The 52,500-nt window shown below is 40.7% G+C and overlaps 37 non-coding genes across 37 annotated transcripts; 29 read left to right on the top strand and 8 right to left on the bottom strand.

Annotated features, from left to right (window-relative positions):
* Positions 1 to 19,368: 19,368 nt before the first annotated feature.
* Positions 19,369 to 19,441, top strand: trnaa-agc (transfer RNA alanine (anticodon AGC)). The gene has a single exon. It is a non-coding gene; the product is annotated as a tRNA-Ala (tRNA).
* Positions 19,442 to 20,170: 729 nt separating this feature from the next.
* On the bottom strand, positions 20,171 to 20,252 carry trnas-gcu (transfer RNA serine (anticodon GCU)). The gene has a single exon. It is a non-coding gene; the product is annotated as a tRNA-Ser (tRNA).
* Positions 20,253 to 21,035: 783 nt separating this feature from the next.
* Positions 21,036 to 21,108, top strand: trnaa-ugc (transfer RNA alanine (anticodon UGC)). Its single transcript has one exon. It is a non-coding gene; the product is annotated as a tRNA-Ala (tRNA).
* Positions 21,109 to 21,634: 526 nt separating this feature from the next.
* trnas-gcu (transfer RNA serine (anticodon GCU)) lies at positions 21,635 to 21,716 on the bottom strand. The gene has a single exon. It is a non-coding gene; the product is annotated as a tRNA-Ser (tRNA).
* Positions 21,717 to 21,837: 121 nt separating this feature from the next.
* On the top strand, positions 21,838 to 21,910 carry trnaa-agc (transfer RNA alanine (anticodon AGC)). The gene has a single exon. It is a non-coding gene; the product is annotated as a tRNA-Ala (tRNA).
* Positions 21,911 to 22,418: 508 nt separating this feature from the next.
* On the bottom strand, positions 22,419 to 22,500 carry trnas-gcu (transfer RNA serine (anticodon GCU)). Its single transcript has one exon. It is a non-coding gene; the product is annotated as a tRNA-Ser (tRNA).
* Positions 22,501 to 23,283: 783 nt separating this feature from the next.
* On the top strand, positions 23,284 to 23,356 carry trnaa-ugc (transfer RNA alanine (anticodon UGC)). Its single transcript has one exon. It is a non-coding gene; the product is annotated as a tRNA-Ala (tRNA).
* Positions 23,357 to 23,882: 526 nt separating this feature from the next.
* trnas-gcu (transfer RNA serine (anticodon GCU)) lies at positions 23,883 to 23,964 on the bottom strand. Its single transcript has one exon. It is a non-coding gene; the product is annotated as a tRNA-Ser (tRNA).
* A 121-nt stretch (positions 23,965 to 24,085) lies between these two features.
* On the top strand, positions 24,086 to 24,158 carry trnaa-agc (transfer RNA alanine (anticodon AGC)). Its single transcript has one exon. It is a non-coding gene; the product is annotated as a tRNA-Ala (tRNA).
* A 497-nt stretch (positions 24,159 to 24,655) lies between these two features.
* On the bottom strand, positions 24,656 to 24,737 carry trnas-gcu (transfer RNA serine (anticodon GCU)). Its single transcript has one exon. It is a non-coding gene; the product is annotated as a tRNA-Ser (tRNA).
* Positions 24,738 to 24,858: 121 nt separating this feature from the next.
* trnaa-agc (transfer RNA alanine (anticodon AGC)) lies at positions 24,859 to 24,931 on the top strand. Its single transcript has one exon. It is a non-coding gene; the product is annotated as a tRNA-Ala (tRNA).
* Positions 24,932 to 25,520: 589 nt separating this feature from the next.
* Positions 25,521 to 25,593, top strand: trnaa-ugc (transfer RNA alanine (anticodon UGC)). Its single transcript has one exon. It is a non-coding gene; the product is annotated as a tRNA-Ala (tRNA).
* Positions 25,594 to 26,107: 514 nt separating this feature from the next.
* Positions 26,108 to 26,189, bottom strand: trnas-gcu (transfer RNA serine (anticodon GCU)). The gene has a single exon. It is a non-coding gene; the product is annotated as a tRNA-Ser (tRNA).
* A 121-nt stretch (positions 26,190 to 26,310) lies between these two features.
* Positions 26,311 to 26,383, top strand: trnaa-agc (transfer RNA alanine (anticodon AGC)). Its single transcript has one exon. It is a non-coding gene; the product is annotated as a tRNA-Ala (tRNA).
* A 589-nt stretch (positions 26,384 to 26,972) lies between these two features.
* On the top strand, positions 26,973 to 27,045 carry trnaa-ugc (transfer RNA alanine (anticodon UGC)). Its single transcript has one exon. It is a non-coding gene; the product is annotated as a tRNA-Ala (tRNA).
* Positions 27,046 to 27,571: 526 nt separating this feature from the next.
* Positions 27,572 to 27,653, bottom strand: trnas-gcu (transfer RNA serine (anticodon GCU)). Its single transcript has one exon. It is a non-coding gene; the product is annotated as a tRNA-Ser (tRNA).
* Positions 27,654 to 28,437: 784 nt separating this feature from the next.
* Positions 28,438 to 28,510, top strand: trnaa-ugc (transfer RNA alanine (anticodon UGC)). Its single transcript has one exon. It is a non-coding gene; the product is annotated as a tRNA-Ala (tRNA).
* Positions 28,511 to 29,036: 526 nt separating this feature from the next.
* trnas-gcu (transfer RNA serine (anticodon GCU)) lies at positions 29,037 to 29,118 on the bottom strand. Its single transcript has one exon. It is a non-coding gene; the product is annotated as a tRNA-Ser (tRNA).
* A 121-nt stretch (positions 29,119 to 29,239) lies between these two features.
* Positions 29,240 to 29,312, top strand: trnaa-agc (transfer RNA alanine (anticodon AGC)). The gene has a single exon. It is a non-coding gene; the product is annotated as a tRNA-Ala (tRNA).
* Positions 29,313 to 34,154: 4,842 nt separating this feature from the next.
* trnae-uuc (transfer RNA glutamic acid (anticodon UUC)) lies at positions 34,155 to 34,226 on the top strand. Its single transcript has one exon. It is a non-coding gene; the product is annotated as a tRNA-Glu (tRNA).
* Positions 34,227 to 35,559: 1,333 nt separating this feature from the next.
* trnae-uuc (transfer RNA glutamic acid (anticodon UUC)) lies at positions 35,560 to 35,631 on the top strand. The gene has a single exon. It is a non-coding gene; the product is annotated as a tRNA-Glu (tRNA).
* A 284-nt stretch (positions 35,632 to 35,915) lies between these two features.
* Positions 35,916 to 35,987, top strand: trnae-cuc (transfer RNA glutamic acid (anticodon CUC)). Its single transcript has one exon. It is a non-coding gene; the product is annotated as a tRNA-Glu (tRNA).
* A 281-nt stretch (positions 35,988 to 36,268) lies between these two features.
* Positions 36,269 to 36,340, top strand: trnae-uuc (transfer RNA glutamic acid (anticodon UUC)). Its single transcript has one exon. It is a non-coding gene; the product is annotated as a tRNA-Glu (tRNA).
* A 104-nt stretch (positions 36,341 to 36,444) lies between these two features.
* trnae-cuc (transfer RNA glutamic acid (anticodon CUC)) lies at positions 36,445 to 36,516 on the top strand. The gene has a single exon. It is a non-coding gene; the product is annotated as a tRNA-Glu (tRNA).
* Positions 36,517 to 37,325: 809 nt separating this feature from the next.
* Positions 37,326 to 37,397, top strand: trnae-uuc (transfer RNA glutamic acid (anticodon UUC)). Its single transcript has one exon. It is a non-coding gene; the product is annotated as a tRNA-Glu (tRNA).
* An 811-nt stretch (positions 37,398 to 38,208) lies between these two features.
* On the top strand, positions 38,209 to 38,280 carry trnae-cuc (transfer RNA glutamic acid (anticodon CUC)). Its single transcript has one exon. It is a non-coding gene; the product is annotated as a tRNA-Glu (tRNA).
* Positions 38,281 to 39,787: 1,507 nt separating this feature from the next.
* Positions 39,788 to 39,859, top strand: trnae-cuc (transfer RNA glutamic acid (anticodon CUC)). Its single transcript has one exon. It is a non-coding gene; the product is annotated as a tRNA-Glu (tRNA).
* Positions 39,860 to 40,852: 993 nt separating this feature from the next.
* trnae-cuc (transfer RNA glutamic acid (anticodon CUC)) lies at positions 40,853 to 40,924 on the top strand. The gene has a single exon. It is a non-coding gene; the product is annotated as a tRNA-Glu (tRNA).
* Positions 40,925 to 43,308: 2,384 nt separating this feature from the next.
* Positions 43,309 to 43,379, top strand: trnae-cuc (transfer RNA glutamic acid (anticodon CUC)). Its single transcript has one exon. It is a non-coding gene; the product is annotated as a tRNA-Glu (tRNA).
* A 459-nt stretch (positions 43,380 to 43,838) lies between these two features.
* On the top strand, positions 43,839 to 43,910 carry trnae-cuc (transfer RNA glutamic acid (anticodon CUC)). Its single transcript has one exon. It is a non-coding gene; the product is annotated as a tRNA-Glu (tRNA).
* Positions 43,911 to 44,191: 281 nt separating this feature from the next.
* On the top strand, positions 44,192 to 44,263 carry trnae-cuc (transfer RNA glutamic acid (anticodon CUC)). Its single transcript has one exon. It is a non-coding gene; the product is annotated as a tRNA-Glu (tRNA).
* A 279-nt stretch (positions 44,264 to 44,542) lies between these two features.
* Positions 44,543 to 44,614, top strand: trnae-cuc (transfer RNA glutamic acid (anticodon CUC)). Its single transcript has one exon. It is a non-coding gene; the product is annotated as a tRNA-Glu (tRNA).
* Positions 44,615 to 45,596: 982 nt separating this feature from the next.
* On the top strand, positions 45,597 to 45,668 carry trnae-cuc (transfer RNA glutamic acid (anticodon CUC)). Its single transcript has one exon. It is a non-coding gene; the product is annotated as a tRNA-Glu (tRNA).
* Positions 45,669 to 48,209: 2,541 nt separating this feature from the next.
* Positions 48,210 to 48,281, top strand: trnae-cuc (transfer RNA glutamic acid (anticodon CUC)). Its single transcript has one exon. It is a non-coding gene; the product is annotated as a tRNA-Glu (tRNA).
* Positions 48,282 to 50,097: 1,816 nt separating this feature from the next.
* Positions 50,098 to 50,169, top strand: trnae-uuc (transfer RNA glutamic acid (anticodon UUC)). The gene has a single exon. It is a non-coding gene; the product is annotated as a tRNA-Glu (tRNA).
* Positions 50,170 to 51,141: 972 nt separating this feature from the next.
* On the top strand, positions 51,142 to 51,213 carry trnae-cuc (transfer RNA glutamic acid (anticodon CUC)). The gene has a single exon. It is a non-coding gene; the product is annotated as a tRNA-Glu (tRNA).
* A 105-nt stretch (positions 51,214 to 51,318) lies between these two features.
* trnae-uuc (transfer RNA glutamic acid (anticodon UUC)) lies at positions 51,319 to 51,390 on the top strand. Its single transcript has one exon. It is a non-coding gene; the product is annotated as a tRNA-Glu (tRNA).
* The last annotated feature ends 1,110 nt before the right edge of the window (positions 51,391 to 52,500 follow it).

Below are 52,500 nucleotides of genomic sequence, written 5' to 3'. Positions count from 1 at the left end.
CAGGACGCTCTGGAGAGCAGCGTCCACCCAGCTGTAGCGGAGTCCATCCTCCGCTAGTCCATGGCTACCAATGCCGTCTTCTGTGTCCCTGGGAAATCTGAGCCGACTTCTTCTTCTTTTTTCGTGTCCGGGGGACAATCGATCTCAAGGCCAACGGAAATTGTTGCAGACAAAATATCTTCCTCGGCCAGGGAACATCTTAATGGAAAAGTTCTTGTGTAAGACGAGCGGAGAGGAGAATTTAAAGGAAGGGTCAGCGATGGGACCAGCGAAACCAAAGCTTCTCTGTGGCTTCAGCCACAGCTTTGGCCGCGAGGTCAGTCGCAGACAAGTCTTCCCCAGCCGGGGGAGACTTCTCTACAACCGCGCCCTCGCCCTCATGTTCCGCCGTCTCTGAACAAACTTCCCCGCCGGTCAGTTTGTTCGTCGACAGTCGGAAACCCCCTCAGGACTGTCTGGTACAGAGTCCACCACACCGGTTGTCTGCTCTGAGCAAACCTCCCCAGCCGGGCAGGTTTGCTCAGAGGCAGTGTTTGTCCTCTGTACGGACGGTCCTTGAGGGATAGAGGCCGAGGTCCCACTCACACCCGCTTCACGACAAACCTCCCCCTCTGGGTTGGTCTGTTCTGTGGAAGTGGGTGTTGGACCCTTCCAGAGCAAATCCTCCTCTCCACGTTGATTGGCGTTTTCTTTCGAATCCTTCCCGGAAAAGTACTGGTCCGTGAGCTTCTGCATGCTGGAGGTAACCGCGTAGCCAATGCCCCAACCGAGGGGGATGAGAAAAGGGACGAATGCTTTAGCTAGGCCAAACATGATTCTGCTGTGTGATTATGATGCTCTACTCTGATGCTCCAGTGTCTTCATCTGGCTGATGCTTTCAGATTCAATCATTTAAGCATCAGAACCTCTTTGATCTATTGTGATGTAAATGTCATCTATGACCTCATCAGTGACCTCACTGGACTTCAGCCCAAGGGCTTGCTTCTGATCGTTTCCATAGCAATGATCAGATGTGTTCTGCATAACTCAAGCTGACATAAAATACTTAAATAAAAAGTAATATTTTTATTTATTTAACATGAGATTAATAGATTTGTATATGATTTAATTTTTGCATTTGGTCTTAAGCTATTTATTCACTATTATTTTTAATTCTTATTCATTTATCATGATTATTCATGTTTTTTTTTCTTTTCGCAGACAATTTACTGATGTGACTATTTTACCAAACATAGGAAACAAAAGCAGAAGAGAGATCTATGTATGAAATTATACATGCTTTTATTGAGTTCCAGAACCCAGAAGTTCTTGGTTTGGGTCATTCAGCTTAGGGGATGAAAGTGCTTCAAGAGTTTGTGTCATGTGCTATTCTGGGATGTAGACGTGTGTAGGAATCCCCACGATGTCAGTAAAACCGAGTGGTATGCCTTAGTAGGTGTGTGTGTAGGTGTGTGTGTGTGTGGGCGGGGGGTGCGTGCGTGTTGTGTGTGTGTGTGCGTGCGTGTGTGTGTGTGTGTGTGCGTGTGTGTGTGGGGTGTGTGTGGAGTGGGTGTGTGTGTGTGTGTGTGTGCGCATGTGTGTGTGTGCGCGTGTGTGTGTTGTGTGTGTGTGTGTGTGTGTGTGTGTGTGTGTGTGTGGTGTGTGTGTGTGTGTGTGTTGTGTGTGTGTGTGTTGTGTGTGTGTGCGTGCGTGTGTGTGTGCTTCACAGTTTCACGGCTGTGACCAGGTTCTCACAGCACCGAAAATACTTCACTTTTCATCATGACAGGCAAATACAAAGCAATATATTGTCTGCAGCAGACAATAAAAATAGTTGCTGAATAAGTAAACTTTAATCACTTCAAGTCAAATGAAGGGACATGCCTGAAACATCCTGACAGTTATCAGCCTCAGAGAGTCCAGTTTCTTTATTTGGATGAAGCTTTTCACTTTATCCTCACTGTCGTCCATGAGAAAACTTCAGCTTCTTGTTTAGTTTATTGACCCAGATGAATTTGTTTGTTTCTCCTCTCTTTAGTGACAGTAATGAAGAGCTCTGCAAACAAATGATTCCTTTAGAGTTTTTCATCTCTGACTTTCTCCTGACAGTGAATGAACTTCCCCAGTTGATTTTTCCTACCAAAGAGCTAAACTGATGCTGTTGCAGAGCGGTGGCAGGAGCACTTTGAAGATTCCCCTTCATCCATTTCTATGAGGTCACAGAATCTGATACCTGAGGGAAGATGAGTCCATGGCCATGGTACAGGTTGCAGGAACACCATGCTACTTTGGCGACTTGCCAACGTAACGAAGTCTCCAGAGTGCAGAACTGATTTGTTCTCATTTCTCTCATCCAGTTCATTACGAGTTCAGCCTAAGCTACAAGCGAGGAGTCTTTGTCCAAATGAAAAACGGGTCAGAATGCCTCTGAGTAAATCTTGAGATCCAATGTCAAGCCTCAACACTCATGTTTGTCAAATCTCAGTTTTGACTGCACCTGGAGAACACTGGCTGTGTTTCAATCCTTTTGAAATGTTGCAAAAAGAAGAAAAAAACTAACCAAAGTCATAAAGAAACCACTCCATGCTTCAAACAGCCATTTTGAAAGTTTTAAAATGTTAATCTTTGTGTTTGAATTCAGAGTAAATCTGAGGAAACTCAGATTTACTCTGAATTAACACACCAGCTTTTATTGGCTCGTCACACACTTCTGTTATTAGTATTCAGCCAATGACAAATGAACACATCGCTAATTTACATCACTAACACTTTACCCTATTCTGTAGTTGGGTGAAAAAAATGTAGGGCCAAGTTTGTTCAGGGGTTCAAGTGAATGCTCAGCTATATTTGGCCCACAGCTGGCATGGAAAACTTTTGATGGTGAATCCTAAGAGGGAAGGATTGAGAATTCATACCACCATGCAACTGCAAACAGAGTTGCCTGGTGCTCTCTTTCTTTAGCAGAAAGAGAGCATCAGGACTTGAAGCCAACAGGAGTAAATCCTTACATTAGAGATGACAGCATCTCCCAGGAAGACGTCAGTGAAAAGAAAACATGGCAGGACTATGTGACCAAAGTCTGCAGGAATATTTTTCAACTTCTCAGGGCAAGTTGCAGAGTTTTTAGAATGCTATTACAAAACATAGGATGGTAGAGAGGAGGTGAGCAGCGCTACACCCTACACTGACAAAATGCATTTAGAAACTGTAACATCAACAATAAAATAATCGAGCTTTCTTTGGACTGATAGGAAATATTGTCCAACAGTTTGTAATTATTATTTTCTTCTTTTTACCTGGATGGAGGCGCAGCAAAGAGACGTTTTCAAAAGATTGGGTTCTTTTGAATGGCTTTAACTGGAACTGAAGGACTGGAGTCTCAGGAGTTAGAGTCCCATTCATTGTTTTTTCACAATGTTGCCTGATTTAATGTAATGTATAGTGCAATAAAGTAAAGTAATGTAAATGAACAGCCATGTTAATACCCTGTCAGGTAACAGGTAGTTGATCAGGTTTGGGGCAGTTTTCTGAAATTTTTACTCCATTATCTTATGTGCAGTGTTATCATTAAAATGATAACAATGATATTTTTTTCATTTGCTTTTATTATTATTATTATTATTATTATTATTATTATTATTATTATTATTTTATTTTTTTTATTTATGTGTTTGACTTTATTAGAAAGTTCGGAATCCACAGTCTCAAAACGCCTCTGGGGAAATTTGTTCCTGGCTTAATGGCTAATGTTTCTGTAAAAGAACAGAATCTGAACCAAAACAAAGAGAACTGCATATTTAACATAAAACTAATCAACATTCACAGCTAAGCTTTAAAATGCTGAACACTGAGCTTTGTGTAATGAGTGAGGTTCTGCACCAATGTTATCTACATTTTCCTAATTTACAAAAGAGCGTGCATGCCCCTCACAGCGGGAGTCCGCTAAATTAGCCTCAAACAGTTCAGGCGAAAAAACAATGAAAAATATATGTATTAATTAAGTGGGAAACAAACTGCGAAACAATTTAAATTAAATCCAGTCAACCAGTCTAGTTTTCTGCCTCATTAATCAGGATCATTCTGATTTCTTATGATAATATTTTTAATATTAAAAATATGCACACATATTGGTTTACAGTTTCCAGGTCTTAAAATAGGAATGAGTGAGGCACATGGCGTCCACTGAGGTTGTAGAGTTTAGTACAAATATTCCAGTCAGAATATTTTAATATATTTTAGGAACATGTCAGTTTCTGTATGGATTACAAAAAGTGCAGTACATTAGAACAATCTGCTGGGCTATTATTGTCATTGCTGTGATAAAGAACGTAGTGTTGTAGAAGGAATAATTATAAAACAAAATCCATCAGAAATATGACACAAACTGACAGATATATTGAGATGTGATTAGATACACATTCTGGTTCTTTCTCTAAATAAATTTTACGTGAAGTGTCATTAATGTTGATTGTAACGATCCGAAGCAACAGTCAAAGTGTAATGTATAGCAGTGAAAACACAGTTTTTATGTTCTGAAAACATAAAAACTGAACATCTTCAGCCCTTTGCTGAAGATGTTCTACAGTTTTGGTGGCACTGGGTACAGCATAATGGCAAACATTAATCATTTACATCTTCACAACAGGCAACAACCTTTAAAACCTTAGATAAGTTGGGATATACTTTGTATTTAGGTTCAAGGCTACAAAATTAGAATCCATCAACAACCCTTCATGTCGTTTCAGTGTTTTATTTTATTTCTGCATTACCTTCACATATTTTTCATCCAACATTTTATTGCCTTTTTGAAACTCAACGCAAATATTTTCTGCCCCGAATAAAACCTACAATTGTCACTCAAGAAACCAAATTTCCATCATCAAAATGGTAAAAGTAATTTTATACTTTTAAACATCACCTACGTCTAGTAGTTTGGTAACTTTTGTCTTTGTAATTACAATGATAAAATCCACCTCACTGCATCCAGAAATAATTATTTGCTTTGATTTATGTATTATTAAGTGGAATTAAAAGTCAAAATTATTAAATCTGTTTTAGAACTTTTACAAAAGTAAAAGCCAAACATACCTCTGGACGAACTCACTAAAGCCGATCAAAATGCCAGCGGAATATCAGAGTTTCTGCTCATCACACTGGAGTAACTTTCATCAGTCTTTGATCCACAAAGCCTCCCAGAAATACTGGAAATCAAGTCAAATTCATAAAACCACGCATTTTTAAGCATATATATCCATTATCTTAGATAATACACAGTTCATTTGGGTTAGATTTAGGATAATCTGTGATTTCATAGAGCGTTACTGGCTTCTTGCTGATTGAAAAATGCCATCTATTGTTATTTTAAGAGCCAAGCCTCATCAGGCTAATTGAAGCTGAACTGTTTGGATAATATTTTTCTGTTAATCAGAAGATGCACCTACATTTTTTTTAAATCTCATTTACTAATTTTGTTATGCAATTAGTTATTCATAGTCACTATTATTGTAGAACATGGGGTTATAAGAAAGCTAAATTATTTTACTTATACCAAAAATGTTTTCCTCATTTTAGGTGAAATAATCTGCCAGTTGATATTAATTAATCAATATTAAGGATTTATTGATGTAAATTTGCTGAAAAATTACTTTCAAATTAGTTTTGTTTTATTTCAGGTATACTGTACTGAAATCTTTTCTCTAGAAACCAGATCAAAATGTATTCAAAGTGCAGCTCTTCCGCTCTGCTGTCAGTGCCAGTTTCCTGAGGTCAAATTTCCTGAAATCAGAACTTTGTGGAAAAGTCTCAGCTCTTAGGAGAAGCTTGTGTTAGCCCAACAGTGAATTTTCAGTAAATGTTAGGGAGGAATGTTTCATAGTGATTTTACAGCTCTTAGAGCCAGAAAGACATTTTTAAAGTCTGTTCTTTTAAAAATTAACAGACAGTTTGCATTTTACTCAGCAAATTGAATAAAATGCAAATGTTTCTTTCCCTCCAAGAATCTAGCAAAATCCCAATTGCCACATTTCACATGAGAACTTTTTCACAGTTTTTGCTTCAAGAGTAATATTAATATAGCAGCACTAATGACATTAATAATTGTGTTTGATTACATTAGCATTTATTTCACACCGATGCAGCCTTCCAAGACTGCCAGGTACCCAAGTTGTATTTCCAGCAACTTTTTCTGAGCAGCAAAGCGTTCAGCAGACCGATCCTCCTGAAGAGAGGCAACACATGACGCCGTAAAACACTGAGGGGAATCTGGGTAAACTGCATCCAAAATAAGATCAGACAGACTGTGTGACCACACCATCAGACGATCAATATGCTCCGCTCTCAGTGAGAGACAGAAAAGCAATGTCATCTCATAACACGGAACAGAAGAAATCAATCAGCAGAGGTCCTGTCATAGACTGTCTGGCTTTAGTCACTGAGGATGAGTAGCTTCTGTGAAGCACTCAGGAGGAGAAACATGGCCAAATCCAAAACGGTTAGCAGTGATGTATGGGCGTTTGGTTTTAATAGAGGAATCATCTCTATGTGATGGAGAAGTTTGGACTTTTTCCCAGTGAACAAAAGATGGAATTTCAGCATTAGAGTTACATGTACAGAGGCTCCCAAAGGTCTTTTGGTAATATTCCTTACTTGTCTCTTTACTTTCACCTTTATTTGTGATTTTTTTGTAACAATAAGACTTCGACTATGCAAATGAGGTTATTACCCAGACATCAGCTGAGCCCTAGCTCAGGTTAACCAATTAACTAAAGATAATGAGAGATATGAATTTGAAAAAAAAAGTTAATTTTTAGATTAAATCAAAAGTTTAAGGGTGACTTCTTTAGATTAATCTTCCATTCCACATCTAACAAAATGCATATTTATTGACTACAAGCCTCTTCCAACAGTCGGCATGCACCCCAATAATGGTGTTTTTATTTACAGAGTGTGAGTCAATAGTATTAATTTGGTATATTATTTTCTTTGGTTACTCTTTAGGTAACCAAAGGCGAGCAGCAATGGGAGCATTGTGTTATGGCATAAAGCAAAGAGAGAAAGCTGGGTTTTCATAAGATAATGCAGAGTTTTGACTGACGTGTTCAGCTTCGCAGATAATCTGGGGTGTGATGCTAATAATGTAAAGTTTTATACTAAATATGTGAAGAGCTGGAAAACAAACAAGCAACAAAACAACACAAAAAAACCACATCAGACTGGAAACAAACTGGAAATGAGAGCGTTTTTCTTTCAGTCAGAACAGTGAGCGTGTGCCATGGCACGAGTTTTCTGCATGAAAATAACTCCCACCAACGCAACAAGCAGCAGCACGTGAAGGTATGAAGAGGAGAATACAGTCTATGAGCTTTAACACCTACCAGTTTTCAACATGTGAGATTTCATGCTGTAGAGTCAAACAAATCTTTTTTTTTTCCTTTCATAACTTTAGTTAACATCAAACGTTTAAGGCTCAAGAAGAATTCAAGAAGTTTCTTTCTCCCTTGTTAGAAATTGTTTTAACAAGATTTTTGTTCTGTTCTGAAGCCAAGCCAGCTCCTTTTGACACAGACTTAGTAACTCTGATTTCTCAGTAAAACTCAAACTGCATTGTAGCTCAGATTCATAAAGAAACAGAATCCCTACCTCTCCAAACCTCGTAGCAGTGCTGTGCTGGTTGCCTGTCCTGTCTTTATCTCACCTCTGCACCTCAGTGCCCTCAAAAGCCACTGTGCATGTGTGCAAACTTATACATACATACATACTGTATGTACATACTGACCACTTTCACCATGTTCACCCACAAAGAAAGGTCATTTGCTGAAAGTGAGGTCATCTTTCTGGTCAAGTTTTTTGTGTGCGTTTCCTTTCTACTGGTTAGATTACTGGTGTGAATTAGGTTTTTGTTAAAGTTAGAAACACACTAGAAATACTTTGAATTACTAAAATGAACAAAGTCATCAGTTTAATAGAAGTACCAGGATGTGTGTGTGGTCAGCGCACACGTTCTGAGAAGACTCTTGTGACTAAAAAGCAATGAATCAATTAACTGCACAATAAATTAAAATGAGTTTGATCATTTCGAGTGATGAATATGTTTTGAAGGAAAATTTTGTATTTTTGTTTTGAGACATCTTTAATCCATTTTTAAAAAATTCCGTTGAATGTGGCTCCTTATTTTCATTTTATTTATTGTTTTGGATGTCATGTTTTATTTTGGTTCCTAACACAGTACCAGTGTTAGGAGTCCTTCACAAAGTAAAAGTTTATTGGTCTTTGAAAGACGAACTTGCTTTATTATGCCATTATCAATATATTGGATAAAAATGGGTTTAAAACAACAATGTTAATCAATGTTAATTAATCGCAATAATTACCGGGACAACTGATCGACCAACAAAGTGTTTCAAGACATGGATGGCCTTTCTTGAATACATTTCTCCCATGAGAGGCAAATAAATAATGTTATCTAAGTTTTAGAAAGATCACAAAGATGTTCAGTGGAAAGAGCTCAATATTGAGCTTCATGGCAAAAGTTGTGAATGTTTACATAAATGTGAAGTGCCACATTAATGTGTGAATGATCACACATTTTTAAAAATTTTCTTCAAATTTGCAAAGTGTTAAATACATTTCCACATTGTCATCAAGAGGTATTTGTTTTTCAAATATTGAGAAAATACTTCCTGGGTGCACTGTGTGATGGCTGCCTTTTTCACTGTGAAGTTGCTCTACAGAAAGCTTTAAAAAGCAGATCTACTGACATAACCAAATGAATCCTGTGAAATTCCAGAGTCATTTTCTCCATTGCTAAGAAGCTGAATATGATCTAGTTTTAGCAAGAGAGTGTGCAAGTCTCCCAGAGTACTTTGTTCATTGGGAAGTCTCATCCATATTGATTTTTCTATTCACAGGTATGAGGAGGAATAATTGCCCCCAGAGCTGAGTACTCAGATGTTTTCATTGATTGCTGCGTCATGCTCATATTCAGCCTTGATCTCTGCCATTGATTTCACTTTCTGTCTCTACCATGACACATGCTTTACACTCACATTAATTTTAGTACATCAAACTATATTTTTATTTAAATTTTCTCTCTCCATTTAATAGTTTTTACTTCTTTAAAGAAGCTGAAACTTGATATTGTGCCTCCTTAAGCTAAACGTGTGTGTGAATGGATTTAAAGTCAAAAGAAGCTTTACATACCTTAATTAGAGTCACAGTCTTCTAGGCTTCTAAAATTTTAAAGTTTTTAAAAATTTAATCCAAATGCAAAGAAGAGATAATTTCTCAAACAATGTTATACCTCCTTGTATTTGATGTGAATGGATTTACATGTCATCCCCTGAGGTCGGAGAGACAGGAAGCTCAGACGACAGGCCTTTCCCAGAATGACCAAAACATCATGGAAGGTGTAAAGTAAAAGGATTTTTTCTGACCGGGAATCTAACCTGGGCTACAGCGGTGAGAGCACTGAATCCTGACCATCAGGGACCTGCCGGTTGATAGAGCAAGAAGGCGCTCCAGCCATGGTTTTTGATCCTCTGCTTGACTTAAAACATGACATTGTGTGAGTGGATGTAAAGCCAACAAAAGCTTTACGCTTTGAGTCTTAAGTAGAGGTAGAGTTATGGCAGGCTGTCTTCTAACCTCCTGAGGGATTACCTTTCACTAAACCTTCAAGTGCAGCTACTTTTGTCGTCCACATCCTATGCACCGCTTCCTTTTAGGTGAATAGAGAAGGGCTGATAGTGTGGCCCATTCTGTTTTAACACTATGATAGTTTGAGCGCCATCAGCGAAAACAGAACCTCCATTCAGGAGTTTTAATATCTGTGTGAAGCAGTGGCGGAGCCAGAGGGGTGGCCCGGATGGCACTTGCCACCCCTACTGCCACCCCACTGGAAATGGTCATTTTAAAATATGGCAAAGATTTGCCAGGAAAACTGTAATTTCCGACTGTCCCTGAAGGCAGCTCGATGCCCGACGCTGTTCATTGGTTAAACTGACATGTGGGTCCTGCTTGATCCAAAACACACCAGCGGCTTTAGAGTTACACCGTCAGGAGTTTTGCAGGTATTTACAACATTTTACCGCTCAGCGGTAACCACTGTTACCTTCCTAATGAGAGGCGGCTTGTCATACATTTCTAAAAAGAAACAAAATGGTTGTGCACCGCTGCATAGTGCCTCATTTATTATATTAGCCATGCTAGTGCTGTAGATCGTGTTTTAGACAGATTCTTTTAACATATGTTTTAGTGACATGCTGCCCTGTAATGTTTTATATCTCCCAGCTCTTGCTTGAAATGTGTGTGGTAAGAATATGTTCTTAAAGTTTTATAATGACTGAAATGTAAGTAGGCTACGTCATATGAAAGCTTTGAATTATAACCTAACTAGTTATATTAATTAATTTTGAACGAAAGGAAACAAATATATTTTCCTTTCGTTCCATGAAACGGTCCATTTGTATATGGACCCCTCTGATAAAGCCTTGCTCACCCTTTGGTCACCCCTTGAAAAAAAGTCTAGCTCCGCCACTGGTGTGAAGGCCAAACGAGTGTGACCATTTTAAAAGCTTTCTGTGCTATTTATAAGCTGCAGGCATCATTAAGGATCACAAGTGAGTAGGTGGCCTTGAAATGGAATATTATTAATCTGACTTCTTATTAGGTTTGGTATGCCTGTTTGTGTGAGAAGCTGATGGAGCAGTGAGGCACATGCACAGTGGCCTCTGGTTGGTGTGCGCACTCAGGTTTGCATGCATTCACACTCAGTGAATTCATACAGACAGAACAAACACAATGGAGTGTTTGTATTAAAAAAAATTAACTCAGGAAAAAAAAACTCTAAAATAAGCTGAACAGAACAGGATAAACATGAGATAGAAGCATCTGTCTGCAATTTAGGTAAGTAGGAAAGTTTTGACGGTTGGATGATATTTTAAATGTGTGTAGAGAGTCATGCCTCAGACCCAGGTGACTGTTAAACCACAGAACAATCAATCAAATGAGAATAAAACCAGGCCTGTCAACAGATCTGAGATTTATACACACACCTCTCTCCCAAGAAACCCCTCTTACTGTCTCCTATCCTTTCAGGGTAATATCCCTCGATCCATCACTTGCCTTCTCTCCTCCATGCGTCTCCCAGCTTTAGCTCCTCTCACACCAAATGTCAATCCATCATAGGTCCCCGTTTCTCTCCTCACTCATTGACTTTCTCATTGTCTCTCTCCTCTTTTCAAACCACCTCATGTATAATCAATCCCGTTTTAGCGCCTTACCCACACTCCAGCATCTCTCTCTAGCCTGGTGTTATTGACCAATCAATCAGGCCAAAGTTTGGCCTCGCTGACATCCAAAAGATGGAAAAGCACTTTATTGACCTGCTGATGAATTTGATGTATACATGTACCCAAACCTGTAACTTAGTGAAAGTTCTCACACCAGGACAAGTCAGCATTTTAAGTGGAGCCACACTGTTAGGTCACTGAGGCTGGAGATGATGGAATATGTTGCACTATGGAAGTTAAGAAATGTGACTATGTGCATACATAGATGCACAATGACTAGAAATCATAATGAAATCAAATTGAACTACAGAAATCTTTTATCCAACAAATGTTCAAGAAAACTGCAGCATAAATGTTTTTCTCACTCGAAAGGTGAACTATATACTTAGAGACTAATGATTACATGTCAGATCATTCTCTTTAAAGTTATATTTATCTGTTAGTTTAGAATTGAGGAAGCTTTAGGAATGACTGTAATCTTGTCTTTCCCCTGTGTAGAAGACTCCAGTGGATGTTTGCAGTTGGTAATTTTCTGGGTTTGTTTTGGAGCCTGTCTTCTCGCTGAAATGTGAACGATGATAGAAACAGTAAAATCTGTTGTTTTGTTGTGTTTTCTGTTACTTGTGTTTTGTTGGAACCTTAGATGTTCCGAGTCAGAAGAAGGTAAAGTCATTTATTTCTGTAAAGCACATTTCAGCAACAAGGCAGTTCACAGTGCTTTACATGAATTAGAAAGAAATACAAAAAAACAAACAACAAACCAAAAAAAAAAAAAAAAAAAAAAAAGATAAAAGCACATATTGGTTCCCCACATTTAATAAGAATAATTAGTTTAACTTTTAAAGTAGAAGGGATTTTCAGTTGTTCTGGGTAAAAGTATAAAACTACATATTGGTTCCCCATATTTAATAAGAATAAGAATGACTACTCCACATAAACTATTAGGGGTTTCTTTGGATTCTTATTCTGATAAAACTAAATGTTGGTTCCAGTAGTTCTGCGTTGAGTTCTAGATTGTAGAATATAAAGCTGAATGTTGGTTTGCAATGTTTGATAGACTGATAACTATTCCAGGATGTAACCCTCCCATCACCCAATGATAGTTAGAGACAGGCAGATGGAACACGAACAGGATTCTGGTACAATTGAGCTAAAGGTCAAAGGTGACGTCAACCTCAAAAAATGACTTATTAGCTCATTTCCAAATATAAGCTGGCAAAACTTGGCATCAATGATATGAAGGATGTAATTACTGTCATAAAAATGATGATAATTCAGCATAAATATAATCAATTCAGCCATTATAGAACATATATATTACAAAATCAGATTTAATTTGGTCCTTGAGGATTCTAGTCTTTTAATTTGAGTTGAAGTTAGCACTTTAGCATCACTACTTTGCTAAGTGGCATTTTGGTGCATTGCTTTAGCGTTGGCAGAACTAATGATTATGATTAGTTCTTTAGGGTTAGCCGGACTCAGCACTGCCCAGCATACAGAAGGCAATATCAGATGTAGATACAAGAACAAGTTGCAATTAAAGTTATAAAGTTATATTCTACAAAAATATCTTGGACACCCAAATGATGAAAGATTTGTCTGTTTGCTGAGAACACAGCCTGTACTTCAATATTAAAATATCACTTTAAACCCCAGAAACACTCAAAGGTCATAGGTCTGTTTGGTATGCCACCACTTAAAATAAGGCCTATTGTACCGTATGGCTCCTTGGAAGGTTAAAAAACATTTTTTCTTGGTATTATGTATTTTACCAGAAACAATATAGAAGGCTGAGCAAACACATGGAAGGAGATGCCTTGGTTAGATCAGACCAAAATTAAACTTCTGGTCTAGTTTGAAAAGTAACACGTTGAACACACTCTTGTGTGTTACATGATCCGACTGCATGATCCGGTGCTTTTCTTCTGCCAGGAGAGATGAGGTCAAGGTTGATGGGAAGATGGATGGAGTTAAATACAGGACACTCCTTGCTGTCAGAGGTTCATGGAGAACAATGACCCTAAATACACATCCAGAGCTGGAAGCTAAGTTTAGATCAAAGTGTATTCATGTGTTGGAATGCCCAAACCGTCCACAAATAAATCTAGTTGAGAATCTGTGGCAAGACCTGATGACTAATGTCCACAAGAATACGATTTTCTGATTTTATTTGAACATTTTTTGTATTTTTTTACTTCTTGCAGCATTTACACATGATTGTTTCACTCTGAAGTTAAAATTAATGTTAAGACAAAAGCTACTCAACAGAGACAAATTTGTCATCAAAAATGTGAAGAAAAGCCCAGCGGTGTTTCCATCTATCCATCACCAACTCAGAAAGAGTTTTGCAGCAAAAGCCTTTTCCTTGACACATTTTCATATGCACAATGATGAATGTCCTCACTTTACAAAGGAATTATTTCTGTTCCTCCCTGGAACATTCACACAAAAGAATGTCTTCCTTGAACTGGCCGTCGACATTAAAACAGCCTCGGTCCTTTTCTGTGCCGCCAAATGGGGACCTCACAAAAACTCCTCCACAGTATAGGAAAGAGCTGCAAACTCCTCACACACAAGGTGAAAGAGTCAGCTGCAGGAGGCCACACAAATTCCAAGTCGGCAGCACCAGTCCCATCCAGGAGACAGCTGAGCATCCTTCATCAGTCAGAGGTCTTGCTAATTAGCTGACACTCCCCTATAATTACTGTCTGATACCTGAAAAGAATAGCTGCTTTTCACAGCAGCCGTTTGCCCTGTCTCTGTGTGTCTTCGCCTCTGCATGACAAACCTCATTCATTATAGTGCACAGCTCTTTTTGTCTCTGTCAGTCTCTGGATGTTCCATGTAGCTCAGAGCAGGGCTGTGACTGTCAAACTTCATTATTATTGACCAAGTTCATTGCTCCCTATTTATGCTACAGATTTTTTTGTTTGTCTGTTTTTTCCCCACAAAAAGACTGCATTTCTTATTTGTTCTTTCATCTTTCAGTCCTGCCTTTTGTTTTCCTACATGGCTCCGGTTGTCAGAACAGTAATACTTGATTTGTAGTGTTTACCCTGTTACAGCCTGGTGACCTGTCCGGAGTAAACCATGCCTCTCGCTCGGTCACCTCCACATGCACAACTCTCCAAGGACAAATGAGCATAGACAATGGGTGGATGGGTTTGAAGTATTTTATTTAATATAAACAATTTTGATAACATTTATAACTAAGTCAAAAGATCCCAGAATTTTTAGTGTAGAGGAAAGTTGAAGTGTAGTTTAGGGTTCAGATTGGTAAAGGCTAACTGTTGAAAACAATATACAAATATAATCTCACTCTTTTAGATTGTAATTTTTGACATTTTTAATATCTTTTCATGAAATAACATGATAAACATTGCATATGAGATTTTGTCCTCTTTGCTCTGTCTTCTGTCCTGTGACCTTCTGGTTGAGGCATCCATGACACCTTTGTGCAGCTTGCACTGTGATTGGCTGAGTAGAAAAAATTTCCCATTCCATATATATTCTAAGAAAACAGTTTGTTGTTGCAGTTTCACAAATATGAGCTTCTACATATGTACCGTTCCCTGTTTATATATACATATACACACACTTCGCTCTATGTTAAACATAGCATAAGATAAAAACACAAAGGCAATCATTTTATTTTTCTTCTTTCTTGCTGAAGCAATGAGAGAAGAAAATCATGTTTGGCTCAACAAAGTTCCTAATATCAAATAATCAGACTCAACTATCATTATAAATAGTACTAGTGCCATAATAAATGCCATCCATCCATCCATCCATCCATCCATCCATCCATCCATCCATCCATCATCCATCCATCCATCCATCCATCCATCCATCCATCCATCCATCCATCCATCCATCCATCCATCCATCCATCCATCCATCCATCCATCCATCCATCCATCCATCCATCCAGACGGGCGGGGTCACCCTGCCTCTCGCCCATCTGGACAGGTCGCCAGTCTGTCACAAGGCAACACAGAGACAAACAGGACAAACAACAATGCATGGTAACTCTAAAGGCTAATATTAACATTTCATCTTGAATCTTAGTTGAATATTTTGGTAAATATATTAAGGGGTTTCATGGCTCATTAAAGGAGATAAAATAAAAGTCCTTTCTTGCCTCTATTTGTATTTGTATCTATCCAAAAGGGATCAATAAAAATCAATTTAGTGCACTGCTCTTTTTATTTATTGCTATGGCAATAAATAAATAATGTGTGTACATTATACCACAGTATTTACTATTGGAAACTCTTTAGGAAAAACTAAACTCAGATCAGGCTAATAACATCACAGCACTGCAATTTTATATTTTTTTAATACTGACAGACCAACAAAAAACATCTAAATAAAATAAATTTATTTATGTGAAATTCTAACATGCTGTTAGAATTAATTTATTAGGTTAACTAAACCAGACATTTTATTGTCTACCTTTTGACAAGACATACGGGTTCAAAAAGTCAAATTTTTAAAAACTTTTCTAGGCTAAATCAAGAGAACAGGCTATACTAAGGAGCCATAAAAAGAGTGATATTTGATTGAAATGTGATAGTGATGTAAGATTTTTACATATTCTAATATCAACTCATCTATGTTAATATATTTTCAACCTCATATGCATGATTAAGTCTGCCGGTTTTCATAACTAATGATACAGATGTGAGCTAAAACGTCTTCCAAGTTTTCACAGAGCTGTTTCTCAAAGTGCCTCCCTCCTTTGTTGTCATTTATTTCCCTTCAGTAGTTACTTTGTATTTTGAGCTCAATAAGGTGGCACTGCTTTTCCTTGAGATCTATTTTGGGTGGTACTTAGCTTGCAGGCTTGTCTTTATGCAGCATTTACCCGCAACTCAAGCAGAGTTACACGCTAACCTTGGTGTTCTGATATTCTCTGTGAGACGTTTCATCCAAAGCAAGCCTGGATTTCCTTACTGCCCATCCACTCGTCTACTGCTCCTTCACACTTTGTTTCCATCATCTGTTCCCATCCTGTATTTTGTGTTTGCAGAATCATACACACACATGCAATTACGAAACCATACACACAAAACGTTCCTCTTCATGAACATTTTGGCTCTTCCTTACCAATGAATGCCTAAATAGCTCGTTCACTTATGGGAAAAATGTCTTGTTAAAAATGAAATAATCTGCTAGTGAAACTAGTATTTTTTTTTTTTCATACATTTTTTTTTACTTAAAACGAGCTCTAATCTTTTGCTAAAAAGTTACTTGAAAGTGAATTTTGTCTTATTTCAAGTGGACTAGACTAGATCAAAAATACTTGGTAAGACTGTGGTTCTGCAGTGTCGACCGCAGCAGCAGTTGATTTTCTTGAAAAACATTGAACGAATCTAAATAAATATTTTAAGCCTTCTCGGCCTGCTGCTCCCATCTCTCAGAGGCCAATAAAAGGAACTACAAACTGCTGTGAGATGCCATTTTGCTGTCTTAGTCCATAGCAGTAGCATGATAATGGAGCAGAACTGACTTTTAGCCTTAACAAATGGATTTCATATAAATTCAATGTACTGACTCTTCTTCAACAACATACATTAAGAATCTACAGGCTGATACGCAGCTGCATATTTTTACCGCTTAGTTCGGTTGGAGCTTTAAAGAAGTTGTCAGCTTCAGTACAACAACTCAATCTGAAACTCTTCATTTCATAGTCAAAACACTATCCTAGCATATTCTAGCAGTCTCTAATTTCACAACAGACCTTTGCTGTGTTTGTTGCATCTTGATGCTTCAGGCATGTTATGTAGGTTTAAGATGCCTGCTCAATAAGCGCTCCAAAGCTGCATTGTGAGTCTTCTCCAGGATTTAGCTTAGTCTTAATAAATTGACTGACCCACAGCAAGAGCTGAACGTTACAGCAAACCCCAACCATCACAGCACAGATCAAATCTTCTCATTCTGACCAACTTCAAATATGTTTGGCCCCGAGGCGACAGTAGAAAAGATACCGATGTTGAATGATTGGCCTTTAGAAAAGCACTCTAACTTGACTTTAGAAAACATAATCTAACTTATTTTTAATGGGATGTTGAAAATGATAACATCCTTTGTCTTTCTTTGCTGATTGGCTTTATTTGAGTCTCCTGGATTACACAGAGTTCTCTCATTGCTGTTTGTTTTTAACTCTCTATTTGAATGTCATATCCAAACTTCATTTGTAAGTTCATCTGGAGATTTAATTATGATGAGAAATCATTTCTATTTCTTTTACACCAATCCAACTGAAACAAACTTTCTGTCCTATTCTGTTTTTAAACACTGAAAAAATTACAATACTTTTAAAAATGTTTAGTTTGTATTTATTCAGCTTTTCTGGAGGTCTAAAAATTAAAACACAGCAGTAAAAATAACCAACAAAAGAAGAGATTAAAGAATGATTTCTTTTTTCATTCTTTGTCTGTTGTCTTCTGCACATAAACTGCAGTTGTTTGTTAATGAGTGCCCTGCACATCTATTATGAGGCAATGCATGCTGAGATTAACAGTAGCCACCGCTGTGAGCTGGTGAGAATACAGAATCACTTCAAAAATAAAACATGGGAAAAGAACGGAGATGGAATAGAAATGATAAGGGATTGTGGGAAACAGTGTATGCATCGTTAAGGGAGTAAAGAAAACTTTTAGGTGTTATTTTCAAAATATTTCTTGTTTCAGTTCATGAAAAATATTGCTCAAGAATTTTGTAATTACTTATGGAATTAAAAAGAAATTAGCTGGAAAGTCTCTTTCACCAAAACTCTAAACTGTGTCTGTCTGTTCAGAAATTTGGAGAGGAAACAGAAATATCCAACACAATTGACTTTCCAGGTATTAAAGCAGGATGAGTGGAAATGTGGTGCCATGCACAATGACAGTCAATCATGTCATTGTGTATTTACACTGTTATTAATTATTAGCAATATTTTATCTGGTATTTCTGGCTTTCATAAATTTCTAGTCAAAGATGATTTCGTCATGCTTTTTTATGTTGAAGTCACATGAAGCTGAAGTCATCATCTCCTCAATCCCTAAAGCTGCCTCCTTCCTACACAGGTCTTATAAGCCAATAAGATGTTTAATAGATGCAGGGTCAATTAGCCTGCATCTAGGCATAAGGAGGCATAAGGAGTTTTGTATGCATGTTTGTTTTGTATTTATCCAGAATCCCCTGCACTGAAGACCCAAGTAAAAATCCAGAGATTTTCTGATTCTCCTTCCAAAGTCTCCTTCAACCTTGGGAGCAGTCTCTGGTTTGCTTCATAGTCTCATATGTCTTCAGATCACACTAAAGTTTGTTTCAACTGAACTTAGATGGAGGTTTGTTGGCAGATCGGAGTTAGATTTTTTTGATCAGCATTAATAATCCAATTTGATGCCTATCCTGGTTAACATGTCATCTGGTCAGCATGGTGGTCAGGGAGAGGAGTGTTGTCAGTCACGCTCCTAAATGAAATGAACCTCAACCAACACAGTGATTTAGGAAGTTGTTTCTTCCTCTACCTAGTAAGCTCTGTATCTCCATTCAGGTGTGACAAGAGAGAAAAAATAAACAATCAGATTTTACAAACACAGACACAATAAATATTTTTTCTCAAAATATTTAACAAGCAGGACGTTCATCCAAACAACATTTTCATTGCTCTTTTCAATTCTGTACCACAGAAACTACTGAACGTCCGGAGATCTTCTGATCCTTTTTCTCATAAGCATATAGGGAATTAGATCAAGTGGTAGAGTGCGCGCTTTGCTCTTTTCAATCAGTCAATCAATCAAATTTTATTTGTATAGCACATTTCAGCTACAAGGCATTTCAAAGTGCTTTACATCATAAACACAAAACACAAAGGCATGCAACATTTTCTTCTCAATATAGCAGTTCTCGAGAGAATTAAAAGAAAAGGCAATATCACCTTGATGAAAAGTAAACATTCTGAGTGATCTTCTTTGAACTATCCAAAGAAGACCCCAAACACACAAATCTAAGCATAGGTCAATTAGAGCCCAAATGATCTCCCAAGTTCACTTGGATGAAACCTACTGACAGTCCAGAGATTTTCTGATTCTTTTTCTCATTTGCATACGGGGAATTAGCTCAAGTGGTAGAGCGCTCGCTTAGCATGTGAGAGGTAGCGGGATCGATGCCCGCATTCTCCAGGATGTCTTTCTGGGCGACTTCGTCTTTTCTCTTAAGATCGAGTATATTGTCAGTACCTCAATGTCCTGGAGAATGGGACACGGGTTTACAACGTTCCCTTGAATGAAACCATGTGAAAATCCTTAGATCTTCTGATCCTTTCTCATGTAACCATGTGCAGATTCAAGTAGAAGAGCGCTTGCTTTGCACTCGAGAAGTCGCAGAATCAGTGCCCGCAGTGTCCAAGCAGCCTTCTCTACACTTCTCTGTTTTGTGTCCCATCAATTAGAATTGGATAATTGCTGAAAACAATCTCTTTTCATGGTCTCTTGAATGAAACTGTCTGCAGATCCGGAGATCTTCTGATTCCTTTTCTTGTAAGCGTGTGGGTATTCAAGAGCTAATGCACTAACTTTGCATGCGAGAAGCAGCAGGAATGATGCCCACATTCTCTAAGCGGACACCTCTATACTTCTCTGTCTTTTATGTGTCCCATCCATGAAGATTCAGTCTCTGGTGAAGTATTCGAGTATGCCTCAAGAGTCTATACTCATGAGCCAGTTTCCAAATCCGATGTTATGGGATTTGGTATAATTGCTCTTTTCTTGTCATGATAACAGGTCTCGAGAGAATTAAAAGTACAATCAATACTCCCTTGATGTAAAGTGAACAATCTGAATGATCTTTGAACTATCCAAAGAAGACACCTTGTACCGAGAAAAAATTGCTTCGCGATGTATCATCATACACGACGAGGATGGGATTTGAACCCATGCGTGCTCAGCACAATGGATTAGCAGTCCATCGCCTTAACCACTCGGCCACCTCGTCCTTCATTTCCACACAAAGTGTTGGGGAGATGATTGAGCTTTGCACATAAGTCCTTAGATGACGTTGGAACAAACCCTTGTTAAAATCCTGAGTTTCCTGGCACTTTTCTATGTGAACGTGTGGGGAATTAGCTCAAGTGGTACAGCGCTCGCTTAGCATGGGAGAGGTGGCAGGATCGATGCCCGCATTCTCCACTATGTCTTTCTGGGTGACTTCGTCTTTTCTCTTAAGATCGAGTATATTGTCAGTACCTCAATGTCCTGGAGAATGGGACACGGGTTTACAACGTTCCCTTGAATGAAACCATGTGAAAATCCGTAGATCTTCTGATCCTTTATCATGTAACCATGTGCACATTCAAGTAGAAGAGCGCTTGCTTTGCACTCGAGAAGTCGCAGAATCAGTGCCCGCATTGTCCAAGCATCCTTCTCTACACTTCTCTCTCTGTTTTGTGTCCCATCAATGAAGATTCAGCATCTCTTGAAGTATTCAAGTCAAGAGTTCATACTCATGACCCAGTTGCCAAAATGGATTTAGTGGAATTTGGTTGAATTGCTCTTTTCTACTCAATATAGCAGTTCTCGAGAGAATTAAAAGAAAAGGCAATATCACCTTGATGAAAAGTAAACATTCTGAGTGATCTTCTTTGAACTATCCAAAGAAGACCCCAAACACACAAATCTAAGCATAGGTCAATTAGAGCCCATATGATCTCCCAAGTTCACTTGGATGAAACCTACTGACAGTCCGGAGATTTTCTGATCCTTTTTCTCATTTGCATACGGGGAATTAGCTCAAGTGGTAGAGCGCTCGCTTTGCATGTGAGAGGTAGTGGGATCGATGCCCACATTCTCCAGAATGTCATTATCTTTGCTGCTAAGTCGAGTTCGAGTTTCGTGTCAAGTACCACAATATCTTGTAGAATTGGATAATTGCTGACAACAATCTCTTTTCATGGTCTCTTGAATGAAACTGTCTGCAGATCCGGAGATCTTCTGATCCCTTTTCTTGTAAGCGTGTGGGTATTCAAGAGCTAATGCACTAACTTTGCATGCGAGAAGCAGCAGGAATGATGCCCACATTCTCTAAGCGGACACCTCTATACTTCTCTGTCTTTTATGTGTCCCATCCATGAAGATTCAGTCTCTGGTGAAGTATTCGAGTATGCCTCAAGAGTCTATACTCATGAGCCAGTTTCCAAATCCGATGTTATGGGATTTGGTATAATTGCTCTTTTCTTGTCATGATAACAGGTCTCGAGAGAATTAAAAGTACAATCAATACTCCCTTGATGTAAAGTGAACAATCTGAATGATCTTTGAACTATCCAAAGAAGACACCTCGTACCGAGAAAAAATTGCTTCGCGATGTATCATCATACACGACGAGGATGGGATTTGAACCCATGCGTGCTCAGCACAATGGATTAGCAGTCCATCGCCTTAACCACTCGGCCACCTCGTCCTTCATTTCCACACAAAGTGTTGGGGAGATGATTGAGCTTTGCACATAAGTCCTTAGATGACGTTGGAACAAACCCTTGTTAAAATCCTGAGTTTCCTGGCACTTTTCTATGTGAACGTGTGGGGAATTAGCTCAAGTGGTAGAGCGCTCGCTTAGCATGTGAGAGGTAGCGGGATCGATGCCCGCATTCTCCAGGGTGTCTTTCTCTGTGACTTCGTCTTTTCTCTTAAGATTGAGTATATTGTCAGTACCATAATGTCCTGGAGAATGGGACACGGGTTTACAACGTTCCCTTGAATGAAACCATGTGAAAATCCGTAGATCTTCTGATCCTTTATCATGTAACCATGTGCACATTCAAGTAGAAGAGCGCTTGCTTTGCACTCGAGAAGTCGCAGAATCAGTGCCCGCATTGTCCAAGCAGCCTTCTCTACACTTCTCTCTCTGTTTTGTGTCCCATCAATGAAGATTCAGCATCTCGTGAAGTATTCAAGTCAAGAGTCTATACTCATGAGCCAGTTTCCAAATCCGATGTTATGGGATTTGGTATAATTGCTTTTCTTGTCATGATAACAGGTCTCGAGAGAATTAAAAGTACAATCAATACTCCCTTGATGTAAAGTGAACAATCTGAATGATCTTTGAACTATCCAAAGAAGACACCTTGTACCGAGAACATATTGCTTCCCGATGTATCGTACACGACGAGGATGGGATTTGAACCCATGCGTGCTCAGCACAATGGATTAGCAGTCCATCGCCTTAACCACTCGGCCACCTCGTCCTTCATTTCCACGCAAAGTGTTGGGGAGATGATCGAGCTTTGCACATAAGTCCTTAGATGACGTTGGAACAAACCCTTGTTAAAATCCTGAGTGTCCTGGCACTTTTCTATGTGAAAGTGTGGGGAATTAGCTCAAGTGGTAGAGCGCTCGCTTAGCATGTGAGAGGTAGCGGGATCGATGCCTGCATTCTCCAGGATGTCTTTCTGGGAGACATCGTCTTTTCTCTTAAGATCGAGTATATTGTCAGTACCACAATGTCCTGGAGAATGGGACACGGGTTTACAACGTTCCCTTGAATGAAACCATGTGAAAATCCTTAGATCTTCTGATCCTTTCTCATGTAACCATGTGCAGATTCAAGTAGAAGAGCGCTTGCTTTGCACTCGAGAAGTCGCAGAATCAGTGCCCGCATTGTCCAAGCAGCCTTCTCTACACTTCTCTCTCTGTTTTGTGTCCCATCAATGAAGATTCAGCATCTCGTGAAGTATTCAAGTCAAGAGTTCATACTCATGACCCAGTTGCCAAAATGGATTTAGTGGAATTTGGTTGAATTGCTCTTTTCTACTCAATATAGCAGTTCTCGAGAGAATTAAAAGAAAAGGCAATATCACCTTGATGAAAAGTAAACATTCTGAGTGATCTTCTTTGAACTATCCAAAGAAGACCCCAAACACACAAATCTAAGCATAGGTCAATTAGAGCCCATATGATCTCCCAAGTTCACTTGGATGAAACCTACTGACAGTCCGGAGATTTTCTGATCCTTTTTCTCATTTGCATACGGGGAATTAGCTCAAGTGGTAGAGCGCTCGCTTTGCATGTGAGAGGTAGTGGGATCGATGCCCACATTCTCCAGAATGTCATTATCTTTGCTGCTAAGTCGAGTTCGAGTTTCGTGTCAAGTACCACAATATCTTGTAGAATTGGATAATTGCTGACAACAATCTCTTTTCATGGTCTCTTGAATGAAACTGTCTGCAGATCCGGAGATCTTCTGATCCCTTTTCTTGTAAGCGTGTGGGTATTCAAGAGCTAATGCACTAACTTTGCATGCGAGAAGCAGCAGGAATGATGCCCACATTCTCTAAGCGGACACCTCTATACTTCTCTGTCTTTTATGTGTCCCATCCATGAAGATTCAGTCTCTGGTGAAGTATTCGAGTATGCCTCAAGAGTCTATACTCATGAGCCAGTTTCCAAATCCGATGTTATGGGATTTGGTATAATTGCTCTTTTCTTGTCATGATAACAGGTCTCGAGAGAATTAAAAGTACAATCAATACTCCCTTGATGTAAAGTGAACAATCTGAATGATCTTTGAACTATCCAAAGAAGACACCTCGTACCGAGAAAAAATTGCTTCGCGATGTATCATCATACACGACGAGGATGGGATTTGAACCCATGCGTGCTCAGCACAATGGATTAGCAGTCCATCGCCTTAACCACTCGGCCACCTCGTCCTTCATTTCCACACAAAGTGTTGGGGAGATGATTGAGCTTTGCACATAAGTCCTTAGATGACGTTGGAACAAACCCTTGTTAAAATCCTGAGTTTCCTGGCACTTTTCTATGTGAACGTGTGGGGAATTAGCTCAAGTGGTAGAGCGCTCGCTTAGCATGTGAGAGGTAGCGGGATCGATGCCCGCATTCTCCAGGGTGTCTTTCTCTGTGACTTCGTCTTTTCTCTTAAGATTGAGTATATTGTCAGTACCATAATGTCCTGGAGAATGGGACACGGGTTTACAACGTTCCCTTGAATGAAACCATGTGAAAATCCGTAGATCTTCTGATCCTTTATCATGTAACCATGTGCACATTCAAGTAGAAGAGCGCTTGCTTTGCACTCGAGAAGTCGCAGAATCAGTGCCCGCAGTGTCCAAGCAGCCTTCTCTACACTTCTCTGTTTTGTGTCCCATCAATGAAGATTCAGCATCTCGTGAAGTATTCAAGTCAAGAGTCTATACTCATGAGCCAGTTTCCAAATCCGATGTTATGGGATTTGGTATAATTGCTCTTTTCTTGTCATGATAACAGGTCTCGAGAGAATTAAAAGTGCAATCAATGCTCCCTTGATGTAAAGTGAACAATCTTTGAACTATCCAAAGAAGACACCTTGTACCGAGAACATATTGCTTCCCGATGTATCGTACACGACGAGGATGGGATTTGAACCCATGCGTGCTCAGCACAATGGATTAGCAGTCCATCGCCTTAACCACTCGGCCACCTCGTCCTTCATTTCCACGCAAAGTGTTGGGGAGATGATCGAGCTTTGCACATAAGTCCTTAGATGACGTTGGAACAAACCCTTGTTAAAATCCTGAGTTTCCTGGCACTTTTATATGTGAAAGTGTGGGGAATTAGCTCAAGTGGTAGAGCGCTCGCTTAGCATGTGAGAGGTAGCGGGATCGATGCCCGCATTCTCCAGGAAGTCTTTCTGGGCGACTTTGTCTTTTCTCTTAAGATTGAGTATATTGTCAGTACCATAATGTCCTGGAGAATGGGACACGGGTTTACAACGTTCCCTTGAATGAAACCATGTGAAAATCCGTAGATCTTCTGATCCTTTCTCATGTAACCATGTGCACATTCAAGTAGAAGAGCGCTTGCTTTGCACTCGAGAAGTCGCAGAATCAGTGCCCGCATTGTCCAAGCATCCTTCTCTACACTTCTCTCTCTGTTTTGTGTCCCATCAATGAAGATTCAGCATCTCGTGAAGTATTCAAGTCAAGAGTTCATACTCATGACCCAGTTGCCAAAATGGATTTAGTGGAATTTGGTTGAATTGCTCTTTTCTACTCAATATAGCAGTTCTCGAGAGAATTAAAAGAAAAGGCAATATCACCTTGATGAAAAGTAAACATTCTGAGTGATCTTCTTTGAACTATCCAAAGAAGACCCCAAACACACAAATCTAAGCATAGGTCAATTAGAGCCCATATGACTTCCCAAGTTCACTTGGATGAAACCTACTGACAGTCCGGAGATTTTCTGATCCTTTTTCTCATTTGCATACGGGGAATTAGCTCAAGTGGTAGAGCGCTCGCTTTGCATGTGAGAGGTAGTGGGATCGATGCCCACATTCTCCAGAATGTCATTATCTTTGCTGCTAAGTCGAGTTCGAGTTTCGTGTCAAGTACCACAATATCTTGTAGAATTGGATAATTGCTGACAACAATCTCTTTTCATGGTCTCTTGAATGAAACTGTCTGCAGATCCGGAGATCTTCTGATCCCTTTTCTTGTAAGCGTGTGGGTATTCAAGAGCTAATGCACTAACTTTGCATGCGAGAAGCAGCAGGAATGATGCCCACATTCTCTAAGCGGACACCTCTATACTTCTCTGTCTTTTATGTGTCCCATCCATGAAGATTCAGTCTCTGGTGAAGTATTCGAGTATGCCTCAAGAGTCTATACTCATGAGCCAGTTTCCAAATCCGATGTTATGGGATTTGGTATAATTGCTCTTTTCTTGTCATGATAACAGGTCTCGAGAGAATTAAAAGTACAATCAATACTCCCTTGATGTAAAGTGAACAATCTTTGAACTATCCAAAGAAGACACCTTGTACCGAGAACATATTGCTTCCCGATGTATCGTACACGACGAGGATGGGATTTGAACCCATGCGTGCTCAGCACAATGGATTAGCAGTCCATCGCCTTAACCACTCGGCCACCTCGTCCTTCATTTCCACGCAAAGTGTTGGGGAGATGATCGAGCTTTGCACATAAGTCCTTAGATGACGTTGGAACAAACCCTTGTTAAAATCCTGAGTTTCCTGGCACTTTTCTATGTGAAAGTGTGGGGAATTAGCTCAAGTGGTAGAGCGCTCGCTTAGCATGTGAGAGGTAGCGGGATCGATGCCCGCATTCTCCAGGATGTCTTTCTGGGCGACTTCGTCTTTTCTCTTAAGATCGAGTATATTGTCAGTACCACAATGTCCTGGAGAATGGGACACGGGTTTACAACGTTCCCTTGAATGAAACCATGTGAAAATCCTTAGATCTTCTGATCCTTTCTCATGTAACCATGTGCAGATTCAAGTAGAAGAGCGCTTGCTTTGCACTCGAGAAGTCGCAGAATCAGTGCCCGCATTGTCCAAGCATCCTTCTCTACACTTCTCTCTCTGTTTTGTGTCCCATCAATGAAGATTCAGCATCTCTTGAAGTATTCAAGTCAAGAGTTCATACTCATGACACAGTTGCCAAAATGGATTTAGTGGAATTTGGTTGAATTGCTCTTTTCTACTCAATATAGCAGTTCTCGAGAGAATTAAAAGAAAAGGCAATATCACCTTGATGAAAAGTAAACATTCTGAGTGATCTTCTTTGAACTATCCAAAGAAGACCCCAAACACACAAATCTAAGCATAGGTCAATTAGAGCCCATATGATCTCCCAAGTTCACTTGGATGAAACCTACTGACAGTCCGGAGATTTTCTGATCCTTTTTCTCATTTGCATACGGGGAATTAGCTCAAGTGGTAGAGCGCTCGCTTTGCATGTGAGAGGTAGTGGGATCGATGCCCACATTCTCCAGAATGTCATTATCTTTGCTGCTAAGTCGAGTTCGAGTTTCGTGTCAAGTACCACAATATCTTGTAGAATTGGATAATTGCTGACAACAATCTCTTTTCATGGTCTCTTGAATGAAACTGTCTGCAGATCCGGAGATCTTCTGATCCCTTTTCTTGTAAGCGTGTGGGTATTCAAGAGCTAATGCACTAACTTTGCATGCGAGAAGCAGCAGGAATGATGCCCACATTCTCTAAGCGGACACCTCTATACTTCTCTGTCTTTTATGTGTCCCATCCATGAAGATTCAGTCTCTGGTGAAGTATTCGAGTATGCCTCAAGAGTCTATACTCATGAGCCAGTTTCCAAATCCGATGTTATGGGATTTGGTATAATTGCTCTTTTCTTGTCATGATAACAGGTCTCGAGAGAATTAAAAGTACAATCAATACTCCCTTGATGTAAAGTGAACAATCTGAATGATCTTTGAACTATCCAAAGAAGACACCTCGTACCGAGAAAAAATTGCTTCGCGATGTATCATCATACACGACGAGGATGGGATTTGAACCCATGCGTGCTCAGCACAATGGATTAGCAGTCCATCGCCTTAACCACTCGGCCACCTCGTCCTTCATTTCCACACAAAGTGTTGGAGAGATGATTGAGCTTTGCACATAAGTCCTTAGATGACGTTGGAACAAACCCTTGTTAAAATCCTGAGTTTCCTGGCACTTTTCTATGTGAACATGTGGGGAATTAGCTCAAGTGGTAGAGCGCTCGCTTAGCATGTGAGAGGTAGCCGGGATCGATGCCCGCATTCTCCAGGGTGTCTTTCTCTGTGACTTCGTCTTTTCTCTTAAGATTGAGTATATTGTCAGTACCATAATGTCCTGGAGAATGGGACACAGGTTTACAACGTTCCCTTGAATGAAACCATGTGAAAATCCGTAGATCTTCTGATCCTTTCTCATGTAACCATGTGCACATTCAAGTAGAAGAGCGCTTGCTTTGCACTCAAGAAGTCGCAGAATCAGTGCCCGCATTGTCCAAGCAGCCTTCTCTACACTTCTCTCTCTGTTTTGTGTCCCATCAATGAAGATTCAGCATCTCGTGAAGTATTCAAGTCAAGAGTTCATACTCATGACCCAGTTGCCAAAATGTATTTTTTTAAATTTGGTTGAATTGCTCTTTTCTACTCAATATAGCAGTTCTCGAGAGAATTAAAAGAAAAGGCAATATCACCTTGATGAAAAGTAAACATTCTGAGTGATCTTCTTTGAACTATCCAAAGAAGACCCCAAACACACAAATCTAAGCATAGGTCAATTAGAGCCCATATGATCTCCCAAGTTCACTTGGATGAAACCTACTGACAGTCCGGAGATTTTCTGATCCTTTTTCTCATTTGCATACGGGGAATTAGCTCAAGTGGTAGAGCGCTCGCTTTGCATGTGAGAGGTAGTGGGATCGATGCCCACATTCTCCAGAATGTCATTATCTTTGCTGCTAAGTCGAGTTCGAGTTTCGTGTCAAGTACCACAATATCTTGTAGAATTGGATAATTGCTGACAACAATCTCTTTTCATGGTCTCTTGAATGAAACTGTCTGCAGATCCGGAGATCTTCTGATCCCTTTTCTTGTAAGCGTGTGGGTATTCAAGAGCTAATGCACTAACTTTGCATGCGAGAAGCAGCAGGAATGATGCCCACATTCTCTAAGCGGACACCTCTATACTTCTCTGTCTTTTATGTGTCCCATCCATGAAGATTCAGTCTCTGGTGAAGTATTCGAGTATGCCTCAAGAGTCTATACTCATGAGCCAGTTTCCAAATCCGATGTTATGGGATTTGGTATAATTGCTCTTTTCTTGTCATGATAACAGGTCTCGAGAGAATTAAAAGTACAATCAATGCTCCCTTGATGTAAAGTGAACAATTTGAATGATCTTTGAACTATCCAAAGAAGACACCTCGTACCGAGAAAAAATTGCTTCGCGATGTATCATCATACACGACGAGGATGGGATTTGAACCCATGCGTGCTCAGCACAATGGATTAGCAGTCCATCGCCTTAACCACTCGGCCACCTCGTCCTTCATTTCCACACAAAGTGTTGGGGAGATGATTGAGCTTTGCACATAAGTCCTTAGATGACGTTGGAACAAACCCTTGTTAAAATCCTGAGTTTCCTGGCACTTTTCTATGTGAACATGTGGGGAATTAGCTCAAGTGGTAGAGCGCTCGCTTAGCATGTGAGAGGTAGCGGGATCGATGCCCGCATTCTCCAGGGTGTCTTTCTCTGTGACTTCGTCTTTTCTCTTAAGATTGAGTATATTGTCAGTACCATAATGTCCTGGAGAATGGGACTCGGGTTTATAACGTTCCCTTGAATGAAACCATGTGAAAATCCTTAGATCTTCTGATCCTTTATTATGTAACCATGTGCAGATTCAAGTAGAAGAGCGCTTGCTTTGCACTCGAGAAGTCGCAGAATCAGTGCCGACATTGTCCAAGCAGCCTTCTCTACACTTCTCTCTCCGTTTTGTGTCCCATCAATGAAGATTCAGCATCTCGTGAAGTATTCAAGTCAAGAGTCTATACTCATGAGCCAGTTGCCAAATGTATTTCATGGAATTTGGTTGAATTGCTCTTTTCTTGTCATGATAACGTTCTTGAGAGAATTAAAAGAACAATCAATGCTGCCTTGATGAAAATGAACATCCTGAATCATCTTCTTTAAACTAACCAAAGAAGACGCCTTGTGCAGAGAACAAAGGATATGTCAATTTGAGAACATGCTATATCCCAATGTAACATTTACAACAAGGATGGGATCTGAAACCATGCGTGCGTAGCATAATAGATCAGTAGTCCATTACTTTAACCACTCGGCCACCTCCTCTCTCCTTTCCACACAAAAGAAATTTTGTTATTTGAAAAAGCACGTATTGAATGCTGAAACAGGTATTTATTGATATGTATAAAACCTAAATGGGTTTTATCAATTCATTAAGAACATTGAGATTTTTTATATGAAAAAATTAACATCAGTTTAATTCCTCTGGACTAGATGTATGAATTAAGTTTAGGCTGAGATTAAAGGTAGAAACATCCTGGCAATATAGTTGTTTAAATGGTCGCGGTAGGCACACATTAAGTTACTGAAGTCTATGGAAGTAAGTACCAAGTCCTAAACCTGAAATATAAATGTGTCTGTGTTTAAATCACTCTTGGATAACATTTGTCTCACTTGCCCTTTCTGTAGCATGCAGAGCCCCTGCACTCCTCCCTATCGTGATGTTTGAAAGCGTTCTAGCCTTCGTGGGTTTCATCAATCAATTGAATCTGTCTCAATGTATGTGAGAGAGTGTGTTTTCATAATCTATCCATTCAGCCTAGAATGTGATTAATGCCAAGTGATGCCAGAAGCATTATCACAGTGCTCTGTGTGTGTGTGCGTTAAAAAGGTGTTTACTTTAGAACATTCAAGAGTTTTGATCAAGTTGTCCCAGAACTGCAGAGGAAGTAATTTAACCCAAAGAATCTATAATATGCTCCACACCCAGCTTTACTGAGTTGCTGCAGCAGCCAGGAAGTGGCAAATAGAAGTTATAGGAAAAAGACTTCATATTTGCTGTTTTAGTTACTTCATCAATAATTCATTTTATGTTTTTATTACAACAACCTCTTACAAATACATCTGAGAGAAATACAGTAGCTTATTATATGGTTATATCTGCAAAGACGGTCTTCTTTAAATAAATAGCAGTAATTTTATTCATATATGTATGAGTCAAGATCATTCCAAACCAGTTGGCAGAATCCCAAACCCTGTGTGTGCTGGATATGGATTGGCAGAGTTAGACTGTTTTGAATGAAGGAATCTGTGGAAAATAAGTTATCATTATTAAATAAAATAAAGAGAAAAAAAAAACATAAGGTGACCCTGAAATCAAGATGCTGTGGTCTTTGGATTAGCTTGAAAAATATATACATATTCCCCGTCTAACCAGACATCACTTCTGATCATGCTGTTCGCTCAAGGATTCACAATTCTTGAGCTGTGCAGATAATTACAGAGAACGCATCTCCACCTCAAAACAAAAGTCTCCAAACTCTGTAAAGAGTAAACCTTAATTTACAAATAGAGTGAACAGCTTTGCATTGGCCATATTGAGAGCTTTATGGGATGATATACGCTTCCCTAAAGTCACAGCTGTTTGGTTTTCAGACTGGGATTTTTGTGGGAAAACACTATTTCCAAGCGCTCTTCATGTAAGATCACTCAATCGGTTTTATTCATAAATTGTGCACAATTCATGAATGAAATAAAAAAAATCAATAATCAAGCCAGTCTGGATTCAAGCTCTGCTAGGCAGAGACAACATGCAAGTTTTATACAATGATAAAAAATTAAAAACAAGGGAAAAGAATGTCTGGTTCCATGCAGCTGTGGGAAACAACCTTCCAACCTCGATCATGTAACCCAAATAGTTCTTTTGGTGAGCGTTCACAATCATTTCATATGACATGACTAGCAGATGTGACCTAATTGTAATCTTTTCCATCACAAAACCTAAACATGAGAGTCAAGTCCTTTTTGAGAATACTGGAAACTGATGATTACAATTTCTGCTTGTAGCACTGATCCTAAAATTTGTGGTGAAATCACATTCTATGCAGATTCTTTTCTTATTTATTATTTCAGTTTCAGCCACCTGTCTTCAGGATCTATTTCGTTCAGTCATGGTTCACATCTTGTTATGTCGGTCAGGGCTAGAACAGAGACACAATAGGATTAGATAAAAAATAGGAATTTATATAAATCAAAATTTTACTTATACCAATTTATCTGAAATATGGACTGAGAACCTTTAGGAATGTAAAATAAATATTGCTAAGATGCAATTAGTTATACTTAAGTAAATTTTTATGTATTTGTACTTTACTTTAATCATGGATACTTTTGAATTTTACTGCACTACATTTGACATTAAGTATCTGTACTTTCTACTTGACTGCATTTCCACAAAACTGTCGCGTTACTCCTTACATCCAAGTTGCACAGCTTTTTTTTTCAGTAAAATGTGAGGTTCAGGGACTTAACGTGACTCTGTAAAATTCAAGCAATAATGTGACTTACTGATTACGTGCGTTTATTGTCATCCATCGCGTCTCCTTTTCACTCGCACGCAATGCTCCAAGACATGCGCAGTCTTTTTCACTGAGGGGAGAAGATAACTGTCTAATCGTCTGTAATAGAATTCCTCGAAACAAATCATAAGATTTGGCAACATGTGAAATCAGCACCACTTTGCTTTCACAGACGGTGGGGACTTCGTCCAACTTTTAGCGTCATTTAAAAAAGAAGCTCAAACAAAGGTAACCTATGTGGACATTCTACGTTCAACTCCAAGTTAATTTGGTAAATAAAATGTTATGTTTTACAAAAATAACAAAAAAAAAAAAAACAATGCCATAAAACTTCAAGGAATAAAAGGAGCCACTAGACCACATAAATGTCTGCTATTCAGGACCAGAGTTCCTTGCCTGAAGCATGTTGTGTACCAATCACATTAGTGCCATAATGTTCAAACCACTGGCCCTGGGTGTGGGAGTAATTGTTACCAAACGTATTTGTGATTTTAAGCGTGTACAATCCCATCACCGTGTGTAGAGCCGTGTGCCCTGCCGTGCTGCTCTGTGGAAAGATATTGTTGGTCAGATCACTGTCAGGTCTCATCACTGCCCTCAGGGTGAGCAGACCTTGCTGACTGCAGCCCATGCGCCTGGTAATCCCAAGAGAGGGCTGAGCAAGCAGATTCAGCCACCAATTTCATTCTCTCTTTCCTCACACATCTCTCCAAACCAGATGTGGGCCGTCTGAATTAACTCAGTGGACACATTCAATTGGATTGCTTTAATCATCTTACAATAACAAAATACTAACAGTTCTCGAGTTAAAAAAGAAAAAAAAGGCTACTGCCAAAAATAACTTTCTCAAAACAAGTTTAAAAAAAGAAATAAAGAAATAAATGATTTTTTTGAAAATCTGATTATAAAACTGCTTTTTTAATCAGAGGTAATTACTGGATGAAAACAAGCTCTTGTACATTTATGAATAGTTAATTGTGAGTTAATTTTCTTTTCTTTTAGTAGACATCAATGGCGGTACCATCTTATTATTTATTTATTTTTTTAGTAAGCCTTTAACAGCACATGTAAGCGACCTGGTTTTCTGTATTGTATGTTTATGATGACTTAGGATGAGGAAATTACCGATTGTCTAGCGGTTAGGATTTGGTACTTTAATCCTTTGCATTTTATGTTCCCCATTGTTTTGATCAACTTTTTATCGTCCTGTCTTGATTGATTATAAAGGACTGCTTGCAGAGTTTGCATAAATGCACACAGTTGTCCATGATTGTCTAGTGGTTAAGATACGGCGCTTTCACCGCTGTAGCTTGGGTTCGATTCCCGGTCAGGGAAATCCTTTCCTTTCTACGTTCCCCATTGTTTTGATCAACTTTTTAATGCCCTGTCTTTATTGATTATGAATGACTGCTTGCAATTTTTTTTAAAAATGCACACACCTGTCTCTGATTGTATAGCGATTAGGATTCAACGCTTTCACCACCACGGACCGTGTTCGATTCCCGGTCAGGGAAATCCTTTCCTTTCTACATTCCCCATTGTTTTGATCAACTTTTTAACGCCCTGTATTTATTGATTATGAATGACTGCTTGCAAATTTTTTGGAAAATGCACACACCTGTCCCTGATTGTCTAGTGGTTAGTATTCGACGCTTTCACAGCCGCGGCCGGTCTTCGATTACCGTTCAGGAAAATCCTTTACTTTCTACATTCCGATTTGTTTTGATCAACTTTTTAACGCCCTGTCTTTATTGATTATGAAGGACTGCTAGCAAAGTTTACAAAGTGCACATAATATTCCCTGATTGTCTAGTGGTTAGGATTCGTCGCTTTCACTGCCGCGGCCCAGGTTCGATTCCCGGTCAGGGAAATCCTTTCCTTTCTACGTTCCCCATTGTTTAATCAAGTTTTAACGCCCTGTATTTATTGATTTTGAATGACTGCTTGCAATTTTTTTTAAAAATGCACACAGCTGTCCCTGATTGTCTAGTGGTTAGGATTCGGCGCTTTCACCGCCGCGGCCCGGGTTCGATTCCCGGTCAGGGAAATCCTTTCCTTTCTATGTTCCCCATTGTTTTGATCAACTTTTTAACGCCCTTTCTTTATTGATTATGAAGGACTGCTTGCAATGTTTGCATAAATGCACACAGTTGTCCCTGATTGTGTAGCGGTTAGGATTCGTCGCTTTCACCGCCGCGGCCCAGGTTCGATTCCCGGTCGGGTAAATCCTTTCCTTTCTACGTTCCCCATTGTTTTGATCAACTTTTTAATGCCCTGTCTTTATTGATTATGAAGGACTGCTTGCAATTTTTTTAAAAATGGACACAGCTGTCCCTGATTGTCTAGTGGTTAGGATTCGCTTTCACCGCCGCGGCCGGGTTCGATTCCCGGTCAGGGAAATCCTTCCTTTTTACGTTCCCCATTGTTTTAATCAAGTTTTAACGCCCTGTATTTATTGATTATGAATGACTGCTTGCAAAGTTTTCAAAAGTGCACAGAATCGTCCCTGATTGTCTAGTGGTTAGGATTCGGCGCTCTAACCGCCGCGAACGGGGTTCGATTCCCGGTCAGGGAAATCCTTTGCATTTTATGTTCCCCATTGTTTTGATCAACTTTTTAGCGTCCTGTCTTGATTGATTATAAAGGACTGCTTGCAAAGTTTGCATAAATTCACTGTTGTCCATGATTGTCTAGTGGTTAGGATACGGCGCTCTCACAGCTGCGGCCGGTGTTCGATTACCGTTCAGGAAAATCCTTTACTTTCTACATTCCGATTTGTTTTGATCAACTTTTTAACGCCCTGTCTTTATTGATTATGAAGGACTGCTAGCAAAGTTTACAAAGTGCACATAATATTCCCTGATTGTCTAGTGGTTAGGATTTGTCGCTTTCACCGTTGCGGCCCGGGTTCGATTCACGGTCAGGGAAATCCTTTCCTTTCTATGTTTCCCATTGTTTTGATCAACTTTTTAACGCCCTGTATTTATTGATTATGGAGGACTGCTTGCAAAGTTTACAGAAATGCACAGAATAGTGCCTGATTGTCTGATTCGGCGTTCTCACCGCAGCGGCCCGTGTTCAATTCCCGGTCAGGGAAATCCTTTCCTTTTTACATTCCCCATTGTTTGATCAACTTTTTAACGCCCTGTATTTATTGATTATGAATGACTGCTTGCAAAGTTTTTTAAAAATGCACACACCTGTCCCTGATTGTCTAGTGGTTAGGATTTGACGCTTTCACAGCCGCGGCCGGTGTTCGATTCCCGGTCAGGGAAATCCTTTACTTTCTACATTCCCCATTGTTTTAATCAACTTTTTAACGCCCTGTCTTTATTGATTATGAAGGACTGCTAGCAAAGTTTACAAAATGCACAGAATAGTCCCTGATTGTCTAGTGGTTAGGATTCGGCGCTTTCACCGCCGCGGCCCGGGTTCGATTCCCGGTCAGGGAAATCCTTTCCTTTCTATGTTCCCCATTGTTTTAATCAACTTTTTAACGCCCTTTCTTTATTGATTATGAAGGACTGCTTGCAAAGTTTACAAAAATGCACAGAATACTCCCTGATTGTCTAGTGGTTAGGATTCGTCGCTTTCACCGCCGCGGCCCAGGTTCGATTCCCGGTCGGGTAAATCCTTTCCTTTCTACGTTCCCCATTGTTTTGATCAACTTTTTAATACCCTGTCTTTATTGATTATGAAGGACTGCTTGCAAAGTTTACAGAAATACAGAGAATAGTCCCTGATTGTCTAGTGGTTAGGATTCGGTGTTCTCACCTCCGCGGCCCGGGTTCGATTCCCGGTCAGGGAAATCCTTTCCTTTTTACGTTCCCCATTGTTTTGATCAACTTTTTAACACCCTGTATTTATTGATTATGAATGACCGCTTACAAATTTTTTGGAAAGTGCACACACCTGTCCCTGATTGTCTAGTGGTTAGTATTCGACGCTTTCACAGCCGCGGCCGGTGTTCGAGTACCGTCAGGAAATCCTTTACTTTCTATTCCGATTTGTTTTGATCAACTTTTTAACGCCCTGTCTTTATTGATTATGAAGGACTGCTTGCAAAGTTTACAAAATTGCACCTAATACTCCCTGATTGTCTAGCGGTTAGGATTCGTCGCTTTCACCGCCGCGGCCCGGGTTCGATTCCCGGTCAGGGAAATCCTTTCCTTTCTATGTTCCCCATTGTTTTGATCAACTTTTTAATGCCCTTTCTTTATTGATTATGAAGGACTGCTTGCAAAGTTTAAAAATGCACAGAATACTCCCTGATTGTCTAGTGGTTAGGATTCGGCGCTCTCACCGTCGCGGCCCGGGTTCGATTCCCGGTCAGGGAAATCCTTTCCTTTTACGTTCCCCATTGTTTTGATCAACTTTTTAACACCCTGTATTTATTGATATGAATGACTGCTTGAAATTTTTTGGAAAATGCACACAGCTGTCCCTGATTGTCTAGTGGTTAGGATTCGACGCTTTCACAGCCGCGGCCGGTGTTCGATTCCCGGTCAGGGAAATCCTTTACTTTCTACATTCCCCATTGTTTTGATCAACTTTTTAACGCCCTGTCTTTATTGATTATGAATGACTGCTTGCAAAGTTTACAAAAGTGCACAGAGTTGTCCCTGATTGTCTAGTGGTTAGGATTCGGCGCTCACCGCCGCGGCCCGGGTTCGATTCCCGGTCAGGAAATCCTTTCCTTTTTACGTTCCCCGTTGTTTTGATCAACTTTTTAACACCCTGTATTTATTGATTATGAATGACCGCTTACAAATTTTTGGAAAGTGCACACACTATCCCTGATTGTCTAGTGGTTAGTATTCGACGCTTTCACAGCCGCGGCCGGTCTTCGATTACCGTTCAGGAAAATCCTTTACTTTCTACATTCCGATTTGTTTTGATCAACTTTTTAACGCCCTGTCTTTATTGATTATGAAGGACTGCTTGCAAAGTTTACAAAATGCACAGAATATTCCCTGATTGTCTAGTGGTTAGGATTCGTCGCTTTCACCCCTGCGGCCCGGGTTCGATTCCGGTCAGGGAAATCCTTTCCTTTTTACGTTCCCCATTGTTTTGATCAACTTTTTAAAACCCTGTATTTATTGATTATGAATGACTGCTTGAAATTTTTGGAAAATGCACACAGCTGTCCCTGATTGTCTAGTGGTTAGGATTCGGCGCTTTCACCGCCACGGCCCGGGTTCGATTCCCGGTCAGGGAATCCTTTCCTTTCTATGTTCCCATTGTTTTGATCAACTTTTTAACGCCCATTCTTTATATTATGAAGGACTGCTTGCAAAGTTTACAAAAATGTACAGAATACTCCCTGAATGTCTAGTGGTTAGGATTCGGCGCTCTCACCGCCGCGGCCAGGGTTCGATTCCCGGTCAGGGAAATCCGTTCCTTTTTACGTTCCCCATTGTTTTGATCAACTTTTTAATGCCCTGTATTTATTGATCATGAAGGATGCTTGCAAAGTTTACAGAAATGCACAGAAAAGTCCCTGATTGTCAAGTGGTTAGGATTCGGCGCTCTCACCTCTGCGGCCGGGGTTCAATTCCCGGATAGGGAAAGCCTTTCCTTTCTACGTTCCCCATTGTTTTGATCAACTTTTTAATGCCCTGTCTTTATTGATTATGAAGGACTGCTTGCAAAGTTTACAGAAATACAGAGAATACTCCCTGATTGTCTAGTGGTTAGGATTAGGCGCTCTCACCGCCGCGGCCCGTGTTCGATTCCCGGTCAGGGAAATCCTTTCCTTTCTATGTTCCCCATTGTTATGATCAACTTTTTAACACCCTGTATTTATTGATTTTGAATGACTGCTTGCAATTTTTTTTAAAAATGCACACACCTGTCTCTGATTGTATAGTGCTTAGGATTCAACGCTTTCACCGCCGCGTCCTGGGTTCGATTCCGGTCAGGGAAATCCTTTTCTTTCTACATTCCATTTGTTTTGATCAACTTTTTAACGCCCTGTCTTTATTGATTATGAAGGACTGCTTGCAAAGTTTACAAAATGCACAGAATACTCCCTGATTGTCTAGCGGTTAGGATTCGGCGCTCTCACCGCCGTGGCCCGGGTTCGATTCCCGGTCAGGGAATCCTTTCCTTTTTACGTTCCCCATTGTTTTAATCAAGTTTAACGCCCTGTATTTATTGATTATAAATGACTGCTTGCAATTTTAAAAATGGACACAGCTGTCCCTGATTGTCTAGTTGTTAGGATTCGGTGCTTTCACCGCCGCGGCCGGGTTCGATTCCCATTCAGGGAAATCCTTTCCTTTTTACGTTTCCCATTGTTTTAATCAACTTTTTAACGCCCTGTCTTTATGATTATGAAGGACTGCTAGCAAAGTTTACAAAATGCACAGAATAGTCCCTGATTGTCTAGTGGTTAGGATGCTGCGCTTTCACCGCCACGGCCCGGGTTCGAGTCCCAGTCAGGGAACTGCTTTCCTTTCTATGTTCCCCATTGTTATGATCAACTTTTTAACACCCTGTATTTATTGATTTTGAATGACTGCTTGCATTTTTTTTTTAAAATGCACACACCTGTCTCTGATTGTTTAGTGCTTATGATTCAACGCTTTCACAGCCGCGACCGGTGTTCGATTCCCGGTCAGGGAAATCCTTTACTTTTACATTCCCCATGTTTTGATCAACTTTTTAACGCCCTGTCTTTATTGATTATGAATGACTGCTTGCAAAGTTTACAAAAGTGCACAGAGTCCCTGATTGTCTAGTGGTTAGGATTCGGCGCTCACCGCCGTGTCCCGGGTTCGATTCCCGGTCAGGGAAATCCTTCCTTTTTACGTTCCCCGTTGTTTTGATCAACTTTTTAACACCCTGTATTTATTGATTATGAATGACGCTTACAAATTTTTTGGAAAGTGCACACACCTGTCCCTGATTGTCTAGTGGTTAGATTCGCGCTTTCACAGCCGCGGCCGTGTTCGAGTACCGTTCAGGAAAATCCTTTACTTTCTACATTCCATTGTTTTGATCAACTTTTTAACGCCCTGTCTTTATTGATTATGAAGGACTGCTTGCAAAGTTTACAAAATGCACAGAATAATCCCTGATTGTCTAGTGGTTAGGATTCGTCGCTTCACCGCTGCGGCCCGGGTTCGATTCCCGGTCAGGGAAATCCTTTCCTTTCTATGTTTCCCGTTGTTTTGATCAACTTTTTAACGCCCTTTCTTTATTGATTATAAAGGACTGCTTGCAAAGTTTACAAAAATGCACAGAATACTCCCTGATTGACTAGTGTTTAGGATTAGGCGCTCTCACTGCCGCGGCCCGGGTCCGATTCCCGGTCAGGGAAATCCTTTCCTTTTTACGTTCCCCATTGTTTTGATCAACTTTTTAAAACCCTGTATTTATTGATTATGAATGACTGCTTGAAATTTTTTGGAAAATGCACACAGCTGTCCCTGATTGTCTAGTGGTTAGGATTTGACGCTTTCACAGCCGCGGCCGGTGTTCGATTCCCGGTCAGGGAAATCCTTTACTTTCTACATTCCCCATTGTTTTGATCAACTTTTTAACGCCCTGTCTTTATTGATTATGAATGACTGCTTGCAAAGTTTACAAATGTGCACAGAGTTGTCCCTGATTGTCTAGTGGTTAGGATTCGGCGCTCTCACCGCCGCGGCCCGGGTTCGATTCCCGGTCAGGGAAATCCTTTCCTTTTTACGTTCCCCATTGTTTTGATCAACTTTTTAACACCCTGTATTTATTGATTATGAATGACCGCTTACAAATTTTTTGGAAAGTGCACACACCTATCCCTGATTGTCTAGTGGTTAGGATTCGACGCTTTCACAGCCGCGGCCGTGTTCGAGTACCGTCAGGAAAATCCTTTACTTTCTACATTCCGATTTGTTTTGATCAACTTTTTAACGCCCTGTCTTTATTGATTATGAAGGACTGCTTGCAAAGTTTACAGAAATGCACAGAATAGTCCCTGATTGTCTAGTGGTTAGGATTTGTCGCTTTCACTGCCGTGGCCTGTGTTCGATTCCCGGTCAGGGAAATCCTTTCCTTTCTACGTTCCCCATTGTTTTGATCAACTTTTTAACGCCCTGTCTTTATTGATTATGAATGACTGCTTGAAATTTTTTGGAAAATGCACACAGCTGTCCCTGATTGTCTAGCGGTTAGGATTTGGCGCTTTCACCGCCGCAGCCCGGGTTCGATTCTTGGTCAGAGAACTACTTTCCTTTCTATGTTCCCCATAGTATTGATCAACTTTTTAACGCCCTTTCTTTATTTATTATGAAGGACTGCTTGCAAAGTTTACAAAAATGCACAGAATACTCCCTGATGTCAAGTGGTTAGGATTCGGCGCTCTCACCGCCGCGGCCAGGGTTCGATTCCCGGTCAGGGAAATCCTTTCCTTTCTACGTTCCCCATTATTTTAATCAACTTTTTAACGCCCTGTATTTATTGATTATGAAGGACTGCTTGCAAATTTTACAAAAGTGCACAGAAAAGTCCCTGATGTGTAGTGGTTAGGATTCGGCGCTCTCACCTCTGCGGCCGGGGTTCAATTCCCGGATAGGGAAAGCCTTTGCTTTCTACATTCCCCATTGTTTTGATCAACTTTTTAATGCCCTGTCTTTATTGATTATGAAGGACTGCTTGCAAAGTTTACAGAAATACAGAGAATAGTCCCTGATTGTCTAGTGGTTAGGATTCGGCGCTCTCACCGCCACGGCCCGGGTTCGATTCCCGGTCAGGGAAATCCTTTACTCTCTATGTTCCCCATCGTTTTAATCAACTTTTTAACGCCCTGTCTTTATTGATTATGAAGGACTGCTTGCAAATTTTTTGGAAAATGCACACACCTGTCCCTGATTGTCTAGTGGTTAGGATACGGCGCTTTCACCGCCGCGGCCCGGGTTCGATTCTTTGTCAGGGAAATCCTTTTCTTTCTACATTCCCCATTGTTTTGATCAACTTTTTAACGCCCTGTCTTTATTGATTATGAAGGACTGCTTGCAAAGTTTACAAAATTGCACAGAAACTCCCTGATTGTCTAGTGGTTAGGATTCGGCGCTCTCACGGCCGTGGCCCGGGTTCGATTCCGGTCAGGGAATCCTTTCCTTTTTACGTTCCCCATTGTTTTAATCAAGTTTTAACGCCCTGTATTATTGATTATAAATGACTGCTTGCAATTTTACAAAAAAAATGACACAGCTGTCCCTGATTGTCTAGTGTTAGGATTCGGTGCTTTCACCGCCGCGGCCCGGGTTCGATTCCCATTCAGGGAAATCCTTTCCTTTTTTACGTTTCCCATTGTTTTAATCAACTTTTTAACGCCCTGTCTTTATGATTATGAAGGACTGCTAGCAAAGTTTACAAAATGCACAGAATAGTCCCTGATTTGTAGTGGTTAGGATCTGCGCTTTCACCGCCACGGCCCGGGTTCGAGTCCCAGTCAGGGAAACTGCTTTCCTTTCTATGTTCCCCATTTTGATCAACTTTTTAACACCCTGTATTTATTGATTATGAATGACTGCTTGAAATTTTTTGGAAAATGCACACTGTCCGTGATTGCCTAGTGGTTAGGATTCAACGCTTTCACGCCGCGGCCGGTGTTCGATTCCCGGTCAGGGAAATCCTTTTCTTTCTACATTCCCCATTGTTTTGATCAACTTTTAACGCCCTGTCTTTATTGATTATGAATGACTGCTTGTAAAGTTTACAAAAGTGCACAGAGTTGTCCCTGATTGTCTAGCGGTTAGGATTTGGCGCTCTCACCGCGTGTCCCGGGTTCGATTCCCGGTCAGGGAAATCCTTTCCTTTTACGTTCCCCGTTGTTTTGATCAACTTTTTAACACCCTGTATTTATTGATTATGAATGACGCTTACAAATTTTTGGAAAGTGCACACACCTGTCCCTGATTGTCTAGTGGTTAGTATTCGCGCTTTCACAGCCGCGGCCGGTGTTCGAGTACCGTTCAGGAAAATCCTTTACTTTCTACATTCCGATTGTTTTGATCAACTTTTTAACGCCCTGTCTTTATTGATTATGAAGGACTGCTTGCAAAGTTTACATAAATGCACAGAATAGTCCCTGATTGTCTAGTGGTTAGGATTCGTCGCTTTCACCGCTGCGGCCCGGTTCGATTCCCGGTCAGGGAAATCCTTTCCTTTCTATGTTTCCCGTTGTTTTGATAAACTTTTTAATGCCCTTTCTTTATTGATTATGAAGGACTGCTTGCAAAGTTTACAAAATGCACAGAATACTCCCTGATTGTCTAGTGGTTAGGATTCGGCGCTCTCACCGCGCGCCCGGGTTCGATTCCCGGTCAGGGAAATCCTTTCCTTTTTACGTTCCCCATTGTTTTGATCAACTTTTAACACCTGTCTTTATTGATTATGAATGACTGCTTGCAAAGTTTACAGAAATGCAATAGTCCCTGATTGTCTAGTGGTTAGGATTCGGCGCTCTCACCTCTGCGCCGGGGTTCGATTCCCGGATGGGGAAATCCTTTCCTTTCTACATTCCCCATTGTTTTGATCAACTTTTTAACGCCCTGTATTTATTGATTATGAAGGACTGCTTGCAAAGTTTACAGAAATGCACAGAATAGTCCCAGATTGTCTAGCGGTTAGGATTTGGCGCTTTCAGCGCAGTGGCCCGGGTTCGATTCTTTGTCAGGGAAATCCTTTTCTTTCTACATTCCCCATTGTTTTGATCAACTTTTTAACGCCCTGTCTTTATTGATTATGAATGACTGCTTGCAAATTTTTTGGAAAATGCACACACCTGTCCCTGATTGTCTAGTGGTTAGGATTCGACGCTTTCACAGCCGCTGCCGGTGTTCGATTCCCGGTCAGGAAAATCCTTTACTTTCTACATTCCGATTTGTTTTGATCAACTTTTTAACGCCCTGTCTTTATTGATTATGAAGGACTGCTAGCAAAGTTTACAAAGTGCACAGAATAGTCCTGATTTTCTAGTGGTTAGGATTCGTCGCTTTCACAGCTGCGGCCGGGTTCGATTCCCGGTCAGGGAAATCCTTTCCTTTCTATGTTCCCATTTTTGATCAATTTTTAACGCCCTTTCTTTATTGATTATGAAGGACTGCTTGCAAAGTTTACAAAATTGCACAGAATACTCCCTGATTGTCTAGTGGTTAGGATTCGGCGCTCTCACCGCTGCGCCCGGGTTCGATTCCCGGTCAGGGAAATCCTTTCCTTTTTACGTTCCCGTTGTTTTGATCAACTTTTTAACACCCTGTATTTTTGATTATGAATGACTGCTTGCAAATTTTTTGGAAAATGCACACACCTGTCCCTGATTGTCTAGTGGTTAGGATTCGACGCTTTCACAGCCGCTGCCGGTGTTCGAGTACCGTTCAGGAAATCCTTTACTTTCTACATTCCGATTGTTTTGATCAACTTTTTAACGCCCTGTCTTTATTGATTATGAAGGACTGCTTGCAAAGTTTACAAAATTGCACCAGAATACTCCCTGATTGTGTAGCGGTTAGGATTCGTCGCTTTCACTGCCGCAGCCCAGGTTCGATTCCCGGTCAGGGAAATCCTTTCCTTTCTACATTCCCCATTGTTTTGATCAACTTTTTAACGCCCTGTCTTTATTGATTATGAAGGACTGCTAGCAAAGTTTACAAAATGCACAGAATAGTCCCTGATTGTCTAGTGGTTAGGATTAGGCGCTCTCACCGCCGCGGCCCGTGTTCGATTCACGGTCAGGGAAATCCTTTCCTTTTTACGTTCCCCATTGTTTTGATCAACTTTTTAAAACCCTGTATTTATTGATTATGAATGACTGCTTGAAATTTTTTAAAATGCACACAGCTGTCCCTGATTGTCTAGTGGTTAGGATTCATGCTTTCACGCCGCGGACCGGTGTTCGATTCCCGGTCAGGGAAATCCTTTACTTTCTACATTCCCCATTGTTTTGATCAACTTTTTAACGCCCTGTCTTTATTGATTATGAATGACTGCTTGCAAAGTTTACAAAAGTGCACAGAGTTGTCCCTGATTGTCTAGCGGTTAGGATTCGTCGCTCTCACCGCCGCGGCCCGGGTTCGATTCCCGGTCAGGGAAATCCTTTCCTTTTTACGTTCCCCATTGTTTTGATCAACTTTTTAACGCCCTGTCTTTATTGATTATGAATGACGCTTACAAATTTTGGAAAGTGCACACACCTATCCCTGATTGTCTAGTGGTTAGATTCGACGCTTTCACGCCGCGGCCGGTGTTCGAGTCCCGTTCAGGAAATCCTTTACTTTCTACATTCCGATTTGTTTTGATCAACTTTTTAATGCCCTGTCTTTATTGATTATGAAGGACTGCTTGCAAAGTTTACAGAAATGCACACAGTTGTCCCTGATTGTCTAGTGGTTAGGATACGGCGCTCTCACCGCCGCGGCCTGGGTTCAATTCCCGGTCAGGGAAATCCTTTCCTTTTTAAGTTCCCCATTGTTTTGATCAACTTTTTGACACCCTGTATTTATTGATAATGAATGACTGCTTGCAAATCTTTTTAAAAATGCACACAGCTGTCACTGATTGTCTAGTGGTTATGATTCGGCGCTTTCACCGCCACGGCCCGGGTTCGATTCCCGGTCAGGGAACTCCTTTCCTTTCTATGTTCCCCATTGTTTTGATCAACTTTTTAACGCCCTTTCTTTATTATGAAGGACTGCTTGCAAAGTTACAAAAATGCACAGAATACTCCCTGAATGTCTAGTGGTTAGGATTCGGCGCTCTCACCGCCGCGGCCAGGGTTCGATTCCCGGTCAGGGAAATCCGTTCCTTTTTACGTTCCCCATTGTTTTGATCAACTTTTTAATGCCCTGTATTTATTGATTATGAAGGACTGCTTGCAAAGTTTACAGAAATGCACAGAATAGTCCCTGATTGTCTAGTGGTTAGGATTTGGCGCTCTCACCTCTGCGGCCGGGTTCAATTCCCGGATAGGGAAATCCTTTCCTTTCTACTTCCCCATTGTTTTGATCAACTTTTTAATGCCCTGTCTTTATTGATTATGAAGGACTGCTTAGCAAAGTTTACAGAATACAGAGAAAACTCCCTGATTGTCTAGTGGTTAGGATTCGCGCTCTCACCGCCGCGGCCCGTGTTCGATTCCGGTCAGGGAAATCCTTTACTTTCTACGTTCCCATTGTTTTGATCACTTTTTAACCTGTATTTATTGATTATGAATGACTGCTTGCAAATTTTTTAGAAAATGCACACACTGTCCCTGATTTTATAGTGGTTAGGATTCAACGATTTCACCGCCGCGGCCCGAGTTCGATTCCTGGTCAGGGAAATCCTTTCTTTCTACATTCCCATTTGTTTTAATCAACTTTTTAACGCCCTGTCTTTATTGATTATGAAGGACTGCTTGCAAAGTTTACAAAAATGCACAGAATACTCCCTGATTGTCTAGCGGTGAGGATTTGGCGCTCTCACCGCCGCGGCCCGGGTTCAATTCCCGGTCAGGGAAATCCTTTCCTTTCTACGTTCCCATTGTTTAATCAACTTTTTAAACGCCCTGTATTTATTGATTATGAATGACTGCTTGCAATTTTTAAAAAAAATGACACAGCTGTCCCTGATTGTCTAGTGTTAGGATTCGGTGCTTTCACCGCCGCGGCCCGGGTTCGATTCCCATTCAGGGAAATCCTTTCCTTTTACGTTCCCCATTGTTTTAATCAACTTTTTAACGCCCTGTCTTTAATGATTATGAAGGACTGCTGCAAAGTTTACAAAATGCACAGAATAGTCCCTGATTGTCTAGTGGTTAGGATACGGCGCTTTCACCGCCGCGGCCCGGGTTCGATTCCCGATCATGGAAATCCTTTCCTTTCTATGTTCCCCATTGTTATGATCAACTTTTTAACACCCTGTATTTATTGATTTTGAATGACTGCTTGCAATTTTTTAAAAAATGCACACACCTGTCTCTGATTGTCTAGTGGTTAGGATTCAACGCTTTCACAGCCGCGGCCGGTGTTCGATTCCCGGTCAGGGAAATCCTTTACTTTCTACATTCCCCATTGTTTTGATCAACTTTTTAACGCCCTGTCTTTATTGATTATGAATGACTGCTTGCAAAGTTTACAAATGTGCACAGAGTTGTCCCTGATTGTCTAGTGGTTAGGATTCGGCGCTCTCACGGCCCGGGTTCGATTCCCGGTCAGGGAAATCCTTTCCTTTTTACGTTCCCCATTGTTTTGATCAACTTTTTAACGCCCTGTATTTATTGATTATGAATGACCACTTGCAAATTTTTTGGAAAATGCACACAGCTGTCCCTGATTGTCTAGTGGTTAGTATTCGACGCTTTCACAGCCGCGGCCGGTCTTCGATTACCGTTCAGGAAAATCCTTTACTTTCTACATTCCGATTTGTTTTGATCAACTTTTTAACGCCCTGTCTTTATTGATTATGAAGGACTGCTTGCAAAGTTTACATAATTGCACAGAATATTCCCTGATTGTCTAGTGGTTAGGATTCGTCGCTTTCACCGCTGCGGCCCGGGTTCGATTCCCGGTCAGGGAAATCCTTTCCTTTCTATGTTCCCATTGTTTTGATCAACTTTTTAATGCCCTGTCTTTATTGATTATGAAGGACTGCTAGCAAAGTTTACAAAAATGCACAGAATACTCCCTGATTGGCTATTGGTTAGGATTTGGCGCTTTCACCGCCGCGTCCCGGGTTCGATTCCCGGTCAGGGAAATCCTTTCCTTTTTACGTTCCCCATTGTTTTGATCAACTTTTTAACGCCCTGTCTTTATTGATTATGAATGACTGCTTGCAAAGTTTACAGAAATGCACAGAATAGTCCCTGATTGTCTAGTGGTTAGGATTCGGCGCTCACCCTGCGGCCGGGTTCGATTCCGGTAGGGAAATCCTTTCCTTTCTACGTTCCCCATTGTTTTGATCAACTTTTTAACGCCCTGTCTTTATTGATTATGAAGGACTGCTTGCAAAGTTTACAAAATACAGAGAAAATCCCTGATTGTCTAGTGGTTAGGATTCGGCGCTCTCACCGCCGGCCCGTGTTCGATTCCGGTCAGGGAAATCCTTTACTTTCTATTCCCCATTGTTTTGATCAACTTTTTAACCCCTGTATTTATTGATTATGAATGACGCTTGCAAATTTTTAAATGCACACTGTCCTGATTGTCTAGTGGTTAGGATTCGACGCTTTCACAGCCGCGGCGGTTCGATTCCCGGTCAGGGAAATCCTTTACTTTCTACATTCCCCATTGTTTTAATCAACTTTTTAACGCCCTTTCTTTAATGATTATGAAGGACTACTAGCAAAGTTTACAAAAGTGCATAGAGTTGTCCCAGATTGTCTAGCGGTTAGGATTTGGCGCTTTCAGCGCAGTGGCCCGGGTTCGATTCTTTGTCAGGGAAATCCTTTTCTTTCTACATTCCCCATTGTTTTGATCAACTTTTTAACGCCCTTTCTTTATTGATATGAAGGACTGCTTGCAAAGTTTACAAATGCACAGAATACTCCTGATTGTCTAGTGGTTAGGATTCGGCGCTTCACCGCTGCGGCCCGGGTTCGATTCCCGGTCAGGGAAATCCTTTCCTTTTTACGTTCCCCATTGTTTTGATCAACTTTTTAACGCCCTGTTTATTGATTATGAATGACTGCTTGCAAATTTTTAAAAAAGGACACTGTCCCTGATTGTCTAGTGGTTAGGATTTGGCGCTCTCTCTGCCGCAGCCTTGTTCGATTCCCGTTCAGGGAAGTCCTTTCTTTTCTACGTTACCCATTGTTTTAATCAACTTTTTAACGCCCTGTATTTATTGATTATGAAGGACTGCTTGCAAAGTTTACAGAAATACAGAGAATACTCCCTGATTGTCTAGTGGTTAGGAATTCGCGCTTTCACGCCCGGCCCGGTGTTCGATTCCCGGTCAGGGAAATCCTTTACTTTCTACATTCCCCATTGTTTTGATCAACATTTTAACGCCCTGACTTTATTGATTATGCTTGCAAAGTTTACAGAAATACAGAGAATAGTCCCTGATTGTCTAGTGGTTAGGATTCGGCGCTCTCACCGCCACGGCCCGGGTTCGATTCCCGGTCAGGGAAATCCTTTCCTTTTACGTTCCCCATTGTTTTGATCAACTTTTTAACGCCCTGTCTTTATTGATTATGAATGACTGCTTGCAAAGTTTACAAAATGCACAGAGTCCCTGATTGTCTAGTGGTTAGGATTCGGCGCTCTCACCGCCGGCCGGGTTCGATTCCCGGTCAGGGAAATCCTTCCTTTCTACGTTCCCCATTGTTTGATCAACTTTTTAACGCCCTTCTTTATTGATTATGAATGACTGCTTGCAAAGTTTACAAAATGCACAGTTGTCCCTGATTGTGTAGTGGTTAGGATTCGGCGCTTTCACCGCGGGGGTTCGATTCCCGGTCAGGGAAATCCTTTCCTTTTACATTCCCCATTGTTTTGATCACTTTTAACGCCCTGTCTTTATTGATTATGAAGGACTGCTAGCAAAGTTTACAAAATGCAGAATGTCCCTGATTGTCTAGTGGTTAGGATTCGGCGCTTTCACGCCGCGGCCGGTTCGATTCCCGGTCAGGGAAATCCTTTCCTTTTTACGTTCCCATTGTTTTGATCAACTTTTTGACACCCTGTATTTATTGATAATGAATGACTGCTTGCAAATCTTTTTAAAAATGCACACAGCTGTCACTGATTGTCTAGTGGTTATGATACGGCGATTTCACTGCCGCGGCCTGGGTTCGATTCCCGGTCATGGAAATCCTTTCCTTTCTACGTTCCCCATTGTTTTGATCAACTTTTTAACGCCCTGTATTTATTGATTATGAATGACTGCTTGCAAAGTTTACAAAAATGCACAGAATACTCCCTGATGTCTAGTGGTTAGGATTCGGCGCTCTCACCGCCGCGGCCGGGTTCGATTCCCGGTCAGGGAAATCCTTTCCTTTTTACGTTCCCCATTGTTTTGATCAACTTTTTAACGCCCTTTCTTTATTGATTATGAAGGACTGCTTGCAAAGTTTACAGAAATGCACAGAATAATCCCTGATTGTCTAGTGGTTAGGATTCGGCGCTCCCGCGGCCGGGTGTTCGATTCCCGGTCAGGGAAACCCTTTACTTTCTACATTCCCCATTGTTTTGATCAACATTTTAACGCCCTGTCTTTATTGATTATGAATGACTGCTGCAAAGTTTACAGAAATACACAGAAACTCCCTGATTGTCTAGTGGTTAGGATTCGGCTTCACCGCCGCGGCCGTGTTCGATTCCCGGTCAGGGAAAATCCTTTACTTTCTACGTTCCCCATTGTTTTGATCAACTTTTTAACACCCTGTATTTATTGATTATGAATGACTGCTTGCAAATTTTTAAAAATGCACACATGTCCCTGATTTATAGTGGTTAGGATTCGCTTTCACCGCCGCGGCCCGGTTCGATTCCGGTCAGGGAAATCCTTTCTTTCTACATTCCCCATTGTTTTGATCAACTTTTTAACACCCTGTATTTATTGATTATGAATGACTGCTTACAAATTTTTTGAAAGTGCACACAGCTGTCCCTGATTGTCTAGTGGTTAGTATTCGACGCTTTCAGCCGCGGCCGGTGTTCGATTACGTCAGGAAATCCTTTACTTTCTACATTCCGATTGTTTTGATCAACTTTTAACGCCCTGTCTTTATTGATTATGAAGGACTGCTTGCAAAGTTTACAAAATTGCACAGAATACTCCCTGATTGTCTAGTGGTTAGGATTCGGCGCTTCACGCCGGGCCCGGGTTCGATTCCCGGTCAGGGAAATCCTTTCCTTTTACGTTCCCCATTGTTTTGATCAACTTTTAACGCCCTGTATTATTGATTATGAAGGACTGCTTGCAAGTTTAAAAATGCACAGCTGTCCCTGATTGTCTAGTGGTTAGGATTCGGTGCTTTCACCGCCGCGGCCGGGGTTCGATTCCCGGTCAGGGAAATCTTTCCTTTTTACTTTCCCCATTGTTTTAATCAACTTTTTAACGCCCTCTTTATGATTATGAATGACTGCTTGCAAAGTTTACAAAATGCAAAGAATAGTCCCTGATTGTCTAGTGGTTAGGATTCTGCGCTTTCACGCCACGGCCCGGGTTCGATTCCCGGTCAGGGAAATCCTTTCCTTCTATTTCCCCATTGTTTGATCAACTTTTTAACACCCTGTCTTTATTGATTATGAATGACTGCTTGCAAAGTTTTTTAAAAATGCACACACCTGTCCCTGATTGTCTAGTGGTTAGGATTCAACGCTTTCACAGCCGCTGCCGGTGTTCGATTCCCGGTCAGGGAAAACCTTTCCTTTTTACGTTCCCCATCGTTTTGATCAACTTTTTAACGCCCTGTCTTTATTGATTATGAATGACTGCTTGCAAAGTTTACAAAATGCACAGAGTTGTCCCTGATTGTCTAGCGGTTAGGATTCGGCGCTCTCACCGCCGCGCCGGGTTCGATTCCGGTCAGGGAATCCTTTCCTTTTACATTCCCCATTGTTTTGATCAACTTTTTAACACCCTGTTTATTGATTATGAATGACCGCTTACAAAGTTTGGAAAGTGCACACACCTGTCCCTGATTGTCTAGTGGTTAGTATTCGACGCTTTCACGCCGCGGCCGGGTTCGATTACCGTCAGGAAAATCCTTTACTTTCTACATTCCGATTTGTTTTGATCAACTTTTTAACCTGTCTTTATTGATTATGAAGGACTGCTTGCAAAGTTTACAAATTGCACAGAATACTCCCTGATTGTCTAGTGGTTAGGATTTGTCGCTTTCACCGTTGCGGCCCGGGTTCGATTCACGGTCAGGGAAATCCTTTCCTTTCTATGTTTAACCATTGTTTTGATCAACTTTTTAACGCCCTTTCTTTATTGATTATAAAGGACTGCTTGCAAAGTTTACAAAAATGCACAGAATACTCCTGATTGTCTAGTGGTTAGGATTCGGCGCTCTCACCGCCGCGGCCCGGGTTCGATTCCCGGTCAGGGAAATCCTTTCCTTTTTACGTTCCCCATTGTTTTGATCAACTTTTTAACGCCCTGTCTTTATTGATTATGAATGACTGCTTGCAAAGTTTACAAAATGCAAAGAATAGTCCCTGATTGTCTAGTGGTTAGGAATTGGCGCTTTCACCGCCGCGGCCCGGGTTCGATTCCCGGTCAGGGAAATCCTTTCCTTTTTACGTTCCCCATTGTTTTGATCAACTTTTTAACGCCCTGTCTTTATTGATTATGAAGGACTGCTAGCAAAGTTTACAAAATGCACAGAATAGTCCCTGATTGTCTAGTGGTTAGGATTTGGCGCTTTCACCGCCGCGTCCCGGGTTCGATTCCCGGTAAGGGAACTCCTTACCTTTCTATGTTCCCCATTGTTTTGATCAACTTTTTAACGCCCTTTCTTTATTTATTATGAAGGACTGCTTGCAAAGTTTACAGAAATGCACAGAATAATCCCTGATTGTCTAGTGGTTAGGATTCGGCGCTCTCACCGCCGCGGCCGGGTGTTCGATTCCCGGTCAGGGAAATCCTTTACTTTCTACATTCCCCATTGTTTTGATCAACATTTTAACGCCCTGTCTTTATTGATTATGAATGACTGCTTGCAAAGTTTACAAAAGCGCACAGACTTGTCCCTGATTGTCTAGAGGTTAGGATTCGGCGCTTTCACCGCCGTGGCCCGCGTTCGATTCCCGGTCAGGGAAATCCTTTCCTTTCTACGTTCCCCATTGTTTTGATCAACTTTTTAACGCCCTTTCTTTATTGATTATGAATGACTGCTTGCAAAGTTTACAAAAGTGCACAGAGTTGTCCCTGATTGTCTAGCGGTTAGGATTCGTCGATTTCACCGCTGTGGCCGGGGTTCGATTCCCGTTGGGGGAAATCCTTTCCTTTTTACATTCCCCATTGTTTTGATCAACTTTTTAACGCCCTGTCTTTATTGATTATGAAGGACTGCTAGCAAAGTTTACAAAATGCACAGAATAGTCCCTGATTGTCTAGTGGTTAGGATTCGGTGCTTTCACCACGCGGCCTGGGTTGATTCCCGGTCAGGAAATCCTTTCCTTTTTACGTTCCCCATTGTTTTGATCAACTTTTTAACGCCCTGTATTTATTGATTTTGAATGACTGCTAGCAAATTTTTTTTAAAAATGCACACAGCTGTCCCTGATTGTCTAGTGGTTAGGATACGGCGCTTTCACCGCCGCGGCCCGGGTTCGATTCCCGATCATGGAAATCCTTTCCTTTCTATGTTCCCCATTGTTATGATCAACTTTTTA

This window comes from Poeciliopsis prolifica, unplaced genomic scaffold, assembly GCF_027474105.1.
Source record: "Poeciliopsis prolifica strain line A6 unplaced genomic scaffold, Auburn_PproV2 SCAFFOLD254, whole genome shotgun sequence".
Classification (NCBI taxonomy): domain Eukaryota; kingdom Metazoa; phylum Chordata; class Actinopteri; order Cyprinodontiformes; family Poeciliidae; genus Poeciliopsis; species Poeciliopsis prolifica.
Note: the sequence above shows the minus strand (reverse complement) of the source record. Positions and strands in the feature narration are given on the sequence as shown.